We start from the raw sequence: 72,089 nt of genomic DNA, 5'->3' as shown, positions 1-72,089 counted from the left end.
AAAAAGTTCATTTTGGCTCTCACACCTAAACTAAACGTTGTAGACTCCAAATTTTTGCTGTATTCAGTGTATTCTAGCATCCTGAAGATGATTCCAGCATTAATTTCATCGTGCTTATGCTCATTTTTAAGATTTTGACATTTTCACCTAAAGTGCACAATCAGGCTGAAAACGCATTTAAAGCAATAAAAAGTTCATTTTGGCTCTCACACCTAAACTAAACGTTGTAGACTCAAAATTTTTGCTGTATTTAGTGTATTCTAGCATCCTGAAGATGATTCCAGCATTAATTTCATTGTGCTTATGCTCATTTTGAAGATTTTGACATTTTCACCTTAAGTGTACAATCAGGGGCTGAAAACGCGTTTAAAGCAATAAAAAGTTCATTTTGGCTCTCACACCTAAACTAAACGTTGTAGACTCAAAATTTTTGCTGTATTCAGTGTATTCTAGCATCCTGAAGATGATTCCACCATTAATTTCATCGTGCTTATGCTCATTTTGAAGATTTTGACATTTTCACCTAAAGTGCACAATCAGGCTGAAAACGCATTTAAAGCAATAAAAAGTTCATTTTGGCTCACACACCTAAAATAAACGTTGTAGACTAAAAATTTTTGCTGTATTTAGTGTATTCTAGCATCCTGAAGATGATTCCAGCATTAATTTCATTGTGCTTATGCTCATTTTGAAGATTTTGACATTTTCCCCTTAAGTGTACAATCAGGGGCTGAAAACGCGTTTAAAGCAATAAAAAGTTCATTTTGGCTCTCACACCTAAACTAAACGTTGTAGACTCAAAATTTTTGCTGTATTCAGTGTATTCTAGCATCCTGAAGATGATTCCAGCATTAATTTCATCGTGCTTATGCTCATTTTTAAGATTTTGACATTTTCACCTAAAGTGCACAATCAGGCTGAAAACGCATTTAAAGCAATAAAAAGTTCATTTTGGCTCACACACCTAAAATAAACGTTGTAGACTCAAAATTTTTGCTGTATTTAGTGCATTCTAGCATCCTGAAGATGATTCCAGCATTAATTTCATTGTGCTTATGCTCATTTTGAAGATTTTGACATTTTCACCTTAAGTGAACAATCAGGGGCTGAAAACGCGTTTAAAGCAATAAAAAGTTCATTTTGGCTCTCACACCTAAACTAAACGTTGTAGACTCAAAATTTTTGCTGTATTTAGTGTATTCTAGCATCCTGAAGATGATTCCAGCATTAATTTCATTGTGCTTATGCTCATTTTTAAGATTTTTACATTTTCACCTAAAGTGCACAATCAGGCTGAAAACGCATTTAAAGCAATAAAAAGTTCATTTTGGCTCTCACACCTATACTAAATGTTGTAGACTCAAAATTTTTGCTGTATTTAGTGTATTCTAGCATCCTGAGGATGATTCCAGCATTAATTTCATTGTGCTTATGCTCATTTTGAAGATTTTGACATTTTCACCTTAAGTGTACAATCAGGGGCTGAAAACGCGTTTAAAGCAATAAAAAGTTCATTTTGGCTCTCACACCTAAACTAAACGTTGTAGACTCAAAATTTTTGCTGTATTTAGTGTATTCTAGCATCCTGAAGATGATTCCAGCATTAATTTCATTGTGCTTATGCTCATTTTTAAGATTTTGACATTTTCACCTAAAGTGCACAATCAGGCTGAAAACGCATTTAAAGCAATAAAAAGTTCATTTTGGCTCTCACACCTAAACTAAACGTTGTAGACTCAAAATTTTTGCTGTATTTAGTGTATTTTAGCATCCTGAAGATGATTCCAGCATTAATTTCATTGTGCTTATGCTCATTTTGAAGATTTTGACATTTTCACCTTAAGTGTACAATCAGGGGCTGAAAACGCGTTTAAAGCAATAAAAAGTTCATTTTGGCTCTCACACCTAAACTAAACGTTGTAGACTCAAAATTTTTGCTGTATTTAGTGTATTCTAGCATCCTGAAGATGATTCCAGCATTAATTTCATTGTGCTTATGCTCATTTTTAAGATTTTGACATTTTCATCTTAAGTGTACAATCAGGGGCTGAAAACGCGTTTAAAGCAATAAAAAGTTCATTTTGGCTCTCACACCTAAACTAAACGTTGTAGACTCAAAATTTTTGCTGTATTCAGTGTATTCTAGCATCCTGAAGATGATTCCAGCATTAATTTCATCGTGCTTATGCTCATTTTGAAGATTTTGACATTTTCACCTAAAGTGCACAATCAGGCTGAAAACGCATTTAAAGCAATAAAAAGTTCATTTTGGCTCTCACACCTAAACTAAACGTTGTAGACTCAAAATTTTTGCTGTATTTAGTGTATTTTAGCATCCTGAAGATGATTCCAGCATTAATTTCATTGTGCTTATGCTCATTTTGAAGATTTTGACATTTTCATCTTAAGTTTACAATCAGGGGCTGAAAACGAGTTTAAAGCAATAAAAAGTTCATTTTGGCTCTCACACCTAAACTAAACGTTGTAGACTCAAAATTTTTGCTGTATTTAGTGTATTCTAGCATCCTGAAGATGATTCCAGCATTAATTTAATTGTGCTTATGCTCATTTTTAAGATTTTGACATTTTCACCTAAAGTGCACAATCAGGCTGAAAACGCATTTCAAGCAATAAAAAGTTCATTTTGGCTCTCACACCTAAACTAAACGTTGTAGACTCAAAATTTTTGCTGTATTTAGTGTATTCTAGCATCCTGAAGATGATTCCAGCATTAATTTCATTGTGCTTATGCTCATTTTGAAGATTTTGACATTTTCACCTTAAGTGTACAATCAGGGGCTGAAAACGCGTTTAAAGCAATAAAAAGTTCATTTTGGCTCTCACACCTAAACTAAACGTTGTAGACTCAAAATTTTTGCTGTATTTAGTGTATTCTAGCATCCTGAAGATGATTCCAGCATTAATTTCATTGTGCTTATGCTCATTTTGAAGATTTTGACATTTTCACCTTAAGTGTACAATCAGGGGCTGAAAACGCATTTAAAGCAATAAAAAGTTCATTTTGGCTCTCACACCTAAACTAAACGTTGTAGACTCAAAATTTTTGCTGTATTTAGTGTATTCTAGCATCCTGAAGATGATTCCAGCATTAATTTCATTGTGCTTATGCTCATTTTGAAGATTTTGACATTTTCACCTTAAGTGCACAGTCAGGCTGAAAACGCATTTAAAGCAATAAAAAGTTCATTTTGGCTCTCACACCTATACTAAATGTTGTAGACTCAAAATTTTTGCTGTATTTAGTGTATTCTAGCATCCTGAGGATGATTCCAGCATTAATTTCATCGTGCTTATGCTCATTTTGAAGATTTTGACATTTTCACCTTAAGTGTACAATCAGGGGCTGAAAACGCGTTTAAAGCAATAAAAAGTTCATTTTGGCTCTCACACCTAAACTAAACGTTGTAGACTCAAAATTTTTGCTGTATTTAGTGTATTCTAGCATCCTGAAGATGATTCCAGCATTAATTTCATTGTGCTTATGCTCATTTTCAAGATTTTGTCATTTTCACCTAAAGTGCACAATCAGGCTGAAAACGCATTTAAAGCAATAAAAAGTTCATTTTGGCTCTCACACCTAAACTAAACGTTGTAGACTCAAAATTTTTGCTGTATTCAGTGTATTCTAGCATCCTGAAGATGATTCCAGCATTAATTTCATCGTGCTTATGCTCATTTTGAAGATTTTGACATTTTCACCTAAAGTGCACAATCAGGCTGAAAACGCATTTAAAGCAATAAAAAGTTTATTTTGGCTCTCACACCTAAACTAAACGTTGTAGACTCAAAATTTTTGCTGTATTCAGTGTATTCTAGCATCCTGAAGATGATTCCAGCATTAATTTCATCGTGCTTATGCTCATTTTGAAGATTTTGACATTTTCACCTAAAGTGCACAATCAGGCTGAAAACGCATTTAAAGCAATAAAAAGTTCATTTTGGCTCACACACCTAAAATAAACGTTGTAGACTCAAAAATTTTGCTGTATTTAGTGTATTCTAGCATCCTGAAGATGATTCCAGCATTAATTTCATTGTGCTTATGCTCATTTTGAAGATTTTGACATTTTCACCTTAAGTGTACAATCAGGGGCTGAAAACGCGTTTAAAGCAATAAAAAGTTCATTTTGGCTCTCACACCTAAACTAAACGTTGTAGACTCAAAATTTTTGCTGTATTTAGTGTATTCTAGCATCCTGAAGATGATTCCAGCATTAATTTCATTGTGCTTATGCTCATTTTGAAGATTTTGACATTTTCACCTTAAGTGTACAATCAGGGGCTGAAAACGCGTTTAAAGCAATAAAAAGTTCATTTTGGCTCTCACACCTAAACTAAACGTTGTAGACTCAAAATTTTTGCTGTATTTAGTGTATTCTAGCATCCTGAAGATGATTCCAGCATTAATTTCATTGTGCTTATGCTCATTTTTAAGATTTTGACATTTTCACCTAAAGTGCACAATCAGGCTGAAAACGCATTTAAAGCAATAAAAAGTTCATTTTGGCTCTCACACCTAAACTAAACGTTGTAGACTCAAAATTTTTGCTGTATTTAGTGTATTCTAGCATCCTGAAGATGATTCCAGCATTAATTTCATTGTGCTTATGCTCATTTTTAAGATTTTGACATTTTCACCTAAAGTGCACAATCAGGCTGAAAACGCATTTAAAGCAATAAAAAGTTCATTTTGGCTCTCACACCTAAACTAAACGTTGTAGACTCAAAATTTTTGCTGTATTTAGTGTATTTTAGCATCCTGAAGATGATTCCAGCATTAATTTCATTGTGCTTATGCTCATTTTGAAGATTTTGACATTTTCACCTTAAGTGTACAATCAGGGGCTGAAAACGCGTTTAAAGCAATAAAAAGTTCATTTTGGCTCTCACACCTAAACTAAACGTTGTAGACTCAAAATTTTTGCTGTATTTAGTGTATTCTAGCATCCTGAAGATGATTCCAGCATTAATTTCATTGTGCTTATGCTCATTTTGAAGATTTTGACATTTTCACCTTAAGTGTACAATCAGGGGCTGAAAACGCATTTAAAGCAATAAAAAGTTCATTTTGGCTCTCACACCTAAACTAAACGTTGTAGACTCAAAATTTTTGCTGTATTTAGTGTATTCTAGCATCCTGAAGATGATTCCAGCATTAATTTCATTGTGCTTATGCTCATTTTGAAGATTTTGACATTTTCACCTTAAGTGCACAGTCAGGCTGAAAACGCATTTAAAGCAATAAAAAGTTCATTTTGGCTCTCACATCTATACTAAATGTTGTAGACTCAAAATTTTTGCTGTATTTAGTGTATTCTAGCATCCTGAGGATGATTCCAGCATTAATTTCATCGTGCTTATGCTCATTTTGAAGATTTTGACATTTTCACCTTAAGTGTACAATCAGGGGCTGAAAACGCGTTTAAAGCAATAAAAAGTTCATTTTGGCTCTCACACCTAAACTAAACGTTGTAGACTCAAAATTTTTGCTGTATTTAGTGTATTCTAGCATCCTGAAGATGATTCCAGCATTAATTTCATTGTGCTTATGCTCATTTTCAAGATTTTGTCATTTTCACCTAAAGTGCACAATCAGGCTGAAAACGCATTTAAAGCAATAAAAAGTTCATTTTGGCTCTCACACCTAAACTAAACGTTGTAGACTCAAAATTTTTGCTGTATTCAGTGTATTCTAGCATCCTGAAGATGATTCCAGCATTAATTTCATCGTGCTTATGCTCATTTTGAAGATTTTGACATTTTCACCTAAAGTGCACAATCAGGCTGAAAACGCATTTAAAGCAATAAAAAGTTCATTTTGGCTCTCACACCTAAACTAAACGTTGTAGACTCAAAATTTTTGCTGTATTCAGTGTATTCTAGCATCCTGAAGATGATTCCAGCATTAATTTCATCGTGCTTATGCTCATTTTGAAGATTTTGACATTTTCACCTAAAGTGCACAATCAGGCTGAAAACGCATTTAAAGCAATAAAAAGTTCATTTTGGCTCACACACCTAAAATAAACGTTGTAGACTCAAAAATTTTGCTGTATTTAGTGTATTCTAGCATCCTGAAGATGATTCCAGCATTAATTTCATTGTGCTTATGCTCATTTTGAAGATTTTGACATTTTCACCTTAAGTGTACAATCAGGGGCTGAAAACGCGTTTAAAGCAATAAAAAGTTCATTTTGGCTCTCACACCTAAACTAAACGTTGTAGACTCAAAATTTTTGCTGTATTTAGTGTATTCTAGCATCCTGAAGATGATTCCAGCATTAATTTCATTGTGCTTATGCTCATTTTGAAGATTTTGACATTTTCACCTTAAGTGTACAATCAGGGGCTGAAAACGCGTTTAAAGCAATAAAAAGTTCATTTTGGCTCTCACACCTAAACTAAACGTTGTAGACTCAAAATTTTTGCTGTATTTAGTGTATTCTAGCATCCTGAAGATGATTCCAGCATTAATTTCATTGTGCTTATGCTCATTTTTAAGTTTTTGACATTTTCACCTAAAGTGCACAATCAGGCTGAAAACGCATTTAAAGCAATAAAAAGTTCATTTTGGCTCTCACACCTAAACTAAACGTTGTAGACTCAAAATTTTTGCTGTATTTAGTGTATTCTAGCATCCTGAAGATGATTCCAGCATTAATTTCATTGTGCTTATGCTCATTTTGAAGATTTTGACATTTTCATCTTAAGTGTACAATCAGGGGCTGAAAACGCGTTTAAAGCAATAAAAAGTTCATTTTGGCTCTCACACCTAAACTAAACGTTGTAGACTCAAAATTTTTGCTGTATTTAGTGTATTCTAGCATCCTGAAGATGATTCCAGCATTAATTTCATTGTGCTTATGCTCATTTTGAAGATTTTGACATTTTCACCTTAAGTGTACAATCAGGGGCTGAAAACGCGTTTAAAGCAATAAAAAGTTCATTTTGGCTCTCACACCTAAACTAAACGTTGTAGACTCAAAATTTTTGCTGTATTCAGTGTATTCTAGCATCCTGAAGATGATTCCAGCATTAATTTCATCGTGCTTATGCTCATTTTGAAGATTTTGACATTTTCACCTAAAGTGCACAATCAGGCTGAAAACGCATTTAAAGCAATAAAAAGTTCATTTTGGCTCACACACCTAAAATAAACGTTGTAGACTCAAAATTTTTGCTGTATTTAGTGTATTCTAGCATCCTGAAGATGATTCCAGCATTAATTTCATTGTGCTTATGCTCATTTTGAAGATTTTGACATTTTCACCTTAAGTGTACAATCAGGGGCTGAAAACGCGTTTAAAGCAATAAAAAGTTCATTTTGGCTCTCAAACCTAAACTAAACGTTGTAGACTCAAAATTTTTGCTGTATTTAGTGTATTCTAGCATCCTGAAGATGATTCCAGCATTAATTTAATTGTGCTTATGCTCATTTTTAAGATTTTGACATTTTCACCTAAAGTGCACAATCAGGCTGAAAACGCATTTAAAGCAATAAAAAGTTCATTTTGGCTCTCACACCTAAACTAAACGTTGTAGACTCAAAATTTTTGCTGTATTTAGTGTATTCTAGCATCCTGAAGATGATTCCAGCATTAATTACATTGTGCTTATGCTCATTTTGAAGATTTTGACATTTTCACCTTAAGTGTACAATCAGGGGCTGAAAACGCGTTTAAAGCAATAAAAAGTTCATTTTGGCTCTCACACCTAAACTAAACGTTGTAGACTAAAAATTTTTGCTGTATTTAGTGTATTCTAGCATCCTGAAGATGATTCCAGCATTAATTTCATTGTGCTTATGCTCATTTTGAAGATTTTGACATTTTCACCTTAAGTGTACAATCAGGGGCTGAAAACGCGTTTAAAGCAATAAAAAGTTCATTTTGGCTCTCACACCTAAACTAAACGTTGTAGACTCAAAATTTTTGCTGTATTCAGTGTATTCTAGCATCCTGAAGATGATTCCAGCATTAATTTCATCGTGCTTATGCTCATTTTTAAGATTTTGACATTTTCACCTAAAGTGCACAATCAGGCTGAAAACGCATTTAAAGCAATAAAAAGTTCATTTTGGCTCACACACCTAAAATAAACGTTGTAGACTCAAAATTTTTGCTGTATTTAGTGCATTCTAGCATCCTGAAGATGATTCCAGCATTAATTTCATTGTGCTTATGCTCATTTTTAAGATTTTGACATTTTCACCTAAAGTGCACAATCAGGCTGAAAACGCATTTAAAGCAATAAAAAGTTCATTTTGGCTCTCACAACTAAACTAAACGTTGTAGACTCAAAATTTTTGCTGTATTTAGTGTATTCTAGCATCCTGAAGATGATTCCAGCATTAATTTCATTGTGCTTATGCTCATTTTGAAGATTTTGACATTTTCACCTTAAGTGTACAATCAGGGGCTGAAAACGCGTTTAAAGCAATAAAAAGTTCATTTTGGCTCTCACACCTAAACTAAACGTTGTAGACTCAAAATTTTTGCTGTATTCAGTGTATTCTAGCATCCTGAAGATGATTCCAGCATTAATTTCATCGTGCTTATGCTCATTTTGAAGATTTTGACATTTTCACCTAAAGTGCACAATCAGGCTGAAAACGCATTTAAAGCAATAAAAAGTTCATTTTGGCTCACACACCTAAAATAAACGTTGTAGACTCAAAATTTTTGCTGTATTTAGTGTATTCTAGCATCCTGAAGATGATTCCAGCATTAATTTCATTGTGCTTATGCTCATTTTGAAGATTTTGACATTTTCACCTTAAGTGTACAATCAGGGGCTGAAAACGCGTTTAAAGCAATAAAAAGTTCATTTTGGCTCTCAAACCTAAACTAAACGTTGTAGACTCAAAATTTTTGCTGTATTTAGTGTATTCTAGCATCCTGAAGATGATTCCAGCATTAATTTCATTGTGCTTATGCTCATTTTCAAGATTTTGTCATTTTCACCTAAAGTGCACAATCAGGCTGAAAACGCATTTAAAGCAATAAAAAGTTCATTTTGGCTCTCACACCTAAACTAAACGTTGTAGACTCAAAATTTTTGCTGTATTCAGTGTATTCTAGCATCCTGAAGATGATTCCAGCATTAATTTCATCGTGCTTATGCTCATTTTGAAGATTTTGACATTTTCACCTAAAGTGCACAATCAGGCTGAAAACGCATTTAAAGCAATAAAAAGTTTATTTTGGCTCTCACACCTAAACTAAACGTTGTAGACTCAAAATTTTTGCTGTATTCAGTGTATTCTAGCATCCTGAAGATGATTCCAGCATTAATTTCATCGTGCTTATGCTCATTTTGAAGATTTTGACATTTTCACCTAAAGTGCACAATCAGGCTGAAAACGCATTTAAAGCAATAAAAAGTTCATTTTGGCTCACACACCTAAAATAAACGTTGTAGACTCAAAAATTTTGCTGTATTTAGTGTATTCTAGCATCCTGAAGATGATTCCAGCATTAATTTCATTGTGCTTATGCTCATTTTGAAGATTTTGACATTTTCACCTTAAGTGTACAATCAGGGGCTGAAAACGCGTTTAAAGCAATAAAAAGTTCATTTTGGCTCTCACACCTAAACTAAACGTTGTAGACTCAAAATTTTTGCTGTATTTAGTGTATTCTAGCATCCTGAAGATGATTCCAGCATTAATTTCATTGTGCTTATGCTCATTTTTAAGATTTTGACATTTTCACCTAAAGTGCACAATCAGGCTGAAAACGCATTTAAAGCAATAAAAAGTTCATTTTGGCTCTCACACCTAAACTAAACGTTGTAGACTCAAAATTTTTGCTGTATTTAGTGTATTCTAGCATCCTGAAGATGATTCCAGCATTAATTTCATTGTGCTTATGCTCATTTTTAAGATTTTGACATTTTCACCTAAAGTGCACAATCAGGCTGAAAACGCATTTAAAGCAATAAAAAGTTCATTTTGGCTCTCACACCTAAACTAAACGTTGTAGACTCAAAATTTTTGCTGTATTTAGTGTATTTTAGCATCCTGAAGATGATTCCAGCATTAATTTCATTGTGCTTATGCTCATTTTGAAGATTTTGACATTTTCACCTTAAGTGTACAATCAGGGGCTGAAAACGCGTTTAAAGCAATAAAAAGTTCATTTTGGCTCTCACACCTAAACTAAACGTTGTAGACTCAAAATTTTTGCTGTATTTAGTGTATTCTAGCATCCTGAAGATGATTCCAGCATTAATTTCATTGTGCTTATGCTCATTTTGAAGATTTTGACATTTTCACCTTAAGTGTACAATCAGGGGCTGAAAACGCATTTAAAGCAATAAAAAGTTCATTTTGGCTCTCACACCTAAACTAAACGTTGTAGACTCAAAATTTTTGCTGTATTTAGTGTATTCTAGCATCCTGAAGATGATTCCAGCATTAATTTCATTTTGCTTATGCTCATTTTGAAGATTTTGACATTTTCACCTTAAGTGCACAGTCAGGCTGAAAACGCATTTAAAGCAATAAAAAGTTCATTTTGGCTCTCACACCTATACTAAATGTTGTAGACTCAAAATTTTTGCTGTATTTAGTGTATTCTAGCATCCTGAGGATGATTCCAGCATTAATTTCATCGTGCTTATGCTCATTTTGAAGATTTTGACATTTTCACCTTAAGTGTACAATCAGGGGCTGAAAACGCGTTTAAAGCAATAAAAAGTTCATTTTGGCTCTCACACCTAAACTAAACGTTGTAGACTCAAAATTTTTGCTGTATTTAGTGTATTCTAGCATCCTGAAGATGATTCCAGCATTAATTTCATTGTGCTTATGCTCATTTTCAAGATTTTGTCATTTTCACCTAAAGTGCACAATCAGGCTGAAAACGCATTTAAAGCAATAAAAAGTTCATTTTGGCTCTCACACCTAAACTAAACGTTGTAGACTCAAAATTTTTGCTGTATTCAGTGTATTCTAGCATCCTGAAGATGATTCCAGCATTAATTTCATCGTGCTTATGCTCATTTTGAAGATTTTGACATTTTCACCTAAAGTGCACAATCAGGCTGAAAACGCATTTAAAGCAATAAAAAGTTCATTTTGGCTCTCACACCTAAACTAAACGTTGTAGACTCAAAATTTTTGCTGTATTCAGTGTATTCTAGCATCCTGAAGATGATTCCAGCATTAATTTCATCGTGCTTATGCTCATTTTGAAGATTTTGACATTTTCACCTAAAGTGCACAATCAGGCTGAAAACGCATTTAAAGCAATAAAAAGTTCATTTTGGCTCACACACCTAAAATAAACGTTGTAGACTCAAAAATTTTGCTGTATTTAGTGTATTCTAGCATCCTGAAGATGATTCCAGCATTAATTTCATTGTGCTTATGCTCATTTTGAAGATTTTGACATTTTCACCTTAAGTGTACAATCAGGGGCTGAAAACGCGTTTAAAGCAATAAAAAGTTCATTTTGGCTCTCACACCTAAACTAAACGTTGTAGACTCAAAATTTTTGCTGTATTTAGTGTATTCTAGCATCCTGAAGATGATTCCAGCATTAATTTCATTGTGCTTATGCTCATTTTGAAGATTTTGACATTTTCACCTTAAGTGTACAATCAGGGGCTGAAAACGCGTTTAAAGCAATAAAAAGTTCATTTTGGCTCTCACACCTAAACTAAACGTTGTAGACTCAAAATTTTTGCTGTATTTAGTGTATTCTAGCATCCTGAAGATGATTCCAGCATTAATTTCATTGTGCTTATGCTCATTTTTAAGTTTTTGACATTTTCACCTAAAGTGCACAATCAGGCTGAAAACGCATTTAAAGCAATAAAAAGTTCATTTTGGCTCTCACACCTAAACTAAACGTTGTAGACTCAAAATTTTTGCTGTATTTAGTGTATTCTAGCATCCTGAAGATGATTCCAGCATTAATTTCATTGTGCTTATGCTCATTTTGAAGATTTTGACATTTTCATCTTAAGTGTACAATCAGGGGCTGAAAACGCGTTTAAAGCAATAAAAAGTTCATTTTGGCTCTCACACCTAAACTAAACGTTGTAGACTCAAAATTTTTGCTGTATTTAGTGTATTCTAGCATCCTGAAGATGATTCCAGCATTAATTTCATTGTGCTTATGCTCATTTTGAAGATTTTGACATTTTCACCTTAAGTGTACAATCAGGGGCTGAAAACGCGTTTAAAGCAATAAAAAGTTCATTTTGGCTCTCACACCTAAACTAAACGTTGTAGACTCAAAATTTTTGCTGTATTCAGTGTATTCTAGCATCCTGAAGATGATTCCAGCATTAATTTCATCGTGCTTATGCTCATTTTGAAGATTTTGACATTTTCACCTAAAGTGCACAATCAGGCTGAAAACGCATTTAAAGCAATAAAAAGTTCATTTTGGCTCACACACCTAAAATAAACGTTGTAGACTCAAAATTTTTGCTGTATTTAGTGTATTCTAGCATCCTGAAGATGATTCCAGCATTAATTTCATTGTGCTTATGCTCATTTTGAAGATTTTGACATTTTCACCTTAAGTGTACAATCAGGGGCTGAAAACGCGTTTAAAGCAATAAAAAGTTCATTTTGGCTCTCAAACCTAAACTAAACGTTGTAGACTCAAAATTTTTGCTGTATTTAGTGTATTCTAGCATCCTGAAGATGATTCCAGCATTAATTTAATTGTGCTTATGCTCATTTTTAAGATTTTGACATTTTCACCTAAAGTGCACAATCAGGCTGAAAACGCATTTAAAGCAATAAAAAGTTCATTTTGGCTCTCACACCTAAACTAAACGTTGTAGACTCAAAATTTTTGCTGTATTTAGTGTATTCTAGCATCCTGAAGATGATTCCAGCATTAATTACATTGTGCTTATGCTCATTTTGAAGATTTTGACATTTTCACCTTAAGTGTACAATCAGGGGCTGAAAACGCGTTTAAAGCAATAAAAAGTTCATTTTGGCTCTCACACCTAAACTAAACGTTGTAGACTAAAAATTTTTGCTGTATTTAGTGTATTCTAGCATCCTGAAGATGATTCCAGCATTAATTTCATTGTGCTTATGCTCATTTTGAAGATTTTGACATTTTCACCTTAAGTGTACAATCAGGGGCTGAAAACGCGTTTAAAGCAATAAAAAGTTCATTTTGGCTCTCACACCTAAACTAAACGTTGTAGACTCAAAATTTTTGCTGTATTCAGTGTATTCTAGCATCCTGAAGATGATTCCAGCATTAATTTCATCGTGCTTATGCTCATTTTTAAGATTTTGACATTTTCACCTAAAGTGCACAATCAGGCTGAAAACGCATTTAAAGCAATAAAAAGTTCATTTTGGCTCACACACCTAAAATAAACGTTGTAGACTCAAAATTTTTGCTGTATTTAGTGCATTCTAGCATCCTGAAGATGATTCCAGCATTAATTTCATTGTGCTTATGCTCATTTTTAAGATTTTGACATTTTCACCTAAAGTGCACAATCAGGCTGAAAACGCATTTAAAGCAATAAAAAGTTCATTTTGGCTCTCACAACTAAACTAAACGTTGTAGACTCAAAATTTTTGCTGTATTTAGTGTATTCTAGCATCCTGAAGATGATTCCAGCATTAATTTCATTGTGCTTATGCTCATTTTGAAGATTTTGACATTTTCACCTTAAGTGTACAATCAGGGGCTGAAAACGCGTTTAAAGCAATAAAAAGTTCATTTTGGCTCTCACACCTAAACTAAACGTTGTAGACTCAAAATTTTTGCTGTATTCAGTGTATTCTAGCATCCTGAAGATGATTCCAGCATTAATTTCATCGTGCTTATGCTCATTTTGAAGATTTTGACATTTTCACCTAAAGTGCACAATCAGGCTGAAAACGCATTTAAAGCAATAAAAAGTTCATTTTGGCTCACACACCTAAAATAAACGTTGTAGACTCAAAATTTTTGCTGTATTTAGTGTATTCTAGCATCCTGAAGATGATTCCAGCATTAATTTCATTGTGCTTATGCTCATTTTGAAGATTTTGACATTTTCACCTTAAGTGTACAATCAGGGGCTGAAAACGCGTTTAAAGCAATAAAAAGTTCATTTTGGCTCTCAAACCTAAACTAAACGTTGTAGACTCAAAATTTTTGCTGTATTTAGTGTATTCTAGCATCCTGAAGATGATTCCAGCATTAATTTAATTGTGCTTATGCTCATTTTTAAGATTTTGACATTTTCACCTAAAGTGCACAATCAGGCTGAAAACGCATTTAAAGCAATAAAAAGTTCATTTTGGCTCTCACACCTAAACTAAACGTTGTAGACTCAAAATTTTTGCTGTATTTAGTGTATTCTAGCATCCTGAAGATGATTCCAGCATTAATTACATTGTGCTTATGCTCATTTTGAAGATTTTGACATTTTCACCTTAAGTGTACAATCAGGGGCTGAAAACGCGTTTAAAGCAATAAAAAGTTCATTTTGGCTCTCACACCTAAACTAAACGTTGTAGACTAAAATTTTTTGCTGTATTTAGTGTATTCTAGCATCCTGAAGATGATTCCAGCATTAATTTCATTGTGCTTATGCTCATTTTGAAGATTTTGACATTTTCCCCTTAAGTGTACAATCAGGGGCTGAAAACGCGTTTAAAGCAATAAAAAGTTCATTTTGGCTCTCACACCTAAACTAAACGTTGTAGACTCAAAATTTTTGCTGTATTCAGTGTATTCTAGCATCCTGAAGATGATTCCAGCATTAATTTCATCGTGCTTATGCTCATTTTTAAGATTTTGACATTTTCACCTAAAGTGCACAATCAGGCTGAAAACGCATTTAAAGCAATAAAAAGTTCATTTTGGCTCACCTACCTAAAATAAACGTTGTAGACTCAAAATTTTTGCTGTATTTAGTGTATTCTAGCATCCTGAAGATGATTCCAGCATTAATTTCATTGTGCTTATGCTCATTTTGAAGATTTTGACATTTTCACCTTAAGTGTACAATCAGGGGCTGAAAACGCGTTTAAAGCAATAAAAAGTTCATTTTGGCTCTCACACCTAAACTAAACGTTGTAGACTCCAAATTTTTGCTGTATTTAGTGTATTGTAGCATCCTGAAAATGATTCCAGCATTAATTTAATTGTGCTTATGCTCATTTTTAAGATTTTGACATTTTTACCTAAAGTGCACAATCAGGCTGAAAACGCATTTAAAGCAATAAAAAGTTCATTTTGGCTCTCACACCTAAACTAAACGTTGTAGACTCAAAATTTTTGCTGTATTTAGTGTATTCTAGCATCCTGAAGATGATTCCAGCATTAATTTCATTGTGCTTATGCTCATTTTGAAGATTTTGACATTTTCACCTTAAGTGTACAATCAGGGGCTGAAAACGCGTTTAAAGCAATAAAAAGTTCATTTTGGCTCTCACACCTAAACTAAACGTTGTAGACTCAAAATTTTTGCTGTATTTAGTGTATTCTAGCATCCTGAAGATGATTCCAGCATTAATTTCACTGTGCTTATGCTCATTTTTAAGATTTTGACATTTTCATCTTAAGTGTACAATCAGGGGCTGAAAACGCGTTTAAAGCAATAAAAAGTTCATTTTGGCTCTCACACCTAAACTAAACGTTGTAGACTCAAAATTTTTGCTGTATTCAGTGTATTCTAGCATCCTGAAGATGATTCCAGCATTAATTTCATCGTGCTTATGCTCATTTTGAAGATTTTGACATTTTCACCTAAAGTGCACAATCAGGCTGAAAACGCATTTAAAGCAATAAAAAGTTCATTTTGGCTCACACACCTAAAATAAACGTTGTAGACTTAAAATTTTTGCTGTATTAAGTGTATTCTAGCATCCTGAAGATGATTCCAGCATTAATTTCATTGTGCTTATGCTCATTTTGAAGATTTTGACATTTTCACCTTAAGTGTACAATCAGGGGCTGAAAACGCGTTTAAAGCAATAAAAAGTTCATTTTGGCTCTCACACCTAAACTAAACGTTGTAGACTCAAAATTTTTGCTGTATTTAGTGTATTCTAGCATCCTGAAGATGATTCCAGCATTAATTTCATTGTGCTTATGCTCATTTTTAAGATTTTGACATTTTCACCTAAAGTGCACAATCAGGCTGAAAACGCATTTAAAGCAATAAAAAGTTCATTTTGGCTCTCACACCTAAACTAAACGTTGTAGACTCAAAATTTTTGCTGTATTTAGTGTATTTTAGCATCCTGAAGATGATTCCAGCATTAATTTCATTGTGCTTATGCTCATTTTGAAGATTTTGACATTTTCACCTTAAGTGTACAATCAGGGGCTGAAAACGCGTTTAAAGCAATAAAAAGTTCATTTTGGCTCTCACACCTAAACTAAACGTTGTAGACTCAAAATTTTTGCTGTATTTAGTGTATTCTAGCATCCTGAAGATGATTCCAGCATTAATTTCATTGTGCTTATGCTCATTTTTAAGATTTTGACATTTTCATCTTAAGTGTACAATCAGGGGCTGAAAACGCGTTTAAAGCAATAAAAAGTTCATTTTGGCTCTCACACCTAAACTAAACGTTGTAGACTCAAAATTTTTGCTGTATTCAGTGTATTCTAGCATCCTGAAGATGATTCCAGCATTAATTTCATCGTGCTTATGCTCATTTTGAAGATTTTGACATTTTCACCTAAAGTGCACAATCAGGCTGAAAACGCATTTAAAGCAATAAAAAGTTCATTTTGGCTCTCACACCTAAACTAAACGTTGTAGACTCAAAATTTTTGCTGTATTTAGTGTATTTTAGCATCCTGAAGATGATTCCAGCATTAATTTCATTGTGCTTATGCTCATTTTGAAGATTTTGACATTTTCATCTTAAGTTTACAATCAGGGGCTGAAAACGAGTTTAAAGCAATAAAAAGTTCATTTTGGCTCTCACACCTAAACTAAACGTTGTAGACTCAAAATTTTTGCTGTATTTAGTGTATTCTAGCATCCTGAAGATGATTCCAGCATTAATTTAATTGTGCTTATGCTCATTTTTAAGATTTTGACATTTTCACCTAAAGTGCACAATCAGGCTGAAAACGCATTTCAAGCAATAAAAAGTTCATTTTGGCTCTCACACCTAAACTAAACGTTGTAGACTCAAAATTTTTGCTGTATTTAGTGTATTCTAGCATCCTGAAGATGATTCCAGCATTAATTTCATTGTGCTTATGCTCATTTTGAAGATTTTGACATTTTCACCTTAAGTGTACAATCAGGGGCTGAAAACGCGTTTAAAGCAATAAAAAGTTCATTTTGGCTCTCACACCTAAACTAAACGTTGTAGACTCAAAATTTTTGCTGTATTTAGTGTATTCTAGCATCCTGAAGATGATTCCAGCATTAATTTCATTGTGCTTATGCTCATTTTGAAGATTTTGACATTTTCACCTTAAGTGTACAATCAGGGGCTGAAAACGCATTTAAAGCAATAAAAAGTTCATTTTGGCTCTCACACCTAAACTAAACGTTGTAGACTCAAAATTTTTGCTGTATTTAGTGTATTCTAGCATCCTGAAGATGATTCCAGCATTAATTTCATTGTGCTTATGCTCATTTTGAAGATTTTGACATTTTCACCTAAAGTGCACAATCAGGCTGAAAACGCATTTAAAGCAATAAAAAGTTCATTTTGGCTCTCACACCTAAACTAAACGTTGTAGACTCAAAATTTTTGCTGTATTCAGTGTATTCTAGCATCCTGAAGATGATTCCAGCATTAATTTCATCGTGCTTATGCTCATTTTGAAGATTTTGACATTTTCACCTAAAGTGCACAATCAGGCTGAAAACGCATTTAAAGCAATAAAAAGTTCATTTTGGCTCACACACCTAAAATAAACGTTGTAGACTCAAAAATTTTGCTGTATTTAGTGTATTCTAGCATCCTGAAGATGATTCCAGCATTAATTTCATTGTGCTTATGCTCATTTTGAAGATTTTGACATTTTCACCTTAAGTGTACAATCAGGGGCTGAAAACGCGTTTAAAGCAATAAAAAGTTCATTTTGGCTCTCACACCTAAACTAAACGTTGTAGACTCAAAATTTTTGCTGTATTTAGTGTATTCTAGCATCCTGAAGATGATTCCAGCATTAATTTCATTGTGCTTATGCTCATTTTGAAGATTTTGACATTTTCACCTTAAGTGTACAATCAGGGGCTGAAAACGCGTTTAAAGCAATAAAAAGTTCATTTTGGCTCTCACACCTAAACTAAACGTTGTAGACTCAAAATTTTTGCTGTATTTAGTGTATTCTAGCATCCTGAAGATGATTCCAGCATTAATTTCATTGTGCTTATGCTCATTTTTAAGATTTTGACATTTTCACCTAAAGTGCACAATCAGGCTGAAAACGCATTTAAAGCAATAAAAAGTTCATTTTGGCTCTCACACCTAAACTAAACGTTGTAGACTCAAAATTTTTGCTGTATTTAGTGTATTCTAGCATCCTGAAGATGATTCCAGCATTAATTTCATTGTGCTTATGCTCATTTTGAAGATTTTGACATTTTTACCTTAAGTGTACAATCAGGGGCTGAAAACGCGTTTAAAGCAATAAAAAGTTCATTTTGGCTCTCACACCTAAACTAAACGTTGTAGACTCAAAATTTTTGCTGTATTCAGTGTATTCTAGCATCCTGAAGATGATTCCAGCATTAATTTCATCGTGCTTATGCTCATTTTGAAGATTTTGACATTTTCACCTAAAGTGCACAATCAGGCTGAAAACGCATTTAAAGCAATAAAAAGTTCATTTTGGCTCACACACCTAAAATAAACGTTGTAGACTCAAAATTTTTGCTGTATTTAGTGTATTCTAGCATCCTGAAGATGATTCCAGCATTAATTTCATTGTGATTATGCTCATTTTGAAGATTTTGACATTTTCACCTTAAGTGTACAATCAGGGGCTGAAAACGCGTTTAAAGCAATAAAAAGTTCATTTTGGCTCTCACACCTAAACTAAACGTTGTAGACTCAAAATTTTTGCTGTATTTAGTGTATTCTAGCATCCTGAAGATGATTCCAGCATTAATTTCATTGTGCTTATGCTCATTTTTAAGATTTTGACATTTTCACCTAAAGTGCACAATCAGGCTGAAAACGCATTTAAAGCAATAAAAAGTTCATTTTGGCTCTCACACCTAAACTAAACGTTGTAGACTCAAAATTTTTGCTGTATTTAGTGTATTCTAGCATCCTGAAGATGATTCCAGCATTAATTTCATTGTGCTTATGCTCATTTTGAAGATTTTGACATTTTCACCTTAAGTGTACAATCAGGGGCTGAAAACGCGTTTAAAGCAATAAAAAGTTCATTTTGGCTCTCACACCTAAACTAAACGTTGTAGACTCAAAATTTTTGCTGTATTCAGTGTATTCTAGCATCCTGAAGATGATTCCAGCATTAATTTCATCGTGCTTATGCTCATTTTGAAGATTTTGACATTTTCACCTAAAGTGCACAATCAGGCTGAAAACGCATTTAAAGCAATAAAAAGTTCATTTTGGCTCACACACCTAAAATAAACGTTGTAGACTCAAAATTTTTGCTGTATTTAGTGTATTCTAGCATCCTGAAGATGATTCCAGCATTAATTTCATTGTGCTTATGCTCATTTTGAAGATTTTGACATTTTCACCTTAAGTGTACAATCAGGGGCTGAAAACGCGTTTAAAGCAATAAAAAGTTCATTTTGGCTCTCACACCTAAACTAAACGTTGTAGACTCCAAATTTTTGCTGTATTTAGTGTATTCTAGCATCCTGAAGATGATTCCAGCATTAATTTAATTGTGCTTATGCTCATTTTTAAGATTTTGACATTTTCACCTAAAGTGCACAATCAGGCTGAAAACGCATTTAAAGCAATAAAAAGTTCATTTTGGCTCTCACACCTAAACTAAACGTTGTAGACTCAAAATTTTTGCTGTATTTAGTGTATTCTAGCATCCTGAAGATGATTCCAGCATTAATTTCATTGTGCTTATGCTCATTTTGAAGATTTTGACATTTTCACCTTAAGTGTACAATCAGGGGCTGAAAACGCGTTTAAAGCAATAAAAAGTTCATTTTGGCTCTCACACCTAAACTAAACGTTGTAGACTCAAAATTTTTGCTGTATTTAGTGTATTCTAGCATCCTGAAGATGATTCCAGCATTAATTTCATTGTGCTTATGCTCATTTTTAAGATTTTGACATTTTCATCTTAAGTGTACAATCAGGGGCTGAAAACGCGTTTAAAGCAATAAAAAGTTCATTTTGGCTCTCACACCTAAACTAAACGTTGTAGACTCAAAATTTTTGCTGTATTCAGTGTATTCTAGCATCCTGAAGATGATTCCAGCATTAATTTCATCGTGCTTATGCTCATTTTGAAGATTTTGACATTTTCACCTAAAGTGCACAATCAGGCTGAAAACGCATTTCAAGCAATAAAAAGTTCATTTTGGCTCACACACCTAAAATAAACGTTGTAGACTTAAAATTTTTGCTGTATTTAGTGTATTCTAGCATCCTGAAGATGATTCCAGCATTAATTTCATTGTGCTTATGCTCATTTTGAAGATTTTGACATTTTCACCTTAAGTGTACAATCAGGGGCTGAAAACGCGTTTAAAGCAATAAAAGTTCATTTTGGCTCTCACACCTAAACTAAACGTTGTAGACTCAAAATTTTTGCTGTATTTAGTGTATTCTAGCATCCTGAAGATGATTCCAGCATTAATTTCATTGTGCTTATGCTCATTTTTAAGATTTTGACATTTTCACCTAAAGTGCACAATCAGGCTGAAAACGCATTTAAAGCAATAAAAAGTTCATTTTGGCTCTCACACCTATACTAAATGTTGTAGACTCAAAATTTTTGCTGTATTTAGTGTATTCTAGCATCCTGAGGATGATTCCAGCATTAATTTCATTGTGCTTATGCTCATTTTGAAGATTTTGACATTTTCACCTTAAGTGTACAATCAGGGGCTGAAAACGCGTTTAAAGCAATAAAAAGTTCATTTTGGCTCTCACACCTAAACTAAACGTTGTAGACTCAAAATTTTTGCTGTATTTAGTGTATTCTAGCATCCTGAAGATGATTCCAGCATTAATTTCATTGTGCTTATGCTCATTTTGAAGATTTTGACATTTTCACCTTAAGTGTACAATCAGGGGCTGAAAACGCATTTAAAGCAATAAAAAGTTCATTTTGGCTCTCACACCTAAACTAAACGTTGTAGACTCAAAATTTTTGCTGTATTTAGTGTATTCTAGCATCCTGAAGATGATTCCAGCATTAATTTCATTGTGCTTATGCTCATTTTGAAGATTTTGACATTTTCACCTTAAGTGCACAGTCAGGCTGAAAACGCATTTAAAGCAATAAAAAGTTCATTTTGGCTCTCACACCTATACTAAATGTTGTAGACTCAAAATTGTTGCTGTATTTAGTGTATTCTAGCATCCTGAGGATGATTCCAGCATTAATTTCATCGTGCTTATGCTCATTTTGAAGATTTTGACATTTTCACCTTAAGTGTACAATCAGGGGCTGAAAACGCGTTTAAAGCAATAAAAAGTTCATTTTGGCTCTCACACCTAAACTAAACGTTGTAGACTCAAAATTTTTGCTGTATTTAGTGTATTCTAGCATCCTGAAGATGATTCCAGCATTAATTTCATTGTGCTTATGCTCATTTTCAAGATTTTGTCATTTTCACCTAAAGTGCACAATCAGGCTGAAAACGCATTTAAAGCAATAAAAAGTTCATTTTGGCTCTCACACCTAAACTAAACGTTGTAGACTCAAAATTTTTGCTGTATTCAGTGTATTCTAGCATCCTGAAGATGATTCCAGCATTAATTTCATCGTGCTTATGCTCATTTTGAAGATTTTGACATTTTCACCTAAAGTGCACAATCAGGCTGAAAACGCATTTAAAGCAATAAAAAGTTCATTTTGGCTATCACACCTAAACTAAACGTTGTAGACTCAAAATTTTTGCTGTATTCAGTGTATTCTAGCATCCTGAAGATGATTCCAGCATTAATTTCATCGTGCTTATGCTCATTTTGAAGATTTTGACATTTTCACCTAAAGTGCACAATCAGGCTGAAAACGCATTTAAAGCAATAAAAAGTTCATTTTGGCTCACACACCTAAAATAAACGTTGTAGACTCAAAAATTTTGCTGTATTTAGTGTATTCTAGCATCCTGAAGATGATTCCAGCATTAATTTCATTGTGCTTATGCTCATTTTGAAGATTTTGACATTTTCACCTTAAGTGTACAATCAGGGGCTGAAAACGCGTTTAAAGCAATAAAAAGTTCATTTTGGCTCTCACACCTAAACTAAACGTTGTAGACTCAAAATTTTTGCTGTATTTAGTGTATTCTAGCATCCTGAAGATGATTCCAGCATTAATTTCATTGTGCTTATGCTCATTTTGAAGATTTTGACATTTTCACCTTAAGTGTACAATCAGGGGCTGAAAACGCGTTTAAAGCAATAAAAAGTTCATTTTGGCTCTCACACCTAAACTAAACGTTGTAGACTCAAAATTTTTGCTGTATTTAGTGTATTCTAGCATCCTGAAGATGATTCCAGCATTAATTTCATTGTGCTTATGCTCATTTTTAAGATTTTGACATTTTCACCTAAAGTGCACAATCAGGCTGAAAACGCATTTAAAGCAATAAAAAGTTCATTTTGGCTCTCACACCTAAACTAAACGTTGTAGACTCAAAATTTTTGCTGTATTTAGTGTATTCTAGCATCCTGAAGATGATTCCAGCATTAATTTCATTGTGCTTATGCTCATTTTGAAGATTTTGACATTTTCATCTTAAGTGTACAATCAGGGGCTGAAAACGCGTTTAAAGCAATAAAAAGTTCATTTTGGCTCTCACACCTAAACTAAACGTTGTAGACTCAAAATTTTTGCTGTATTTAGTGTATTCTAGCATCCTGAAGATGATTCCAGCATTAATTTCATTGTGCTTATGCTCATTTTGAAGATTTTGACATTTTCACCTTAAGTGTACAATCAGGGGCTGAAAACGCGTTTAAAGCAATAAAAAGTTCATTTTGGCTCTCACACCTAAACTAAACGTTGTAGACTCAAAATTTTTGCTGTATTCAGTGTATTCTAGCATCCTGAAGATGATTCCAGCATTAATTTCATCGTGCTTATGCTCATTTTGAAGATTTTGACATTTTCACCTAAAGTGCACAATCAGGCTGAAAACGCATTTAAAGCAATAAAAAGTTCATTTTGGCTCACACACCTAAAATAAACGTTGTAGACTCAAAATTTTTGCTGTATTTAGTGTATTCTAGCATCCTGAAGATGATTCCAGCATTAATTTCATTGTGCTTATGCTCATTTTGAAGATTTTGACATTTTCACCTTAAGTGTACAATCAGGGGCTGAAAACGCGTTTAAAGCAATAAAAAGTTCATTTTGGCTCTCAAACCTAAACTAAACGTTGTAGACTCAAAATTTTTGCTGTATTTAGTGTATTCTAGCATCCTGAAGATGATTCCAGCATTAATTTAATTGTGCTTATGCTCATTTTTAAGATTTTGACATTTTCACCTAAAGTGCACAATCAGGCTGAAAACGCATTTAAAGCAATAAAAAGTTCATTTTGGCTCTCACACCTAAACTAAACGTTGTAGACTCAAAATTTTTGCTGTATTTAGTGTATTCTAGCATCCTGAAGATGATTCCAGCATTAATTACATTGTGCTTATGCTCATTTTGAAGATTTTGACATTTTCACCTTAAGTGTACAATCAGGGGCTGAAAACGCGTTTAAAGCAATAAAAAGTTCATTTTGGCTCTCACACCTAAACTAAACGTTGTAGACTAAAAATTTTTGCTGTATTTAGTGTATTCTAGCATCCTGAAGATGATTCCAGCATTAATTTCATTGTGCTTATGCTCATTTTGAAGATTTTGACATTTTCACCTTAAGTGTACAATCAGGGGCTGAAAACGCGTTTAAAGCAATAAAAAGTTCATTTTGGCTCTCACACCTAAACTAAACGTTGTAGACTCAAAATTTTTGCTGTATTCAGTGTATTCTAGCATCCTGAAGATGATTCCAGCATTAATTTCATCGTGCTTATGCTCATTTTTAAGATTTTGACATTTTCACCTAAAGTGCACAATCAGGCTGAAAACGCATTTAAAGCAATAAAAAGTTCATTTTGGCTCACACACCTAAAATAAACGTTGTAGACTCAAAATTTTTGCTGTATTTAGTGCATTCTAGCATCCTGAAGATGATTCCAGCATTAATTTCATTGTGCTTATGCTCATTTTGAAGATTTTGACATTTTCACCTTAAGTGTACAATGAGGGGATGAAAACGCGTTTAAAGCAATAAAAAGTTCATTTTGGCTCTCACACCTAAACTAAACGTTGTAGACTCAAAATTTTTGCTGTATTTAGTGTATTCTAGCATCCTGAAGATGATTCCAGCATTAATTTCATTGTGCTTATGCTCATTTTTAAGATTTTGACATTTTCACCTAAAGTGCACAATCAGGCTGAAAACGCATTTAAAGCAATAAAAAGTTCATTTTGGCTCTCACAACTAAACTAAACGTTGTAGACTCAAAATTTTTGCTGTATTTAGTGTATTCTAGCATCCTGAAGATGATTCCAGCATTAATTTCATTGTGCTTATGCTCATTTTGAAGATTTTGACATTTTCACCTTAAGTGTACAATCAGGGGCTGAAAACGCGTTTAAAGCAATAAAAAGTTCATTTTGGCTCTCACACCTAAACTAAACGTTGTAGACTCAAAATTTTTGCTGTATTCAGTGTATTCTAGCATCCTGAAGATGATTCCAGCATTAATTTCATCGTGCTTATGCTCATTTTGAAGATTTTGACATTTTCACCTAAAGTGCACAATCAGGCTGAAAACGCATTTAAAGCAATAAAAAGTTCATTTTGGCTCACACACCTAAAATAAACGTTGTAGACTCAAAATTTTTGCTGTATTTAGTGTATTCTAGCATCCTGAAGATGATTCCAGCATTAATTTCATTGTGCTTATGCTCATTTTGAAGATTTTGACATTTTCACCTTAAGTGTACAATCAGGGGCTGAAAACGCGTTTAAAGCAATAAAAAGTTCATTTTGGCTCTCAAACCTAAACTAAACGTTGTAGACTCAAAATTTTTGCTGTATTTAGTGTATTCTAGCATCCTGAAGATGATTCCAGCATTAATTTAATTGTGCTTATGCTCATTTTTAAGATTTTGACATTTTCACCTAAAGTGCACAATCAGGCTGAAAACGCATTTAAAGCAATAAAAAGTTCATTTTGGCTCTCACACCTAAACTAAACGTTGTAGACTCAAAATTTTTGCTGTATTTAGTGTATTCTAGCATCCTGAAGATGATTCCAGCATTAATTACATTGTGCTTATGCTCATTTTGAAGATTTTGACATTTTCACCTTAAGTGTACAATCAGGGGCTGAAAACGCGTTTAAAGCAATAAAAAGTTCATTTTGGCTCTCACACCTAAACTAAACGTTGTAGACTAAAAATTTTTGCTGTATTTAGTGTATTCTAGCATCCTGAAGATGATTCCAGCATTAATTTCATTGTGCTTATGCTCATTTTGAAGATTTTGACATTTTCCCCTTAAGTGTACAATCAGGGGCTGAAAACGCGTTTAAAGCAATAAAAAGTTCATTTTGGCTCTCACACCTAAACTAAACGTTGTAGACTCAAAATTTTTGCTGTATTCAGTGTATTCTAGCATCCTGAAGATGATTCCAGCATTAATTTCATCGTGCTTATGCTCATTTTTAAGATTTTGACATTTTCACCTAAAGTGCACAATCAGGCTGAAAACGCATTTAAAGCAATAAAAAGTTCATTTTGGCTCACACACCTAAAATAAACGTTGTAGACTCAAAATTTTTGCTGTATTTAGTGTATTCTAGCATCCTGAAGATGATTCCAGCATTAATTTAATTGTGCTTATGCTCATTTTTAAGATTTTGATATTTTCACCTAAAGTGCACAATCAGGCTGAAAACGCATTTAAAGCAATAAAAAGTTCATTTTGGCTCTCACACCTAAACTAAACGTTGTAGACTCAAAATTTTTGCTGTATTTAGTGTATTCTAGCATCCTGAAGATGATTCCAGCATTAATTTCATTGTGCTTATGCTCATTTTGAAGATTTTGACATTTTCACCTTAAGTGTACAATCAGGGGCTGAAAACGCGTTTAAAGCAATAAAAAGTTCATTTTGGCTCTCACACCTAAACTAAACGTTGTAGACTCAAAATTTTTGCTGTATTTAGTGTATTCTAGCATCCTGAAGATGATTCCAGCATTAATTTCATTGTGCTTATGCTCATTTTTAAGATTTTGACATTTTCACCTAAAGTGCACAATCAGGCTGAAAACGCATTTAAAGCAATAAAAAGTTCATTTTGGCTCTCACACCTAAACTAAACGTTGTAGACTCAAAATTTTTGCTGTATTTAGTGTATTTTAGCATCCTGAAGATGATTCCAGCATTAATTTCATTGTGCTTATGCTCATTTTGAAGATTTTTACATTTTCACCTTAAGTGTACAATCAGGGGCTGAAAACGCGTTTAAAGCAATAAAAAGTTCATTTTGGCTCTCACACCTAAACTAAACGTTGTAGACTCAAAATTTTTGCTGTATTTAGTGTATTCTAGTATCCTGAAGATGATTCCAGCATTAATTTAATTGTGCTTATGCTCATTTTTAAGATTTTGACATTTTCACCTAAAGTGCACAATCAGGCTGAAATTGCATTTAAAGCAATAAAAAGTTCATTTTGGCTCTCACACCTAAACTAAACGTTGTAGACTCAAAATTTTTGCTGTATTTAGTGTATTCTAGCATCCTGAAGATGATTCCAGCATTAATTTAATTGTGCTTATGCTCATTTTTAAGATTTTGACATTTTCACCTAAAGTGCACAATCAGGCTGAAAACGCATTTAAAGCAATAAAAAGTTCATTTTGGCTCTCACACCTAAACTAAACGTTGTAGACTCAAAATTTTTGCTGTATTTAGTGTATTCTAGCATCCTGAAGATGATTCCAGCATTAATTTCATTGTGCTTATGCTCATTTTGAAGATTTTGACATTTTCACCTTAAGTGTACAATCAGGGGCTGAAAACGCGTTTAAAGCAATAAAAAGTTCATTTTGGCTCTCACACCTAAACTAAACGTTGTAGACTCAAAATTTTTGCTGTATTCAGTGTATTCTAGCATCCTGAAGATGATTCCAGCATTAATTTCATCGTGCTTATGCTCATTTTGAAGATTTTGACATTTTCACCTAAAGTGCACAATCAGGCTGAAAACGCATTTAAAGCAATAAAAAGTTCATTTTGGCTCACACACCTAAAATAAACGTTGTAGACTCAAAATTTTTGCTGTATTTAGTGTATTCTAGCATCCTGAAGATGATTCCAGCATTAATTTCATTGTGCTTATGCTCATTTTGAAGATTTTGACATTTTCACCTTAAGTGTACAATCAGGGGCTGAAAACACGTGTAAAGCAATAAAAAGTTCATTTTGGCTCTCACACCTAAACTAAACGTTGTAGACTCAAAATTTTTGCTGTATTCAGTGTATTCTAGCATCCTGAAGATGATTCCAGCATTAATTTCATCGTGCTTATGCTCATTTTTAAGATTTTGACATTTTCACCTAAAGTGCACAATCAGGCTGAAAACGCATTTAAAGCAATAAAAAGTTCATTTTGGCTCTCACACCTAAACTAAACGTTGTAGACTCAAAATTTTTGCTGTATTTAGTGTATTCTAGCATCCTGAAGATGATTCCAGCATTAATTTCATTGTGCTTATGCTCATTTTGAAGATTTTGACATTTTCACCTTAAGTGTACAATCAGGGGCTGAAAACGCGTTTAAAGCAATAAAAAGTTCATTTTGGCTCTCACACCTAAACTAAACGTTGTAGACTCAAAATTTTTGCTGTATTTAGTGTATTCTAGCATCCTGAAGATGATTCCAGCATTAATTTCATTGTGCTTATGCTCATTTTTAAGATTTTGACATTTTCACCTAAAGTGCACAATCAGGCTGAAAACGCATTTAAAGCAATAAAAAGTTCATTTTGGCTCTCACACCTAAACTAAACGTTGTAGACTCAAAATTTTTGCTGTATTTAGTGTATTTTAGCATCCTGAAGATGATTCCAGCATTAATTTCATTGTGCTTATGCTCATTTTGAAGATTTTTACATTTTCACCTTAAGTGTACAATCAGGGGCTGAAAACGCGTTTAAAGCAATAAAAAGTTCATTTTGGCTCTCACACCTAAACTAAACGTTGTAGACTCAAAATTTTTGCTGTATTTAGTGTATTCTAGTATCCTGAAGATGATTCCAGCATTAATTTAATTGTGCTTATGCTCATTTTTAAGATTTTGACATTTTCACCTAAAGTGCACAATCAGGCTGAAAACGCATTTAAAGCAATAAAAAGTTCATTTTGGCTCTCACACCTAAACAAAACGTTGTAGACTCAAAATTTTTGCTGTATTTAGTGTATTCTAGCATCCTGAAGATGATTCCAGCATTAATTTAATTGTGCTTATGCTCATTTTTAAGATTTTGACATTTTCACCTAAAGTGCACAATCAGGCTGAAAACGCATTTAAAGCAATAAAAAGTTCATTTTGGCTCTCACACCTAAACTAAACGTTGTAGACTCAAAATTTTTGCTGTATTTAGTGTATTCTAGCATCCTGAAGATGATTCCAGCATTAATTTCATTGTGCTTATGCTCATTTTGAAGATTTTGACATTTTCACCTTAAGTGTACAATCAGGGGCTGAAAACGCGTTTAAAGCAATAAAAAGTTCATTTTGGCTCTCACACCTAAACTAAACGTTGTAGACTCAAAATTTTTGCTGTATTCAGTGTATTCTAGCATCCTGAAGATGATTCCAGCATTAATTTCATCGTGCTTATGCTCATTTTGAAGATTTTGACATTTTCACCTAAAGTGCACAATCAGGCTGAAAACGCATTTAAAGCAATAAAAAGTTCATTTTGGCTCACACACCTAAAATAAACGTTGTAGACTCAAAATTTTTGCTGTATTTAGTGTATTCTAGCATCCTGAAGATGATTCCAGCATTAATTTCATTGTGCTTATGCTCATTTTGAAGATTTTGACATTTTCACCTTAAGTGTACAATCAGGGGCTGAAAACACGTGTAAAGCAATAAAAAGTTCATTTTGGCTCTCACACCTAAACTAAACGTTGTAGACTCAAAATTTTTGCTGTATTCAGTGTATTCTAGCATCCTGAAGATGATTCCAGCATTAATTTCATCGTGCTTATGCTCATTTTTAAGATTTTGACATTTTCACCTAAAGTGCACAATCAGGCTGAAAACGCATTTAAAGCAATAAAAAGTTCATTTTGGCTCTCACACCTAAACTAAACGTTGTAGACTCAAAATTTTTGCTGTATTTAGTGTATTCTAGCATCCTGAAGATGATTCCAGCATTAATTTCATTGTGCTTATGCTCATTTTGAAGATTTTGACATTTTCACCTTAAGTGTACAATCAGGGGCTGAAAACGCGTTTAAAGCAATAAAAAGTTCATTTTGGCTCTCACACCTAAACTAAACGTTGTAGACTCAAAATTTTTGCTGTATTCAGTGTATTCTAGCATCCTGAAGATGATTCCAGCATTAATTTCATTGTGCTTATGCTCATTTTTAAGATTTTTACATTTTCACCTAAAGTGCACAATCAGGCTGAAAACGCATTTAAAGCAATAAAAAGTTCATTTTGGCTCTCACACCTATACTAAATGTTGTAGACTCAAAATTTTTGCTGTATTTAGTGTATTCTAGCATCCTGAGGATGATTCCAGCATTAATTTCATTGTGCTTATGCTCATTTTGAAGATTTTGACATTTTCACCTTAAGTGTACAATCAGGGGCTGAAAACGCGTTTAAAGCAATAAAAAGTTCATTTTGGCTCTCACACCTAAACTAAACGTTGTAGACTCAAAATTTTTGCTGTATTTAGTGTATTCTAGCATCCTGAAGATGATTCCAGCATTAATTTCATTGTGCTTATGCTCATTTTTAAGATTTTGACATTTTCACCTAAAGTGCACAATCAGGCTGAAAACGCATTTAAAGCAATAAAAAGTTCATTTTGGCTCTCACACCTAAACTAAACGTTGTAGACTCAAAATTTTTGCTGTATTTAGTGTATTTTAGCATCCTGAAGATGATTCCAGCATTAATTTCATTGTGCTTATGCTCATTTTGAAGATTTTGACATTTTCACCTTAAGTGTACAATCAGGGGCTGAAAACGCGTTTAAAGCAATAAAAAGTTCATTTTGGCTCTCACACCTAAACTAAACGTTGTAGACTCAAAATTTTTGCTGTATTTAGTGTATTCTAGCATCCTGAAGATGATTCCAGCATTAATTTCATTGTGCTTATGCTCATTTTTAAGATTTTGACATTTTCATCTTAAGTGTACAATCAGGGGCTGAAAACGCGTTTAAAGCAATAAAAAGTTCATTTTGGCTCTCACACCTAAACTAAACGTTGTAGACTCAAAATTTTTGCTGTATTCAGTGTATTCTAGCATCCTGAAGATGATTCCAGCATTAATTTCATCGTGCTTATGCTCATTTTGAAGATTTTGACATTTTCACCTAAAGTGCACAATCAGGCTGAAAACGCATTTAAAGCAATAAAAAGTTCATTTTGGCTCTCACACCTAAACTAAACGTTGTAGACTCAAAATTTTTGCTGTATTTAGTGTATTTTAGCATCCTGAAGATGATTCCAGCATTAATTTCATTGTGCTTATGCTCATTTTGAAGATTTTGACATTTTCATCTTAAGTTTACAATCAGGGGCTGAAAACGAGTTTAAAGCAATAAAAAGTTCATTTTGGCTCTCACACCTAAACTAAACGTTGTAGACTCAAAATTTTTGCTGTATTTAGTGTATTCTAGCATCCTGAAGATGATTCCAGCATTAATTTAATTGTGCTTATGCTCATTTTTAAGATTTTGACATTTTCACCTAAAGTGCACAATCAGGCTGAAAACGCATTTCAAGCAATAAAAAGTTCATTTTGGCTCTCACACCTAAACTAAACGTTGTAGACTCAAAATTTTTGCTGTATTTAGTGTATTCTAGCATCCTGAAGATGATTCCAGCATTAATTTCATTGTGCTTATGCTCATTTTGAAGATTTTGACATTTTCACCTTAAGTGTACAATCAGGGGCTGAAAACGCGTTTAAAGCAATAAAAAGTTCATTTTGGCTCTCACACCTAAACTAAACGTTGTAGACTCAAAATTTTTGCTGTATTTAGTGTATTCTAGCATCCTGAAGATGATTCCAGCATTAATTTCATTGTGCTTATGCTCATTTTGAAGATTTTGACATTTTCACCTTAAGTGTACAATCAGGGGCTGAAAACGCATTTAAAGCAATAAAAAGTTCATTTTGGCTCTCACACCTAAACTAAACGTTGTAGACTCAAAATTTTTGCTGTATTTAGTGTATTCTAGCATCCTGAAGATGATTCCAGCATTAATTTCATTGTGCTTATGCTCATTTTGAAGATTTTGACATTTTCACCTTAAGTGCACAGTCAGGCTGAAAACGCATTTAAAGCAATAAAAAGTTCATTTTGGCTCTCACACCTATACTAAATGTTGTAGACTCAAAATTTTTGCTGTATTTAGTGTATTCTAGCATCCTGAGGATGATTCCAGCATTAATTTCATCGTGCTTATGCTCATTTTGAAGATTTTGACATTTTCACCTTAAGTGTACAATCAGGGGCTGAAAACGCGTTTAAAGCAATAAAAAGTTCATTTTGGCTCTCACACCTAAACTAAACGTTGTAGACTCAAAATTTTTGCTGTATTTAGTGTATTCTAGCATCCTGAAGATGATTCCAGCATTAATTTCATTGTGCTTATGCTCATTTTCAAGATTTTGTCATTTTCACCTAAAGTGCACAATCAGGCTGAAAACGCATTTAAAGCAATAAAAAGTTCATTTTGGCTCTCACACCTAAACTAAACGTTGTAGACTCAAAATTTTTGCTGTATTCAGTGTATTCTAGCATCCTGAAGATGATTCCAGCATTAATTTCATCGTGCTTATGCTCATTTTGAAGATTTTGACATTTTCACCTAAAGTGCACAATCAGGCTGAAAACGCATTTAAAGCAATAAAAAGTTTATTTTGGCTCTCACACCTAAACTAAACGTTGTAGACTCAAAATTTTTGCTGTATTCAGTGTATTCTAGCATCCTGAAGATGATTCCAGCATTAATTTCATCGTGCTTATGCTCATTTTGAAGATTTTGACATTTTCACCTAAAGTGCACAATCAGGCTGAAAACGCATTTAAAGCAATAAAAAGTTCATTTTGGCTCACACACCTAAAATAAACGTTGTAGACTCAAAAATTTTGCTGTATTTAGTGTATTCTAGCATCCTGAAGATGATTCCAGCATTAATTTCATTGTGCTTATGCTCATTTTGAAGATTTTGACATTTTCACCTTAAGTGTACAATCAGGGGCTGAAAACGCGTTTAAAGCAATAAAAAGTTCATTTTGGCTCTCACACCTAAACTAAACGTTGTAGACTCAAAATTTTTGCTGTATTTAGTGTATTCTAGCATCCTGAAGATGATTCCAGCATTAATTTCATTGTGCTTATGCTCATTTTGAAGATTTTGACATTTTCACCTTAAGTGTACAATCAGGGGCTGAAAACGCGTTTAAAGCAATAAAAAGTTCATTTTGGCTCTCACACCTAAACTAAACGTTGTAGACTCAAAATTTTTGCTGTATTCAGTGTATTCTAGCATCCTGAAGATGATTCCAGCATTAATTTCATTGTGCTTATGCTCATTTTGAAGATTTTGACATTTTCACCTAAAGTGCACAATCAGGCTGAAAACGCATTTAAAGCAATAAAAAGTTCATTTTGGCTCACACACCTAAAATAAACGTTGTAGACTCAAAATTTTTGCTGTATTTAGTGTATTCTAGCATCCTGAAGATGATTCCAGCATTAATTTCATTGTGCTTATGCTCATTTTGAAGATTTTGACATTTTCACCTTAAGTGTACAATCAGGGGCTGAAAACGCGTTTAAAGCAATAAAAAGTTCATTTTGGCTCTCACACCTAAACTAAACGTTGTAGACTCCAAATTTTTGCTGTATTTAGTGTATTCTAGCATCCTGAAGATGATTCCAGCATTAATTTAATTGTGCTTATGCTCATTTTTAAGATTTTGACATTTTCACCTAAAGTGCACAATCAGGCTGAAAACGCATTTAAAGCAATAAAAAGTTCATTTTGGCTCTCACACCTAAACTAAACGTTGTAGACTCAAAATTTTTTTTGTATTTAGTGTATTCTAGCATCCTGAAGATGATTCCAGCATTAATTTCATTGTGCTTATGCTCATTTTGAAGATTTTGACATTTTCACCTTAAGTGTACAATCAGGGGCTGAAAACGCGTTTAAAGCAATAAAAAGTTCATTTTGGCTCTCACACCTAAACTAAACGTTGTAGACTCAAAATTTTTGCTGTATTTAGTGTATTCTAGCATCCTGAAGATGATTCCAGCATTAATTTCATTGTGCTTATGCTCATTTTTAAGATTTTGACATTTTCATCTTAAGTGTACAATCAGGGGCTGAAAACGCGTTTAAAGCAATAAAAAGTTCATTTTGGCTCTCACACCTAAACTAAACGTTGTAGACTCAAAATTTTTGCTGTATTCAGTGTATTCTAGCATCCTGAAGATGATTCCAGCATTAATTTCATCGTGCTTATGCTCATTTTGAAGATTTTGACATTTTCACCTAAAGTGCACAATCAGGCTGAAAACGCATTTCAAGCAATAAAAAGTTCATTTTGGCTCACACACCTAAAATAAACGTTGTAGACTTAAAATTTTTGCTGTATTTAGTGTATTCTAGCATCCTGAAGATGATTCCAGCATTAATTTCATTGTGCTTATGCTCATTTTGAAGATTTTGACATTTTCACCTTAAGTGTACAATCAGGGGCTGAAAACGCGTTTAAAGCAATAAAAAGTTCATTTTGGCTCTCACACCTAAACTAAACGTTGTAGACTCAAAATTTTTGCTGTATTTAGTGTATTCTAGCATCCTGAAGATGATTCCAGCATTAATTTCATTGTGCTTATGCTCATTTTTAAGATTTTGACATTTTCACCTAAAGTGCACAATCAGGCTGAAAACGCATTTAAAGCAATAAAAAGTTCATTTTGGCTCTCACACCTATACTAAATGTTGTAGACTCAAAATTTTTGCTGTATTTAGTGTATTCTAGCATCCTGAGGATGATTCCAGCATTAATTTCATTGTGCTTATGCTCATTTTGAAGATTTTGACATTTTCACCTTAAGTGTACAATCAGGGGCTGAAAACGCGTTTAAAGCAATAAAAAGTTCATTTTGGCTCTCACACCTAAACTAAACGTTGTAGACTCAAAATTTTTGCTGTATTTAGTGTATTCTAGCATCCTGAAGATGATTCCAGCATTAATTTCATTGTGCTTATGCTCATTTTTAAGATTTTGACATTTTCACCTAAAGTGCACAATCAGGCTGAAAACGCATTTAAAGCAATAAAAAGTTCATTTTGGCTCTCACACCTAAACTAAACGTTGTAGACTCAAAATTTTTGCTGTATCTAGTGTATTTTAGCATCCTGAAGATGATTCCAGCATTAATTTCATTGTGCTTATGCTCATTTTGAAGATTTTGACATTTTCACCTTAAGTGTACAATCAGGGGCTGAAAACGCGTTTAAAGCAATAAAAAGTTCATTTTGGCTCTCACACCTAAACTAAACGTTGTAGACTCAAAATTTTTGCTGTATTTAGTGTATTCTAGCATCCTGAATTTGATTCCAGCATTAATTTCATTGTGCTTATGCTCATTTTGAAGATTTTGACATTTTCACCTTAAGTGTACAATCAGGGGCTGAAAACGCATTTAAAGCAATAAAAAGTTCATTTTGGCTCTCACACCTAAACTAAACGTTGTAGACTCAAAATTTTTGCTGTATTTAGTGTATTCTAGCATCCTGAAGATGATTCCAGCATTAATTTCATTGTGCTTATGCTCATTTTGAAGATTTTGACATTTTCACCTTAAGTGCACAGTCAGGCTGAAAACGCATTTAAAGCAATAAAAAGTTCATTTTGGCTCTCACACCTATACTAAATGTTGTAGACTCAAAATTTTTGCTGTATTTAGTGTATTCTAGCATCCTGAGGATGATTCCAGCATTAATTTCATCGTGCTTATGCTCATTTTGAAGATTTTGACATTTTCACCTTAAGTGTACAATCAGGGGCTGAAAACGCGTTTAAAGCAATAAAAAGTTCATTTTGGCTCTCACACCTAAACTAAACGTTGTAGACTCAAAATTTTTGCTGTATTTAGTGTATTCTAGCATCCTGAAGATGATTCCAGCATTAATTTCATTGTGCTTATGCTCATTTTCAAGATTTTGTCATTTTCACCTAAAGTGCACAATCAGGCTGAAAACGCATTTAAAGCAATAAAAAGTTCATTTTGGCTCTCACACCTAAACTAAACGTTGTAGACTCAAAATTTTTGCTGTATTCAGTGTATTCTAGCATCCTGAAGATGATTCCAGCATTAATTTCATTGTGCTTATGCTCATTTTTAAGATTTTGACATTTTCACCTAAAGTGCACAATCAGGCTGAAAACGCATTTAAAGCAATAAAAAGTTCATTTTGGCTCTCACACCTAAACTAAACGTTGTAGACTCAAAATTTTTGCTGTATTTAGTGTATTCTAGCATCCTGAAGATGATTCCAGCATTAATTTCATTGTGCTTATGCTCATTTTGAAGATTTTGACATTTTCATCTTAAGTGTACAATCAGGGGCTGAAAACGCGTTTAAAGCAATAAAAAGTTCATTTTGGCTCTCACACCTAAACTAAACGTTGTAGACTCAAAATTTTTGCTGTATTTAGTGTATTCTAGCATCCTGAAGATGATTCCAGCATTAATTTCATTGTGCTTATGCTCATTTTGAAGATTTTGACATTTTCACCTTAAGTGTACAATCAGGGGCTGAAAACGCGTTTAAAGCAATAAAAAGTTCATTTTGGCTCTCACACCTAAACTAAACGTTGTAGACTCAAAATTTTTGCTGTATTCAGTGTATTCTAGCATCTTGAAGATGATTCCAGCATTAATTTCATCGTGCTTATGCTCATTTTGAAGATTTTGACATTTTCACCTAAAGTGCACAATCAGGCTGAAAACGCATTTAAAGCAATAAAAAGTTCATTTTGGCTCACACACCTAAAATAAACGTTGTAGACTCAAAATTTTTGCTGTATTTAGTGTATTCTAGCATCCTGAAGATGATTCCAGCATTAATTTCATTGTGCTTATGCTCATTTTGAAGATTTTGACATTTTCACCTTAAGTGTACAATCAGGGGCTGAAAACGCGTTTAAAGCAATAAAAAGTTCATTTTGGCTCTCAAACCTAAACTAAACGTTGTAGACTCAAAATTTTTGCTGTATTTAGTGTATTCTAGCATCCTGAAGATGATTCCAGCATTAATTTAATTGTGCTTATGCTCATTTTTAAGATTTTGACATTTTCACCTAAAGTGCACAATCAGGCTGAAAACGCATTTAAAGCAATAAAAAGTTCATTTTGGCTCTCACACCTAAACTAAACGTTGTAGACTCAAAATTTTTGCTGTATTTAGTGTATTCTAGCATCCTGAAGATGATTCCAGCATTAATTACATTGTGCTTATGCTCATTTTGAAGATTTTGACATTTTCACCTTAAGTGTACAATCAGGGGCTGAAAACGCGTTTAAAGCAATAAAAAGTTCATTTTGGCTCTCACACCTAAACTAAACGTTGTAGACTAAAAATTTTTGCTGTATTTAGTGTATTCTAGCATCCTGAAGATGATTCCAGCATTAATTTCATTGTGCTTATGCTCATTTTGAAGATTTTGACATTTTCACCTTAAGTGTACAATCAGGGGCTGAAAACGCGTTTAAAGCAATAAAAAGTTCATTTTGGCTCTCACACCTAAACTAAACGTTGTAGACTCAAAATTTTTGCTGTATTCAGTGTATTCTAGCATCCTGAAGATGATTCCAGCATTAATTTCATCGTGCTTATGCTCATTTTTAAGATTTTGACATTTTCACCTAAAGTGCACAATCAGGCTGAAAACGCATTTAAAGCAATAAAAAGTTCATTTTGGCTCACACACCTAAAATAAACGTTGTAGACTCAAAATTTTTGCTGTATTTAGTGCATTCTAGCATCCTGAAGATGATTCCAGCATTAATTTCATTGTGCTTATGCTCATTTTGAAGATTTTGACATTTTCACCTTAAGTGTACAATCAGGGGATGAAAACGCGTTTAAAGCAATAAAAAGTTCATTTTGGCTCTCACACCTAAACTAAACGTTGTAGACTCAAAATTTTTGCTGTATTTAGTGTATTCTAGCATCCTGAAGATGATTCCAGCATTAATTTCATTGTGCTTATGCTCATTTTTAAGATTTTGACATTTTCACCTAAAGTGCACAATCAGGCTGAAAACGCATTTAAAGCAATAAAAAGTTCATTTTGGCTCTCACAACTAAACTAAACGTTGTAGACTCAAAATTTTTGCTGTATTTAGTGTATTCTAGCATCCTGAAGATGATTCCAGCATTAATTTCATTGTGCTTATGCTCATTTTGAAGATTTTGACATTTTCACCTTAAGTGTACAATCAGGGGCTGAAAACGCGTTTAAAGCAATAAAAAGTTCATTTTGGCTCTCACACCTAAACTAAACGTTGTAGACTCAAAATTTTTGCTGTATTCAGTGTATTCTAGCATCCTGAAGATGATTCCAGCATTAATTTCATCGTGCTTATGCTCATTTTGAAGATTTTGACATTTTCACCTAAAGTGCACAATCAGGCTGAAAACGCATTTAAAGCAATAAAAAGTTCATTTTGGCTCACACACCTAAAATAAACGTTGTAGACTCAAAATTTTTTCTGTATTTAGTGTATTCTAGCATCCTGAAGATGATTCCAGCATTAATTTCATTGTGCTTATGCTCATTTTGAAGATTTTGACATTTTCACCTTAAGTGTACAATCAGGGGCTGAAAACGCGTTTAAAGCAATAAAAAGTTCATTTTGGCTCTCAAACCTAAACTAAACGTTGTAGACTCAAAATTTTTGCTGTATTTAGTGTATTCTAGCATCCTGAAGATGATTCCAGCATTAATTTAATTGTGCTTATGCTCATTTTTAAGATTTTGACATTTTCACCTAAAGTGCACAATCAGGCTGAAAACGCATTTAAAGCAATAAAAAGTTCATTTTGGCTCTCACACCTAAACTAAACGTTGTAGACTCAAAATTTTTGCTGTATTTAGTGTATTCTAGCATCCTGAAGATGATTCCAGCATTAATTACATTGTGCTTATGCTCATTTTGAAGATTTTGACATTTTCACCTTAAGTGTACAATCAGGGGCTGAAAACGCGTTTAAAGCAATAAAAAGTTCATTTTGGCTCTCACACCTAAACTAAACGTTGTAGACTAAAAATTTTTGCTGTATTTAGTGTATTCTAGCATCCTGAAGATGATTCCAGCATTAATTTCATTGTGCTTATGCTCATTTTGAAGATTTTGACATTTTCCCCTTAAGTGTACAATCAGGGGCTGAAAACGCGTTTAAAGCAATAAAAAGTTCATTTTGGCTCTCACACCTAAACTAAACGTTGTAGACTCAAAATTTTTGCTGTATTCAGTGTATTCTAGCATCCTGAAGATGATTCCAGCATTAATTTCATCGTGCTTATGCTCATTTTTAAGATTTTGACATTTTCACCTAAAGTGCACAATCAGGCTGAAAACGCATTTAAAGCAATAAAAAGTTCATTTTGGCTCACACACCTAAAATAAACGTTGTAGACTCAAAATTTTTGCTGTATTTAGTGTATTCTAGCATCCTGAAGATGATTCCAGCATTAATTTAATTGTGCTTATGCTCATTTTTAAGATTTTGATATTTTCACCTAAAGTGCACAATCAGGCTGAAAACGCATTTAAAGCAATAAAAAGTTCATTTTGGCTCTCACACCTAAACTAAACGTTGTAGACTCAAAATTTTTGCTGTATTTAGTGTATTCTAGCATCCTGAAGATGATTCCAGCATTAATTTCATTGTGCTTATGCTCATTTTGAAGATTTTGACATTTTCACCTTAAGTGTACAATCAGGGGCTGAAAACGCGTTTAAAGCAATAAAAAGTTCATTTTGGCTCTCACACCTAAACTAAACGTTGTAGACTCAAAATTTTTGCTGTATTTAGTGTATTCTAGCATCCTGAAGATGATTCCAGCATTAATTTCATTGTGCTTATGCTCATTTTTAAGATTTTGACATTTTCACCTAAAGTGCACAATCAGGCTGAAAACGCATTTAAAGCAATAAAAAGTTCATTTTGGCTCTCACACCTAAACTAAACGTTGTAGACTCAAATTTTTTGCTGTATTTAGTGTATTTTAGCATCCTGAAGATGATTCCAGCATTAATTTCATTGTGCTTATGCTCATTTTGAAGATTTTGACATTTTCACCTTAAGTGTACAATCAGGGGCTGAAAACGCGTTTAAAGCAATAAAAAGTTCATTTTGGCTCTCACACCTAAACTAAACGTTGTAGACTCAAAATTTTTGCTGTATTTAGTGTATTCTAGTATCCTGAAGATGATTCCAGCATTAATTTAATTGTGCTTATGCTCATTTTTAAGATTTTGACATTTTCACCTAAAGTGCACAATCAGGCTGAAAACGCATTTAAAGCAATAAAAAGTTCATTTTGGCTCTCACACCTAAACTAAACGTTGTAGACTCAAAATTTTTGCTGTATTTAGTGTATTCTAGCATCCTGAAGATGATTCCAGCATTAATTTAATTGTGCTTATGCTCATTTTTAAGATTTTGACATTTTCACCTAAAGTGCACAATCAGGCTGAAAACGCATTTAAAGCAATAAAAAGTTCATTTTGGCTCTCACACCTAAACTAAACGTTGTAGACTCAAAATTTTTGCTGTATTTAGTGTATTCTAGCATCCTGAAGATGATTCCAGCATTAATTTCATTGTGCTTATGCTCATTTTGAAGATTTTGACATTTTCACCTTAAGTGTACAATCAGGGGCTGAAAACGCGTTTAAAGCAATAAAAAGTTCATTTTGGCTCTCACACCTAAACTAAACGTTGTAGACTCAAAATTTTTGCTGTATTCAGTGTATTCTAGCATCCTGAAGATGATTCCAGCATTAATTTCATCGTGCTTATGCTCATTTTGAAGATTTTGACATTTTCACCTAAAGTGCACAATCAGGCTGAAAACGCATTTAAAGCAATAAAAAGTTCATTTTGGCTCACACACCTAAAATAAACGTTGTAGACTCAAAATTTTTGCTGTATTTAGTGTATTCTAGCATCCTGAAGATGATTCCAGCATTAATTTCATTGTGCTTATGCTCATTTTGAAGATTTTGACATTTTCACCTTAAGTGTACAATCAGGGGCTGAAAACACGTGTAAAGCAATAAAAAGTTCATTTTGGCTCTCACACCTAAACTAAACGTTGTAGACTCAAAATTTTTGCTGTATTCAGTGTATTCTAGCATCCTGAAGATGATTCCAGCATTAATTTCATCGTGCTTATGCTCATTTTTAAGATTTTGACATTTTCACCTAAAGTGCACAATCAGGCTGAAAACGCATTTAAAGCAATAAAAAGTTCATTTTGGCTCTCACACCTAAACTAAACGTTGTAGACTCAAAATTTTTGCTGTATTTAGTGTATTCTAGCATCCTGAAGATGATTCCAGCATTAATTTCATTGTGCTTATGCTCATTTTGAAGATTTTGACATTTTCACCTTAAGTGTACAATCAGGGGCTGAAAACGCGTTTAAAGCAATAAAAAGTTCATTTTGGCTCTCACACCTAAACTAAACGTTGTAGACTCAAATTTTTTGCTGTATTCAGTGTATTCTAGCATCCTGAAGATGATTCCACCATTAATTTCATCGTGCTTATGCTCATTTTGAAGATTTTGACATTTTCACCTAAAGTGCACAATCAGGCTGAAAACGCATTTAAAGCAATAAAAAGTTCATTTTGGCTCACACACCTAAAATAAACGTTGTAGACTAAAAATTTTTGCTGTATTTAGTGTATTCTAGCATCCTGAAGATGATTCCAGCATTAATTTCATTGTGCTTATGCTCATTTTGAAGATTTTGACATTTTCCCCTTAAGTGTACAATCAGGGGCTGAAAACGCGTTTAAAGCAATAAAAAGTTCATTTTGGCTCTCACACCTAAACTAAACGTTGTAGACTCAAAATTGTTGCTGTATTCAGTGTATTCTAGCATCCTGAAGATGATTCCAGCATTAATTTCATCGTGCTTATGCTCATTTTTAAGATTTTGACATTTTCACCTAAAGTGCACAATCAGGCTGAAAACGCATTTAAAGCAATAAAAAGTTCATTTTGGCTCACACACCTAAAATAAACGTTGTAGACTCAAAATTTTTGCTGTATTTAGTGCATTCTAGCATCCTGAAGATGATTCCAGCATTAATTTCATTGTGCTTATGCTCATTTTGAAGATTTTGACATTTTCACCTTAAGTGTACAATCAGGGGATGAAAACGCGTTTAAAGCAATAAAAAGTTCATTTTGGCTCTCACACCTAAACTAAACGTTGTAGACTCAAAATTTTTGCTGTATTTAGTGTATTCTAGCATCCTGAAGATGATTCCAGCATTAATTTCATTGTGCTTATGCTCATTTTTAAGATTTTGACATTTTCACCTAAAGTGCACAATCAGGCTGAAAACGCATTTAAAGCAATAAAAAGTTCATTTTGGCTCTCACAACTAAACTAAACGTTGTAGACTCAAAATTTTTGCTGTATTTAGTGTATTCTAGCATCCTGAAGATGATTCCAGCATTAATTTCATTGTGCTTATGCTCATTTTGAAGATTTTGACATTTTCACCTTAAGTGTACAATCAGGCGCTGAAAACGCGTTTAAAGCAATAAAAAGTTCATTTTGGCTCTCACACCTAAACTAAACGTTGTAGACTCAAAATTTTTGCTGTATTCAGTGTATTCTAGCATCCTGAAGATGATTCCAGCATTAATTTCATCGTGCTTATGCTCATTTTGAAGATTTTGACATTTTCACCTAAAGTGCACAATCAGGCTGAAAACGCATTTAAAGCAATAAAAAGTTCATTTTGGCTCACACACCTAAAATAAACGTTGTAGACTTAAAATTTTTGCTGTATTTAGTGTATTCTAGCATCCTGAAGATGATTCCAGCATTAATTTCATTGTGCTTATGCTCATTTTGAAGATTTTGACATTTTCACCTTAAGTGTACAATCAGGGGCTGAAAACGCGTTTAAAGCAATAAAAAGTTCATTTTGGCTCTCACACCTAAACTAAACGTTGTAGACTCAAAATTTTTGCTGTATTTAGTGTATTCTAGCATCCTGAAGATGATTCCAGCATTAATTTCATTGTGCTTATGCTCATTTTTAAGATTTTGACATTTTCACCTAAAGTGCACAATCAGGCTGAAAACGCATTTAAAGCAATAAAAAGTTCATTTTGGCTCTCACACCTATACTAAATGTTGTAGACTCAAAATTTTTGCTGTATTTAGTGTATTCTAGCATCCTGAGGATGATTCCAGCATTAATTTCATTGTGCTTATGCTCATTTTGAAGATTTTGACATTTTCACCTTAAGTGTACAATCAGGGGCTGAAAACGCGTTTAAAGCAATAAAAAGTTCATTTTGGCTCTCACACCTAAACTAAACGTTGTAGACTCAAAATTTTTGCTGTATTTAGTGTATTCTAGCATCCTGAAGATGATTCCAGCATTAATTTCATTGTGCTTATGCTCATTTTTAAGATTTTGACATTTTCACCTAAAGTGCACAATCAGGCTGAAAACGCATTTAAAGCAATAAAAAGTTCATTTTGGCTCTCACACCTAAACTAAACGTTGTAGACTCAAAATTTTTGCTGTATTTAGTGTATTTTAGCATCCTGAAGATGATTCCAGCATTAATTTCATTGTGCTTATGCTCATTTTGAAGATTTTGACATTTTCACCTTAAGTGTACAATCAGGGGCTGAAAACGCGTTTAAAGCAATAAAAAGTTCATTTTGGCTCTCACACCTAAACTAAACGTTGTAGACTCAAAATTTTTGCTGTATTTAGTGTATTCTAGCATCCTGAAGATGATTCCAGCATTAATTTCATTGTGCTTATGCTCATTTTTAAGATTTTGACATTTTCATCTTAAGTGTACAATCAGGGGCTGAAAACGCGTTTAAAGCAATAAAAAGTTCATTTTGGCTCTCACACCTAAACTAAACGTTGTAGACTCAAAATTTTTGCTGTATTCAGTGTATTCTAGCATCCTGAAGATGATTCCAGCATTAATTTCATCGTGCTTATGCTCATTTTGAAGATTTTGACATTTTCACCTAAAGTGCACAATCAGGCTGAAAACGCATTTAAAGCAATAAAAAGTTCATTTTGGCTCTCACACCTAAACTAAACGTTGTAGACTCAAAATTTTTGCTGTATTTAGTGTATTTTAGCATCCTGAAGATGATTCCAGCATTAATTTCATTGTGCTTATGCTCATTTTGAAGATTTTGACATTTTCATCTTAAGTTTACAATCAGGGGCTGAAAACGAGTTTAAAGCAATAAAAAGTTCATTTTGGCTCTCACACCTAAACTAAACGTTGTAGACTCAAAATTTTTGCTGTATTTAGTGTATTCTAGCATCCTGAAGATGATTCCAGCATTAATTTAATTGTGCTTATGCTCATTTTTAAGATTTTGACATTTTCACCTAAAGTGCACAATCAGGCTGAAAACGCATTTCAAGCAATAAAAAGTTCATTTTGGCTCTCACACCTAAACTAAACGTTGTAGACTCAAAATTTTTGCTGTATTTAGTGTATTCTAGCATCCTGAAGATGATTCCAGCATTAATTTCATTGTGCTTATGCTCATTTTGAAGATTTTGACATTTTCACCTTAAGTGTACAATCAGGGGCTGAAAACGCGTTTAAAGCAATAAAAAGTTCATTTTGGCTCTCACACCTAAACTAAACGTTGTAGACTCAAAATTTTTGCTGTATTTAGTGTATTCTAGCATCCTGAAGATGATTCCAGCATTAATTTCATTGTGCTTATGCTCATTTTGAAGATTTTGACATTTTCACCTTAAGTGTACAATCAGGGGCTGAAAACGCATTTAAAGCAATAAAAAGTTCATTTTGGCTCTCACACCTAAACTAAACGTTGTAGACTCAAAATTTTTGCTGTATTTAGTGTATTCTAGCATCCTGAAGATGATTCCAGCATTAATTTCATTGTGCTTATGCTCATTTTGAAGATTTTGACATTTTCACCTTAAGTGCACAGTCAGGCTGAAAACGCATTTAAAGCAATAAAAAGTTCATTTTGGCTCTCACACCTATACTAAATGTTGTAGACTCAAAATTTTTGCTGTATTTAGTGTATTCTAGCATCCTGAGGATGATTCCAGCATTAATTTCATCGTGCTTATGCTCATTTTGAAGATTTTGACATTTTCACCTTAAGTGTACAATCAGGGGCTGAAAACGCGTTTAAAGCAATAAAAAGTTCATTTTGGCTCTCACACCTAAACTAAACGTTGTAGACTCAAAATTTTTGCTGTATTTAGTGTATTCTAGCATCCTGAAGATGATTCCAGCATTAATTTCATTGTGCTTATGCTCATTTTCAAGATTTTGTCATTTTCACCTAAAGTGCACAATCAGGCTGAAAACGCATTTAAAGCAATAAAAAGTTCATTTTGGCTCTCACACCTAAACTAAACGTTGTAGACTCAAAATTTTTGCTGTATTCAGTGTATTCTAGCATCCTGAAGATGATTCCAGCATTAATTTCATCGTGCTTATGCTCATTTTGAAGATTTTGACATTTTCACCTAAAGTGCACAATCAGGCTGAAAACGCATTTAAAGCAATAAAAAGTTCATTTTGGCTCTCACACCTAAACTAAACGTTGTAGACTCAAAATTTTTGCTGTATTCAGTGTATTCTAGCATCCTGAAGATGATTCCAGCATTAATTTCATCGTGCTTATGCTCATTTTGAAGATTTTGACATTTTCACCTAAAGTGCACAATCAGGCTGAAAACGCATTTAAAGCAATAAAAAGTTCATTTTGGCTCACACACCTAAAATAAACGTTGTAGACTCAAAAATTTTGCTGTATTTAGTGTATTCTAGCATCCTGAAGATGATTCCAGCATTAATTTCATTGTGCTTATGCTCATTTTGAAGATTTTGACATTTTCACCTTAAGTGTACAATCAGGGGCTGAAAACGCGTTTAAAGCAATAAAAAGTTCATTTTGGCTCTCACACCTAAACTAAACGTTGTAGACTCAAAATTTTTGCTGTATTTAGTGTATTCTAGCATCCTGAAGATGATTCCAGCATTAATTTCATTGTGCTTATGCTCATTTTGAAGATTTTGACATTTTCACCTTAAGTGTACAATCAGGGGCTGAAAACGCGTTTAAAGCAATAAAAAGTTCATTTTGGCTCTCACACCTAAACTAAACGTTGTAGACTCAAAATTTTTGCTGTATTTAGTGTGTTCTAGCATCCTGAAGATGATTCCAGCATTAATTTCATTGTGCTTATGCTCATTTTTAAGATTTTGACATTTTCACCTAAAGTGCACAATCAGGCTGAAAACGCATTTAAAGCAATAAAAAGTTCATTTTGGCTCTCACACCTAAACTAAACGTTGTAGACTCAAAATTTTTGCTGTATTTAGTGTATTCTAGCATCCTGAAGATGATTCCAGCATTAATTTCATTGTGCTTATGCTCATTTTGAAGATTTTGACATTTTCATCTTAAGTGTACAATCAGGGGCTGAAAACGCGTTTAAAGCAATAAAAAGTTCATTTTGGCTCTCACACCTAAACTAAACGTTGTAGACTCAAAATTTTTGCTGTATTTAGTGTATTCTAGCATCCTGAAGATGATTCCAGCATTAATTTCATTGTGCTTATGCTCATTTTGAAGATTTTGACATTTTCACCTTAAGTGTACAATCAGGGGCTGAAAACGCGTTTAAAGCAATAAAAAGTTCATTTTGGCTCTCACACCTAAACTAAACGTTGTAGACTCAAAATTTTTGCTGTATTCAGTGTATTCTAGCATCCTGAAGATGATTCCAGCATTAATTTCATCGTGCTTATGCTCATTTTGAAGATTTTGACATTTTCACCTAAAGTGCACAATCAGGCTGAAAACGCATTTAAAGCAATAAAAAGTTCATTTTGGCTCACACACCTAAAATAAACGTTGTAGACTCAAAATTTTTGCTGTATTTAGTGTATTCTAGCATCCTGAAGATGATTCCAGCATTAATTTCATTGTGCTTATGCTCATTTTGAAGATTTTGACATTTTCACCTTAAGTGTACAATCAGGGGCTGAAAACGCGTTTAAAGCAATAAAAAGTTCATTTTGGCTCTCACACCTAAACTAAACGTTGTAGACTCAAAATTTTTGCTGTATTTAGTGTATTCTAGCATCCTGAAGATGATTCCAGCATTAATTTCATTGTGCTTATGCTCATTTTGAAGATTTTGACATTTTCACCTTAAGTGTACAATCAGGGGCTGAAAACGCGTTTAAAGCAATAAAAAGTTCATTTTGGCTCTCACACCTAAACTAAACGTTGTAGACTCAAAATTTTTGCTGTATTCAGTGTATTCTAGCATCCTGAAGATGATTCCAGCATTAATTTCATCGTGCTTATGCTCATTTTGAAGATTTTGACATTTTCACCTAAAGTGCACAATCAGGCTGAAAACGCATTTAAAGCAATAAAAAGTTCATTTTGGCTCACACACCTAAAATAAACGTTGTAGACTCAAAATTTTTGCTGTATTTAGTGTATTCTAGCATCCTGAAGATGATTCCAGCATTAATTTCATTGTGCTTATGCTCATTTTGAAGATTTTGACATTTTCACCTTAAGTGTACAATCAGGGGCTGAAAACGCGTTTAAAGCAATAAAAAGTTCATTTTGGCTCTCAAACCTAAACTAAACGTTGTAGACTCAAAATTTTTGCTGTATTTAGTGTATTCTAGCATCCTGAAGATGATTCCAGCATTAATTTAATTGTGCTTATGCTCATTTTTAAGATTTTGACATTTTCACCTAAAGTGCACAATCAGGCTGAAAACGCATTTAAAGCAATAAAAAGTTCATTTTGGCTCTCACACCTAAACTAAACGTTGTAGACTCAAAATTTTTGCTGTATTTAGTGTATTCTAGCATCCTGAAGATGATTCCAGCATTAATTACATTGTGCTTATGCTCATTTTGAAGATTTTGACATTTTCACCTTAAGTGTACAATCAGGGGCTGAAAACGCGTTTAAAGCAATAAAAAGTTCATTTTGGCTCTCACACCTAAACTAAACGTTGTAGACTAAAAATTTTTGCTGTATTTAGTGTATTCTAGCATCCTGAAGATGATTCCAGCATTAATTTCATTGTGCTTATGCTCATTTTGAAGATTTTGACATTTTCACCTTAAGTGTACAATCAGGGGCTGAAAACGCGTTTAAAGCAATAAAAAGTTCATTTTGGCTCTCACACCTAAACTAAACGTTGTAGACTCAAAATTTTTGCTGTATTCAGTGTATTCTAGCATCCTGAAGATGATTCCAGCATTAATTTCATCGTGCTTATGCTCATTTTTAAGATTTTGACATTTTCACCTAAAGTGCACAATCAGGCTGAAAACGCATTTAAAGCAATAAAAAGTTCATTTTGGCTCACACACCTAAAATAAACGTTGTAGACTCAAAATTTTTGCTGTATTTAGTGCATTCTAGCATCCTGAAGATGATTCCAGCATTAATTTCATTGTGCTTATGCTCATTTTGAAGATTTTGACATTTTCACCTTAAGTGTACAATCAGGGGATGAAAACGCGTTTAAAGCAATAAAAAGTTCATTTTGGCTCTCACACCTAAACTAAACGTTGTAGACTCAAAATTTTTGCTGTATTTAGTGTATTCTAGCATCCTGAAGATGATTCCAGCATTAATTTCATTGTGCTTATGCTCATTTTTAAGATTTTGACATTTTCACCTAAAGTGCACAATCAGGCTGAAAACGCATTTAAAGCAATAAAAAGTTCATTTTGGCTCTCACAACTAAACTAAACGTTGTAGACTCAAAATTTTTGCTGTATTTAGTGTATTCTAGCATCCTGAAGATGATTCCAGCATTAATTTCATTGTGCTTATGCTCATTTTGAAGATTTTGACATTTTCACCTTAAGTGTACAATCAGGCGCTGAAAACGCGTTTAAAGCAATAAAAAGTTCATTTTGGCTCTCACACCTAAACTAAACGTTGTAGACTCAAAATTTTTGCTGTATTCAGTGTATTCTAGCATCCTGAAGATGATTCCAGCATTAATTTCATCGTGCTTATGCTCATTTTGAAGATTTTGACATTTTCACCTAAAGTGCACAATCAGGCTGAAAACGCATTTAAAGCAAAAAAAAGTTCATTTTGGCTCACACACCTAAAATAAACGTTGTAGACTCAAAATTTTTTCTGTATTTAGTGTATTCTAGCATCCTGAAGATGATTCCAGCATTAATTTCATTGTGCTTATGCTCATTTTGAAGATTTTGACATTTTCACCTTAAGTGTACAATCAGGGGCTGAAAACGCGTTTAAAGCAATAAAAAGTTCATTTTGGCTCTCAAACCTAAACTAAACGTTGTAGACTCAAAATTTTTGCTGTATTTAGTGTATTCTAGCATCCTGAAGATGATTCCAGCATTAATTTAATTGTGCTTATGCTCATTTTTAAGATTTTGACATTTTCACCTAAAGTGCACAATCAGGCTGAAAACGCATTTAAAGCAATAAAAAGTTCATTTTGGCTCTCACACCTAAACTAAACGTTGTAGACTCAAAATTTTTGCTGTATTTAGTGTATTCTAGCATCCTGAAGATGATTCCAGCATTAATTTCATTGTGCTTATGCTCATTTTGAAGATTTTGACATTTTCACCTTAAGTGTACAATCAGGGGCTGAAAACGCGTTTAAAGCAATAAAAAGTTCATTTTGGCTCTCACACCTAAACTAAACGTTGTAGACTCAAAATTTTTGCTGTATTTAGTGTATTCTAGCATCCTGAAGATGATTCCAGCATTAATTTCATTGTGCTTATGCTCATTTTTAAGATTTTGACATTTTCACCTAAAGTGCACAATCAGGCTGAAAACGCATTTAAAGCAATAAAAAGTTCATTTTGGCTCTCACACCTAAACTAAACGTTGTAGACTCAAATTTTTTGCTGTATTTAGTGTATTTTAGCATCCTGAAGATGATTCCAGCATTAATTTCATTGTGCTTATGCTCATTTTGAAGATTTTGACATTTTCACCTTAAGTGTACAATCAGGGGCTGAAAACGCGTTTAAAGCAATAAAAAGTTCATTTTGGCTCTCACACCTAAACTAAACGTTGTAGACTCAAAATTTTTGCTGTATTTAGTGTATTCTAGTATCCTGAAGATGATTCCAGCATTAATTTAATTGTGCTTATGCTCATTTTTAAGATTTTGACATTTTCACCTAAAGTGCACAATCAGGCTGAAAACGCATTTAAAGCAATAAAAAGTTCATTTTGGCTCTCACACCTAAACTAAACGTTGTAGACTCAAAATTTTTGCTGTATTTAGTGTATTCTAGCATCCTGAAGATGATTCCAGCATTAATTTAATTGTGCTTATGCTCATTTTTAAGATTTTGACATTTTCACCTAAAGTGCACAATCAGGCTGAAAACGCATTTAAAGCAATAAAAAGTTCATTTTGGCTCTCACACCTAAACTAAACGTTGTAGACTCAAAATTTTTGCTGTATTTAGTGTATTCTAGCATCCTGAAGATGATTCCAGCATTAATTTCATTGTGCTTATGCTCATTTTGAAGATTTTGACATTTTCACCTTAAGTGTACAATCAGGGGCTGAAAACGCGTTTAAAGCAATAAAAAGTTCATTTTGGCTCTCACACCTAAACTAAACGTTGTAGACTCAAAATTTTTGCTGTATTCAGTGTATTCTAGCATCCTGAAGATGATTCCAGCATTAATTTCATCGTGCTTATGCTCATTTTGAAGATTTTGACATTTTCACCTAAAGTGCACAATCAGGCTGAAAACGCATTTAAAGCAATAAAAAGTTCATTTTGGCTCACACACCTAAAATAAACGTTGTAGACTCAAAATTTTTTCTGTATTTAGTGTATTCTAGCATCCTGAAGATGATTCCAGCATTAATTTCATTGTGCTTATGCTCATTTTGAAGATTTTGACATTTTCACCTTAAGTGTACAATCAGGGGCTGAAAACACGTAAAAAGCAATAAAAAGTTCATTTTGGCTCTCACACCTAAACTAAACGTTGTAGACTCAAAAATTTTGCTGTATTCAGTGTATTCTAGCATCCTGAAGATGATTCCAGCATTAATTTCATCGTGCTTATGCTCATTTTTAAGATTTTGACATTTTCACCTAAAGTGCACAATCAGGCTGAAAACGCATTTAAAGCAATAAAAAGTTCATTTTGGCTCTCACACCTAAACTAAACGTTGTAGACTCAAAATTTTTGCTGTATTTAGTGTATTCTAGCATCCTGAAGATGATTCCAGCATTAATTTCATTGTGCTTATGCTCATTTTGAAGATTTTGACATTTTCACCTTAAGTGTACAATCAGGGGCTGAAAACGCGTTTAAAGCAATAAAAAGTTCATTTTGGCTCTCACACCTAAACTAAACGTTGTAGACTCAAAATTTTTGCTGTATTCAGTGTATTCTAGCATCCTGAAGATGATTCCAGCATTAATTTCATCGTGCTTATGCTCATTTTGAAGATTTTGACATTTTCACCTAAAGTGCACAATCAGGCTGAAAACGCATTTAAAGCAATAAAAAGTTCATTTTGGCTCACACACCTAAAATAAACGTTGTAGACTCAAAATTTTTGCTGTATTTAGTGTATTCTAGCATCCTGAAGATGATTCCAGCATTAATTTCATTGTGCTTATGCTCATTTTGAAGATTTTGACATTTTCACCTTAAGTGTACAATCAGGGGCTGAAAACGCGTTTAAAGCAATAAAAAGTTCATTTTGGCTCTCAAACCTAAACTAAACGTTGTAGACTCAAAATTTTTGCTGTATTTAGTGTATTCTAGCATCCTGAAGATGATTCCAGCATTAATTTAATTGTGCTTATGCTCATTTTTAAGATTTTGACATTTTCACCTAAAGTGCACAATCAGGCTGAAAACGCATTTAAAGCAATAAAAAGTTCATTTTGGCTCTCACACCTAAACTAAACGTTGTAGACTCAAAATTTTTGCTGTATTTAGTGTATTCTAGCATCCTGAAGATGATTCCAGCATTAATTACATTGTGCTTATGCTCATTTTGAAGATTTTGACATTTTCACCTTAAGTGTACAATCAGGGGCTGAAAACGCGTTTAAAGCAATAAAAAGTTCATTTTGGCTCTCACACCTAAACTAAACGTTGTAGACTAAAAATTTTTGCTGTATTTAGTGTATTCTAGCATCCTGAAGATGATTCCAGCATTAATTTCATTGTGCTTATGCTCATTTTGAAGATTTTGACATTTTCACCTTAAGTGTACAATCAGGGGCTGAAAACGCGTTTAAAGCAATAAAAAGTTCATTTTGGCTCTCACACCTAAACTAAACGTTGTAGACTCAAAATTTTTGCTGTATTCAGTGTATTCTAGCATCCTGAAGATGATTCCAGCATTAATTTCATCGTGCTTATGCTCATTTTTAAGATTTTGACATTTTCACCTAAAGTGCACAATCAGGCTGAAAACGCATTTAAAGCAATAAAAAGTTCATTTTGGCTCACACACCTAAAATAAACGTTGTAGACTCAAAATTTTTGCTGTATTTAGTGCATTCTAGCATCCTGAAGATGATTCCAGCATTAATTTCATTGTGCTTATGCTCATTTTGAAGATTTTGACATTTTCACCTTAAGTGTACAATCAGGGGATGAAAACGCGTTTAAAGCAATAAAAAGTTCATTTTGGCTCTCACACCTAAACTAAACGTTGTAGACTCAAAATTTTTGCTGTATTTAGTGTATTCTAGCATCCTGAAGATGATTCCAGCATTAATTTCACTGTGCTTATGCTCATTTTTAAGATTTTGACATTTTCACCTAAAGTGCACAATCAGGCTGAAAACGCATTTAAAGCAATAAAAAGTTCATTTTGGCTCTCACAACTAAACTAAACGTTGTAGACTCAAAATTTTTGCTGTATTTAGTGTATTCTAGCATCCTGAAGATGATTCCAGCATTAATTTCATTGTGCTTATGCTCATTTTGAAGATTTTGACATTTTCACCTTAAGTGTACAATCAGGCGCTGAAAACGCGTTTAAAGCAATAAAAAGTTCATTTTGGCTCTCACACCTAAACTAAACGTTGTAGACTCAAAATTTTTGCTGTATTCAGTGTATTCTAGCATCCTGAAGATGATTCCAGCATTAATTTCATCGTGCTTATGCTCATTTTGAAGATTTTGACATTTTCACCTAAAGTGCACAATCAGGCTGAAAACGCATTTAAAGCAATAAAAAGTTCATTTTGGCTCACACACCTAAAATAAACGTTGTAGACTCAAAATTTTTTCTGTATTTAGTGTATTCTAGCATCCTGAAGATGATTCCAGCATTAATTTCATTGTGCTTATGCTCATTTTGAAGATTTTGACATTTTCACCTTAAGTGTACAATCAGGGGCTGAAAACGCGTTTAAAGCAATAAAAAGTTCATTTTGGCTCTCAAACCTAAACTAAACGTTGTAGACTCAAAATTTTTGCTGTATTTAGTGTATTCTAGCATCCTGAAGATGATTCCAGCATTAATTTAATTGTGCTTATGCTCATTTTTAAGATTTTGACATTTTCACCTAAAGTGCACAATCAGGCTGAAAACGCATTTAAAGCAATAAAAAGTTCATTTTGGCTCTCACACCTAAACTAAACGTTGTAGACTCAAAATTTTTGCTGTATTTAGTGTATTCTAGCATCCTGAAGATGATTCCAGCATTAATTACATTGTGCTTATGCTCATTTTGAAGATTTTGACATTTTCACCTTAAGTGTACAATCAGGGGCTGAAAACGCGTTTAAAGCAATAAAAAGTTCATTTTGGCTCTCACACCTAAACTAAACGTTGTAGACTAAAAATTTTTGCTGTATTTAGTGTATTCTAGCATCCTGAAGATGATTCCAGCATTAATTTCATTGTGCTTATGCTCATTTTGAAGATTTTGACATTTTCACCTTAAGTGTACAATCAGGGGCTGAAAACGCGTTTAAAGCAATAAAAAGTTCATTTTGGCTCTCACACCTAAACTAAACGTTGTAGACTCAAAATTTTTGCTGTATTCAGTGTATTCTAGCATCCTGAAGATGATTCCAGCATTAATTTCATCGTGCTTATGCTCATTTTTAAGATTTTGACATTTTCACCTAAAGTGCACAATCAGGCTGAAAACGCATTTAAAGCAATAAAAAGTTCATTTTGGCTCACACACCTAAAATAAACGTTGTAGACTCAAAATTTTTGCTGTATTTAGTGCATTCTAGCATCCTGAAGATGATTCCAGCATTAATTTCATTGTGCTTATGCTCATTTTGAAGATTTTGACATTTTCACCTTAAGTGTACAATCAGGGGATGAAAACGCGTTTAAAGCAATAAAAAGTTCATTTTGGCTCTCACACCTAAACTAAACGTTGTAGACTCAAAATTTTTGCTGTATTTAGTGTATTCTAGCATCCTGAAGATGATTCCAGCATTAATTTCACTGTGCTTATGCTCATTTTTAAGATTTTGAAATTTTCACCTAAAGTGCACAATCAGGCTGAAAACGCATTTAAAGCAATAAAAAGTTCATTTTGGCTCTCACAACTAAACTAAACGTTGTAGACTCAAAATTTTTGCTGTATTTAGTGTATTCTAGCATCCTGAAGATGATTCCAGCATTAATTTCATTGTGCTTATGCTCATTTTGAAGATTTTGACATTTTCACCTTAAGTGTACAATCAGGCGCTGAAAACGCGTTTAAAGCAATAAAAAGTTCATTTTGGCTCTCACACCTAAACTAAACGTTGTAGACTCAAAATTTTTGCTGTATTCAGTGTATTCTAGCATCCTGAAGATGATTCCAGCATTAATTTCATCGTGCTTATGCTCATTTTGAAGATTTTGACATTTTCACCTAAAGTGCACAATCAGGCTGAAAACGCATTTAAAGCAATAAAAAGTTCATTTTGGCTCACACACCTAAAATAAACGTTGTAGACTCAAAATTTTTTCTGTATTTAGTGTATTCTAGCATCCTGAAGATGATTCCAGCATTAATTTCATTGTGCTTATGCTCATTTTGAAGATTTTGACATTTTCACCTTAAGTGTACAATCAGGGGCTGAAAACGCGTTTAAAGCAATAAAAAGTTCATTTTGGCTCTCACACCTAAACTAAACGTTGTAGACTCAAAATTTTTGCTGTATTTAGTGTATTCTAGCATCCTGAAGATGATTCCAGCATTAATTTCATTGTGCTTATGCTCATTTTTAAGATTTTGACATTTTCACCTAAAGTGCACAATCAGGCTGAAAACGCATTTAAAGCAATAAAAAGTTCATTTTGGCTCTCACACCTAAACTAAACGTTGTAGACTCAAAATTTTTGCTGTATTTAGTGTATTTTAGCATCCTGAAGATGATTCCAGCATTAATTTCATTGTGCTTATGCTCATTTTGAAGATTTTGACATTTTCACCTTAAGTGTACAATCAGGGGCTGAAAACGCGTTTAAAGCAATAAAAAGTTCATTTTGGCTCTCACACCTAAACTAAACGTTGTAGACTCAAAATTTTTGCTGTATTTAGTGTATTCTAGTATCCTGAAGATGATTCCAGCATTAATTTAATTGTGCTTATGCTCATTTTTAAGATTTTGACATTTTCACCTAAAGTGCACAATCAGGCTGAAAACGCATTTAAAGCAATAAAAAGTTCATTTTGGCTCTCACACCTAAACTAAACGTTGTAGACTCAAAATTTTTGCTGTATTTAGTGTATTCTAGCATCCTGAAGATGATTCCAGCATTAATTTAATTGTGCTTATGCTCATTTTTAAGATTTTGACATTTTCACCTAAAGTGCACAATCAGGCTGAAAACGCATTTAAAGCAATAAAAAGTTCATTTTGGCTCTCACACCTAAACTAAACGTTGTAGACTCAAAATTTTTGCTGTATTTAGTGTATTCTAGCATCCTGAAGATGATTCCAGCATTAATTTCATTGTGCTTATGCTCATTTTGAAGATTTTGACATTTTCACCTTAAGTGTACAATCAGGGGCTGAAAACGCGTTTAAAGCAATAAAAAGTTCATTTTGGCTCTCACACCTAAACTAAACGTTGTAGACTCAAAATTTTTGCTGTATTCAGTGTATTCTAGCATCCTGAAGATGATTCCAGCATTAATTTCATCGTGCTTATGCTCATTTTGAAGATTTTGACATTTTCACCTAAAGTGCACAATCAGGCTGAAAACGCATTTAAAGCAATAAAAAGTTCATTTTGGCTCACACACCTAAAATAAACGTTGTAGACTCAAAATTTTTTCTGTATTTAGTGTATTCTAGCATCCTGAAGATGATTCCAGCATTAATTTCATTGTGCTTATGCTCATTTTGAAGATTTTGACATTTTCACCTTAAGTGTACAATCAGGGGCTGAAAACACGTAAAAAGCAATAAAAAGTTCATTTTGGCTCTCACACCTAAACTAAACGTTGTAGACTCAAAAATTTTGCTGTATTCAGTGTATTCTAGCATCCTGAAGATGATTCCAGCATTAATTTCATCGTGCTTATGCTCATTTTTAAGATTTTGACATTTTCACCTAAAGTGCACAATCAGGCTGAAAACGCATTTAAAGCAATAAAAAGTTCATTTTGGCTCTCACACCTAAACTAAACGTTGTAGACTCAAAATTTTTGCTGTATTTAGTGTATTCTAGCATCCTGAAGATGATTCCAGCATTAATTTCATTGTGCTTATGCTCATTTTGAAGATTTTGACATTTTCACCTTAAGTGTACAATCAGGGGCTGAAAACGCGTTTAAAGCAATAAAAAGTTCATTTTGGCTCTCACACCTAAACTAAACGTTGTAGACTCAAAATTTTTGCTGTATTCAGTGTATTCTAGCATCCTGAAGATGATTCCAGCATTAATTTCATCGTGCTTATGCTCATTTTGAAGATTTTGACATTTTCACCTAAAGTGCACAATCAGGCTGAAAACGCATTTAAAGCAATAAAAAGTTCATTTTGGCTCACACACCTAAAATAAACGTTGTAGACTCAAAATTTTTGCTGTATTTAGTGTATTCTAGCATCCTGAAGATGATTCCAGCATTAATTTCATTGTGCTTATGCTCATTTTGAAGATTTTGACATTTTCACCTTAAGTGTACAATCAGGGGCTGAAAACGCGTTTAAAGCAATAAAAAGTTCATTTTGGCTCTCAAACCTAAACTAAACGTTGTAGACTCAAAATTTTTGCTGTATTTAGTGTATTCTAGCATCCTGAAGATGATTCCAGCATTAATTTAATTGTGCTTATGCTCATTTTTAAGATTTTGACATTTTCACCTAAAGTGCACAATCAGGCTGAAAACGCATTTAAAGCAATAAAAAGTTCATTTTGGCTCTCACACCTAAACTAAACGTTGTAGACTCAAAATTTTTGCTGTATTTAGTGTATTCTAGCATCCTGAAGATGATTCCAGCATTAATTACATTGTGCTTATGCTCATTTTGAAGATTTTGACATTTTCACCTTAAGTGTACAATCAGGGGCTGAAAACGCGTTTAAAGCAATAAAAAGTTCATTTTGGCTCTCACACCTAAACTAAACGTTGTAGACTAAAAATTTTTGCTGTATTTAGTGTATTCTAGCATCCTGAAGATGATTCCAGCATTAATTTCATTGTGCTTATGCTCATTTTGAAGATTTTGACATTTTCACCTTAAGTGTACAATCAGGGGCTGAAAACGCGTTTAAAGCAATAAAAAGTTCATTTTGGCTCTCACACCTAAACTAAACGTTGTAGACTCAAAATTTTTGCTGTATTCAGTGTATTCTAGCATCCTGAAGATGATTCCAGCATTAATTTCATCGTGCTTATGCTCATTTTGAAGATTTTGACATTTTCACCTAAAGTGCACAATCAGGCTGAAAACGCATTTAAAGCAATAAAAAGTTCATTTTGGCTCACACACCTAAAATAAACGTTGTAGACTCAAAATTTTTGCTGTATTTAGTGTATTCTAGCATCCTGAAGATGATTCCAGCATTAATTTCATTGTGCTTATGCTCATTTTGAAGATTTTGACATTTTCACCTTAAGTGTACAATCAGGGGCTGAAAACGCGTTTAAAGCAATAAAAAGTTCATTTTGGCTCTCAAACCTAAACTAAACGTTGTAGACTCAAAATTTTTGCTGTATTTAGTGTATTCTAGCATCCTGAAGATGATTCCAGCATTAATTTAATTGTGCTTATGCTCATTTTTAAGATTTTGACATTTTCACCTAAAGTGCACAATCAGGCTGAAAACGCATTTAAAGCAATAAAAAGTTCATTTTGGCTCTCACACCTAAACTAAACGTTGTAGACTCAAAATTTTTGCTGTATTTAGTGTATTCTAGCATCCTGAAGATGATTCCAGCATTAATTACATTGTGCTTATGCTCATTTTGAAGATTTTGACATTTTTACCTTAAGTGTACAATCAGGGGCTGAAAACGCGTTTAAAGCAATAAAAAGTTCATTTTGGCTCTCACACCTAAACTAAACGTTGTAGACTCAAAATTTTTGCTGTATTTAGTGTATTCTAGCATCCTGAAGATGATTCCAGCATTAATTTCATTGTGCTTATGCTCATTTTGAAGATTTTGACATTTTCACCTTAAGTGTACAATCAGGGGCTGAAAACGCGTTTAAAGCAATAAAAAGTTCATTTTGGCTCTCTTACCTAAACTAAACGTTGTAGACTCAAAATTTTTGCTGTATTCAGTGTATTCTAGCATCCTGAAGATGATTCCAGCATTAATTTCATCGTGCTTATGCTCATTTTTAAGATTTTGACATTTTCACCTAAAGTGCACAATCAGGCTGAAAACGCATTTAAAGCAATAAAAAGTTCATTTTGGCTCACACACCTAAAACAAACGTTGTAGACTCAAAATTTTTGCTGTATTTAGTGCATTCTAGCATCCTGAAGATGATTCCAGCATTAATTTCATTGTGCTTATGCTCATTTTGAAGATTTTGACATTTTCACCTTAAGTGTACAATCAGGGGCTGAAAACGCGTTTAAAGCAATAAAAAGTTCATTTTGGCTCTCACACCTAAACTAAACGTTGTAGACTCAAAATTTTTGCTGTATTCAGTGTATTCTAGCATCCTGAAGATGATTCCAGCATTAATTTCATCGTGCTTATGCTCATTTTGAAGATTTTGACATTTTCACCTAAAGTGCACAATCAGGCTGAAAACGCATTTAAAGCAATAAAAAGTTCATTTTGGCTCACACACCTAAAATAAACGTTGTAGACTCAAAATTTTTGCTGTATTTAGTGTATTCTAGCATCCTGAAGATGATTCCAGCATTAATTTCATTGTGCTTATGCTCATTTTGAAGATTTTGACATTTTCACCTTAAGTGTACAATCAGGGGCTGAAAACGCGTTTAAAGCAATAAAAAGTTCATTTTGGCTCTCACACCTAAACTAAACGTTGTAGACTCAAAATTTTTGCTATATTCAGTGTATTCTAGCATCCTGAAGATGATTCCAGCATTAATTTCATCGTGCTTATGCTCATTTTGAAGATTTTGACATTTTCACCTAAAGTGCACAATCAGGCTGAAAACGCATTTAAAGCAATAAAAAGTTCATTTTGGCTCTCACACCTAAACTAAACGTTGTAGACTCAAAATTTTTGCTGTATTTAGTGTATTCTAGCATCCTGAAGATGATTCCAGCATTAATTTCATTGTGCTTATGCTCATTTTGAAGATTTTGACATTTTCACCTTAAGTGTACAATCAGGGGCTGAAAACGCGTTTAAAGCAATAAAAAGTTCATTTTGGCTCTCACACCTAAACTAAACGTTGTAGACTCAAAATTTTTGCTGTATTCAGTGTATTCTAGCATCCTGAAGATGATTCCAGCATTAATTTCATCGTGCTTATGCTCATTTTGAAGATTTTGAAATTTTCACCTAAAGTGCACAATCAGGCTGAAAACGCATTTAAAGCAATAAAAAGTTCATTTTGGCTCACACACCTAAAATAAACGTTGTAGACTCAAAATTTTTGCTGCATTTAGTGTATTCTAGCATCCTGAAGATGATTCCAGCATTAATTTCATTGTGCTTATGCTCATTTTTAAGATTTTGACATTTTCACCTAAAGTGCACAATCAGGCTGAAAACGCATTTAAAGCAATAAAAAGTTCATTTTGGCTCTCACACCTAAACTAAACGTTGTAGACTCAAAATTTTTGCTGTATTTAGTGTATTCTAGCATCCTGAAGATGATTCCAGCATTAATTTCATTGTGCTTATGCTCATTTTGAAGATTTTGACATTTTCACCTTAAGTGTACAATCAGGGGCTGAAAACACGTTTAAAGCAATAAAAAGTTCATTTTGGCTCTCACACCTGAACTAAACGTTGTAGACTCAAAATTTTTGCTGTATTCAGTGTATTCTAGCATCCTGAAGATGATTCCAGCATTAATTTCATCGTGCTTATGCTCATTTTGAAGATTTTGACATTTTCACCTAAAGTGCACAATCAGGCTGAAAACGCATTTAAAGCAATAAAAAGTTCATTTTGGCTCTCACACCTAAACTAAACGTTGTAGACTCAAAATTTTTGCTGTATTTAGTGTATTCTAGCATCCTGAAGATGATTCCAGCATTAATTTCATTGTGCTTATGCTCATTTTGAAGATTTTGACATTTTCACCTTAAGTGTACAATCAGGGGCTGAAAACGCGTTTAAAGCAATAAAAAGTTCATTTTGGCTCTCACACCTAAACTAAACGTTGTAGACTCAAAATTTTTGCTGTATTTAGTGTATTCTAGCATCCTGAAGATGATTCCAGCATTAATTTCATTGTGCTTATGCTCATTTTTAAGATTTTGACATTTTCACCTAAAGTGCACAATCAGGCTGAAAACGCATTTAAAGCAATAAAAAGTTCATTTTGGCTCTCACACCTAAACTAAACGTTGTAGACTCAAAATTTTTGCTGTATTTAGTGTATTCTAGCATCCTGAAGATGATTCCAGCATTAATTTCATTGTGCTTATGCTCATTTTGAAGATTTTGACATTTTCACCTTAAGTGTACAATCAGGGGCTGAAAACGCGTTTAAAGCAATAAAAAGTTCATTTTGGCTCTCACACCTAAACTAAACGTTGTAGACTCAAAATTTTTGCTGTATTCAGTGTATTCTAGCATCCTGAAGATGATTCCAGCATTAATTTCATCGTGCTTATGCTCATTTTGAAGATTTTGACATTTTCACCTAAAGTGCACAATCAGGCTGAAAACGCATTTAAAGCAATAAAAAGTTCATTTTGGCTCACACACCTAAAATAAACGTTGTAGACTCAAAATTGTTGCTGTATTTAGTGTATTCTAGCATCCTGAAGATGATTCCAGCATTAATTTCATTGTGCTTATGCTCATTTTGAAGATTTTGACATTTTCACCTTAAGTGTACAATCAGGGGCTGAAAACGCGTTTAAAGCAATAAAAAGTTCATTTTGGCTCTCACACCTAAACTAAACGTTGTAGACTCAAAATTTTTGCTGTATTTAGTGTATTCTAGCATCCTGAAGATGATTCTAGCATTAATTTCATTGTGCTTATGCTCATTTTTAAGATTTTGACATTTTCACCTAAAGTGCACAATCAGGCTGAAAACGCATTTAAAGCAATAAAAAGTTCATTTTGGCTCTCACACCTAAACTAAACGTTGTAGACTCAAAAGTTTTGCTGTATTTAGTGTATTCTAGCATCCTGAAGATGATTCCAGCATTAATTTCATTGTGCTTCTGCTCATTTTGAAGATTTTGACATTTTCACCTTAAGTGTACAATCAGGGGCTGAAAACGCGTTTAAAGCAATAAAAAGTTCATTTTGGCTCTCACACCTAAACTAAACGTTGTAGACTCAAAATTTTTGCTGTATTCAGTGTATTCTAGCATCCTGAAGATGATTCCAGCATTAATTTCATCGTGCTTATGCTCATTTTGAAGATTTTGACATTTTCACCTAAAGTGCACAATCAGGCTGAAAACGCATTTAAAGCAATAAAAAGTTCATTTTGGCTCACACACCTAAAATAAACGTTGTAGACTCAAAATTTTTGCTGTATTTAGTGTATTCTAGCATCCTGAAGATGATTCCAGCATTAATTTCATTGTGCTTATGCTCATTTTGAAGATTTTGACATTTTCACCTTAAGTGTACAATCAGGGGCTGAAAACGCATTTAAAGCAATAAAAAGTTCATTTTGGCTCACACACCTAAAATAAACGTTGTAGACTCAAAATTTTTGCTGTATTTAGTGTATTCTAGCATCCTAAAGATGATTCCAGCATTAATTTCATTGTGCTTATGCTCATTTTGAAGATTTTGACATTTTCACCTTAAGTGTACAATCAGGGGCTGAAAACGCGTTTAAAGCAATAAAAAGTTCATTTTGGCTCTCACACCTAAACTAAACGTTGTAGACTCAAAATTTTTGCTGTATTTAGTGTATTCTAGCATCCTGAAGATGATTCCAGCATTAATTTAATTGTGCTTATGCTCATTTTGAAGATTTTGACATTTTCACCTAAAGTGCACAATCAGGCTGAAAACGCATTTAAAGCAATCAAAAGTTCATTTTGGCTCACACACCTAAAATAAACGTTGTAGACTCAAAATTTTTGCTGTATTTAGTGTATTCTAGCATCCTGAAGATGATTCCAGCATTAATTTCATTGTGCTTATGCTCATTTTTAAGATTTTGACATTTTCACCTAAAGTGCACAATCAGGCTGAAAACGCATTTAAAGCAATAAAAAGTTCATTTTGGCTCTCACACCTAAACTAAACGTTGTAGACTCCAAATTTTTGCTGTATTTAGTGTATTCTAGCATCCTGAAGATGATTCCAGCATTAATTTCATTGTGCTTATGCTCATTTTGAAGATTTTGACATTTTCACCTTAAGTGTACAATCAGGGGCTGAAAACGCGTTTAAAGCAACAAAAAGTTCATTTTGGCTCTCACACCTAAACTAAACGTTGTAGACTCAAAATTTTTGCTGTATTCAGTGTATTCTAGCATCCTGAAGATGATTCCAGCATTAATTTCATCGTGCTTATGCTCATTTTGAAGATTTTGAAATTTTCACCTAAAGTGCACAATCAGGCTGAAAACGCATTTAAAGCAATAAAAAGTTCATTTTGGCTCACACACCTAAAATAAACGTTGTAGACTCAAAATTTTTGCTGCATTTAGTGTATTCTAGCATCCTGAAGATGATTCCAGCATTAATTTCATTGTGCTTATGCTCATTTTTAAGATTTTGACATTTTCACCTAAAGTGCACAATCAGGCTGAAAACGCATTTAAAGCAATAAAAAGTTCATTTTGGCTCTCACACCTAAATTAAACGTTGTAGACTCAAAATTTTTGCTGTATTTAGTGTATTCTAGCATCCTGAAGATGATTCCAGCATTAATTTCATTGTGCTTATGCTCATTTTGAAGATTTTGACATTTTCACCTTAAGTGTACAATCAGGGGCTGAAAACGCGTTTAAAGCAATAAAAAGTTCATTTTGGCTCTCACACCTGAACTAAACGTTGTAGACTCAAAATTTTTGCTGTATTCAGTGTATTCTAGCATCCTGAAGATGATTCCAGCATTAATTTCATCGTGCTTATGCTCATTTTGAAGATTTTGACATTTTCACCTAAAGTGCACAATCAGGCTGAAAACGCATTTAAAGCAATAAAAAGTTCATTTTGGCTCTCACACCTAAACTAAACGTTGTAGACTCAAAATTTTTGCTGTATTTAGTGTATTCTAGCATCCTGAAGATGATTCCAGCATTAATTTCATTGTGCTTATGCTCATTTTGAAGATTTTGACATTTTCACCTTAAGTGTACAATCAGGGGCTGAAAACGCGTTTAAAGCAATAAAAAGTTCATTTTGGCTCTCACACCTAAACTAAACGTTGTAGACTCAAAATTTTTGCTGTATTCAGTGTATTCTAGCATCCTGAAGATGATTACAGAATTAATTTCATTGTGCTTATGCTCATTTTGAAGATTTTGACATTTTCACCTTAAGTGTACAATCAGGGGCTGAAAACGCGTTTAAAGCAATAAAAAGTTCATTTTGGCTCTCACACCTAAACTAAACGTTGTAGACTCAAAATTTTTGCTGTATTCAGTGTATTCTAGCATCCTGAAGATGATTCCAGCATTAATTTCATCGTGCTTATGCTCATTTTGAAGATTTTGACATTTTCACCTAAAGTGCACAATCAGGCTGAAAACGCATTTAAAGCAATAAAAAGTTCATTTTGGCTCACACACCTAAAATAAACGTTGTAGACTCAAAATTTTTTCTGTATTTAGTGTATTCTAGCATCCTGAAGATGATTCCAGCATTAATTTCATTGTGCTTATGCTCATTTTGAAGATTTTGACATTTTCACCTTAAGTGTACAATCAGGGGCTGAAAACACGTAAAAAGCAATAAAAAGTTCATTTTGGCTCTCACACCTAAACTAAACGTTGTAGACTCAAAAATTTTGCTGTATTCAGTGTATTCTAGCATCCTGAAGATGATTCCAGCATTAATTTCATCGTGCTTATGCTCATTTTTAAGATTTTGACATTTTCACCTAAAGTGCACAATCAGGCTGAAAACGCATTTAAAGCAATAAAAAGTTCATTTTGGCTCTCACACCTAAACTAAACGTTGTAGACTCAAAATTTTTGCTGTATTTAGTGTATTCTAGCATCCTGAAGATGATTCCAGCATTAATTTCATTGTGCTTATGCTCATTTTGAAGATTTTGACATTTTCACCTTAAGTGTACAATCAGGGGCTGAAAACGCGTTTAAAGCAATAAAAAGTTCATTTTGGCTCTCACACCTAAACTAAACGTTGTAGACTCAAAATTTTTGCTGTATTCAGTGTATTCTAGCATCCTGAAGATGATTCCAGCATTAATTTCATCGTGCTTATGCTCATTTTGAAGATTTTGACATTTTCACCTAAAGTGCACAATCAGGCTGAAAACGCATTTAAAGCAATAAAAAGTTCATTTTGGCTCACACACCTAAAATAAACGTTGTAGACTCAAAATTTTTGCTGTATTTAGTGTATTCTAGCATCCTGAAGATGATTCCAGCATTAATTTCATTGTGCTTATGCTCATTTTGAAGATTTTGACATTTTCACCTTAAGTGTACAATCAGGGGCTGAAAACGCGTTTAAAGCAATAAAAAGTTCATTTTGGCTCTCAAACCTAAACTAAACGTTGTAGACTCAAAATTTTTGCTGTATTTAGTGTATTCTAGCATCCTGAAGATGATTCCAGCATTAATTTAATTGTGCTTATGCTCATTTTTAAGATTTTGACATTTTCACCTAAAGTGCACAATCAGGCTGAAAACGCATTTAAAGCAATAAAAAGTTCATTTTGGCTCTCACACCTAAACTAAACGTTGTAGACTCAAAATTTTTGCTGTATTTAGTGTATTCTAGCATCCTGAAGATGATTCCAGCATTAATTACATTGTGCTTATGCTCATTTTGAAGATTTTGACATTTTCACCTTAAGTGTACAATCAGGGGCTGAAAACGCGTTTAAAGCAATAAAAAGTTCATTTTGGCTCTCACACCTAAACTAAACGTTGTAGACTAAAAATTTTTGCTGTATTTAGTGTATTCTAGCATCCTGAAGATGATTCCAGCATTAATTTCATTGTGCTTATGCTCATTTTGAAGATTTTGACATTTTCACCTTAAGTGTACAATCAGGGGCTGAAAACGCGTTTAAAGCAATAAAAAGTTCATTTTGGCTCTCACACCTAAACTAAACGTTGTAGACTCAAAATTTTTGCTGTATTCAGTGTATTCTAGCATCCTGAAGATGATTCCAGCATTAATTTCATCGTGCTTATGCTCATTTTGAAGATTTTGACATTTTCACCTAAAGTGCACAATCAGGCTGAAAACGCATTTAAAGCAATAAAAAGTTCATTTTGGCTCACACACCTAAAATAAACGTTGTAGACTCAAAATTTTTGCTGTATTTAGTGTATTCTAGCATCCTGAAGATGATTCCAGCATTAATTTCATTGTGCTTATGCTCATTTTGAAGATTTTGACATTTTCACCTTAAGTGTACAATCAGGGGCTGAAAACGCGTTTAAAGCAATAAAAAGTTCATTTTGGCTCTCAAACCTAAACTAAACGTTGTAGACTCAAAATTTTTGCTGTATTTAGTGTATTCTAGCATCCTGAAGATGATTCCAGCATTAATTTAATTGTGCTTATGCTCATTTTTAAGATTTTGACATTTTCACCTAAAGTGCACAATCAGGCTGAAAACGCATTTAAAGCAATAAAAAGTTCATTTTGGCTCTCACACCTAAACTAAACGTTGTAGACTCAAAATTTTTGCTGTATTTAGTGTATTCTAGCATCCTGAAGATGATTCCAGCATTAATTTCATTGTGCTTATGCTCATTTTGAAGATTTTGACATTTTCACCTTAAGTGTACAATCAGGGGCTGAAAACGCGTTTAAAGCAATAAAAAGTTCATTTTGGCTCTCTTACCTAAACTAAACGTTGTAGACTCAAAATTTTTGCTGTATTCAGTGTATTCTAGCATCCTGAAGATGATTCCAGCATTAATTTCATCGTGCTTATGCTCATTTTTAAGATTTTGACATTTTCACCTAAAGTGCACAATCAGGCTGAAAACGCATTTAAAGCAATAAAAAGTTCATTTTGGCTCACACACCTAAAACAAACGTTGTAGACTCAAAATTTTTGCTGTATTTAGTGCATTCTAGCATCCTGAAGATGATTCCAGCATTAATTTCATTGTGCTTATGCTCATTTTGAAGATTTTGACATTTTCACCTTAAGTGTACAATCAGGGGCTGAAAACGCGTTTAAAGCAATAAAAAGTTCATTTTGGCTCTCACACCTAAACTAAACGTTGTAGACTCAAAATTTTTGCTGTATTCAGTGTATTCTAGCATCCTGAAGATGATTCCAGCATTAATTTCATCGTGCTTATGCTCATTTTGAAGATTTTGACATTTTCACCTAAAGTGCACAATCAGGCTGAAAACGCATTTAAAGCAATAAAAAGTTCATTTTGGCTCACACACCTAAAATAAACGTTGTAGACTCAAAATTTTTGCTGTATTTAGTGTATTCTAGCATCCTGAAGATGATTCCAGCATTAATTTCATTGTGCTTATGCTCATTTTGAAGATTTTGACATTTTCACCTTAAGTGTACAATCAGGGGCTGAAAACGCGTTTAAAGCAATAAAAAGTTCATTTTGGCTCTCACACCTAAACTAAACGTTGTAGACTCAAAATTTTTGCTATATTCAGTGTATTCTAGCATCCTGAAGATGATTCCAGCATTAATTTCATCGTGCTTATGCTCATTTTGAAGATTTTGACATTTTCACCTAAAGTGCACAATCAGGCTGAAAACGCATTTAAAGCAATAAAAAGTTCATTTTGGCTCTCACACCTAAACTAAACGTTGTAGACTCAAAATTTTTGCTGTATTTAGTGTATTCTAGCATCCTGAAGATGATTCCAGCATTAATTTCATTGTGCTTATGCTCATTTTGAAGATTTTGACATTTTCACCTTAAGTGTACAATCAGGGGCTGAAAACGCGTTTAAAGCAATAAAAAGTTCATTTTGGCTCTCACACCTAAACTAAACGTTGTAGACTCAAAATTTTTGCTGTATTCAGTGTATTCTAGCATCCTGAAGATGATTCCAGCATTAATTTCATCGTGCTTATGCTCATTTTGAAGATTTTGAAATTTTCACCTAAAGTGCACAATCAGGCTGAAAACGCATTTAAAGCAATAAAAAGTTCATTTTGGCTCACACACCTAAAATAAACGTTGTAGACTCAAAATTTTTGCTGCATTTAGTGTATTCTAGCATCCTGAAGATGATTCCAGCATTAATTTCATTGTGCTTATGCTCATTTTTAAGATTTTGACATTTTCACCTAAAGTGCACAATCAGGCTGAAAACGCATTTAAAGCAATAAAAAGTTCATTTTGGCTCTCACACCTAAACTAAACGTTGTAGACTCAAAATTTTTGCTGTATTTAGTGTATTCTAGCATCCTGAAGATGATTCCAGCATTAATTTCATTGTGCTTATGCTCATTTTGAAGATTTTGACATTTTCACCTTAAGTGTACAATCAGGGGCTGAAAACACGTTTAAAGCAATAAAAAGTTCATTTTGGCTCTCACACCTGAACTAAACGTTGTAGACTCAAAATTTTTGCTGTATTCAGTGTATTCTAGCATCCTGAAGATGATTCCAGCATTAATTTCATCGTGCTTATGCTCATTTTGAAGATTTTGACATTTTCACCTAAAGTGCACAATCAGGCTGAAAACGCATTTAAAGCAATAAAAAGTTCATTTTGGCTCTCACACCTAAACTAAACGTTGTAGACTCAAAATTTTTGCTGTATTTAGTGTATTCTAGCATCCTGAAGATGATTCCAGCATTAATTTCATTGTGCTTATGCTCATTTTGAAGATTTTGACATTTTCACCTTAAGTGTACAATCAGGGGCTGAAAACGCGTTTAAAGCAATAAAAAGTTCATTTTGGCTCTCACACCTAAACTAAACGTTGTAGACTCAAAATTTTTGCTGTATTTAGTGTATTCTAGCATCCTGAAGATTATTCCAGCATTAATTTCATTGTGCTTATGCTCATTTTTAAGATTTTGACATTTTCACCTAAAGTGCACAATCAGGCTGAAAACGCATTTAAAGCAATAAAAAGTTCATTTTGGCTCTCACACCTAAACTAAACGTTGTAGACTCAAAATTTTTGCTGTATTTAGTGTATTCTAGCATCCTGAAGATGATTCCAGCATTAATTTCATTGTGCTTATGCTCATTTTGAAGATTTTGACATTTTCACCTTAAGTGTACAATCAGGGGCTGAAAACGCGTTTAAAGCAATAAAAAGTTCATTTTGGCTCTCACACCTAAACTAAACGTTGTAGACTCAAAATTTTTGCTGTATTCAGTGTATTCTAGCATCCTGAAGATGATTCCAGCATTAATTTCATCGTGCTTATGCTCATTTTGAAGATTTTGACATTTTCACCTAAAGTGCACAATCAGGCTGAAAACGCATTTAAAGCAATAAAAAGTTCATTTTGGCTCACACACCTAAAATAAACGTTGTAGACTCAAAATTGTTGCTGTATTTAGTGTATTCTAGCATCCTGAAGATGATTCCAGCATTAATTTCATTGTGCTTATGCTCATTTTGAAGATTTTGACATTTTCACCTTAAGTGTACAATCAGGGGCTGAAAACGCGTTTAAAGCAATAAAAAGTTCATTTTGGCTCTCACACCTAAACTAAACGTTGTAGACTCAAAATTTTTGCTGTATTTAGTGTATTCTAGCATCCTGAAGATGATTCTAGCATTAATTTCATTGTGCTTATGCTCATTTTTAAGATTTTGACATTTTCACCTAAAGTGCACAATCAGGCTGAAAACGCATTTAAAGCAATAAAAAGTTCATTTTGGCTCTCACACCTAAACTAAACGTTGTAGACTCAAAAGTTTTGCTGTATTTAGTGTATTCTAGCATCCTGAAGATGATTCCAGCATTAATTTCATTGTGCTTCTGCTCATTTTGAAGATTTTGACATTTTCACCTTAAGTGTACAATCAGGGGCTGAAAACGCGTTTAAAGCAATAAAAAGTTCATTTTGGCTCTCACACCTAAACTAAACGTTGTAGACTCAAAATTTTTGCTGTATTCAGTGTATTCTAGCATCCTGAAGATGATTCCAGCATTAATTTCATCGTGCTTATGCTCATTTTGAAGATTTTGACATTTTCACCTAAAGTGCACAATCAGGCTGAAAACGCATTTAAAGCAATAAAAAGTTCATTTTGGCTCACACACCTAAAATAAACGTTGTAGACTCAAAATTTTTGCTGTATTTAGTGTATTCTAGCATCCTGAAGATGATTCCAGCATTAATTTCATTGTGCTTATGCTCATTTTGAAGATTTTGACATTTTCACCTTAAGTGTACAATCAGGGGCTGAAAACGCATTTAAAGCAATAAAAAGTTCATTTTGGCTCACACACCTAAAATAAACGTTGTAGACTCAAAATTTTTGCTGTATTTAGTGTATTCTAGCATCCTAAAGATGATTCCAGCATTAATTTCATTGTGCTTATGCTCATTTTGAAGATTTTGACATTTTCACCTTAAGTGTACAATCAGGGGCTGAAAACGCGTTTAAAGCAATAAAAAGTTCATTTTGGCTCTCACACCTAAACTAAACGTTGTAGACTCAAAATTTTTGCTGTATTTAGTGTATTCTAGCATCCTGAAGATGATTCCAGCATTAATTTAATTGTGCTTATGCTCATTTTGAAGATTTTGACATTTTCACCTAAAGTGCACAATCAGGCTGAAAACGCATTTAAAGCAATCAAAAGTTCATTTTGGCTCACACACCTAAAATAAACGTTGTAGACTCAAAATTTTTGCTGTATTTAGTGTATTCTAGCATCCTGAAGATGATTCCAGCATTAATTTCATTGTGCTTATGCTCATTTTTAAGATTTTGACATTTTCACCTAAAGTGCACAATCAGGCTGAAAACGCATTTAAAGCAATAAAAAGTTCATTTTGGCTCTCACACCTAAACTAAACGTTGTAGACTCCAAATTTTTGCTGTATTTAGTGTATTCTAGCATCCTGAAGATGATTCCAGCATTAATTTCATTGTGCTTATGCTCATTTTGAAGATTTTGACATTTTCACCTTAAGTGTACAATCAGGGGCTGAAAACGCGTTTAAAGCAACAAAAAGTTCATTTTGGCTCTCACACCTAAACTAAACGTTGTAGACTCAAAATTTTTGCTGTATTCAGTGTATTCTAGCATCCTGAAGATGATTCCAGCATTAATTTCATCGTGCTTATGCTCATTTTGAAGATTTTGAAATTTTCACCTAAAGTGCACAATCAGGCTGAAAACGCATTTAAAGCAATAAAAAGTTCATTTTGGCTCACACACCTAAAATAAACGTTGTAGACTCAAAATTTTTGCTGCATTTAGTGTATTCTAGCATCCTGAAGATGATTCCAGCATTAATTTCATTGTGCTTATGCTCATTTTTAAGATTTTGACATTTTCACCTAAAGTGCACAATCAGGCTGAAAACGCATTTAAAGCAATAAAAAGTTCATTTTGGCTCTCACACCTAAATTAAACGTTGTAGACTCAAAATTTTTGCTGTATTTAGTGTATTCTAGCATCCTGAAGATGATTCCAGCATTAATTTCATTGTGCTTATGCTCATTTTGAAGATTTTGACATTTTCACCTTAAGTGTACAATCAGGGGCTGAAAACGCGTTTAAAGCAATAAAAAGTTCATTTTGGCTCTCACACCTGAACTAAACGTTGTAGACTCAAAATTTTTGCTGTATTCAGTGTATTCTAGCATCCTGAAGATGATTCCAGCATTAATTTCATCGTGCTTATGCTCATTTTGAAGATTTTGACATTTTCACCTAAAGTGCACAATCAGGCTGAAAACGCATTTAAAGCAATAAAAAGTTCATTTTGGCTCTCACACCTAAACTAAACGTTGTAGACTCAAAATTTTTGCTGTATTTAGTGTATTCTAGCATCCTGAAGATGATTCCAGCATTAATTTCATTGTGCTTATGCTCATTTTGAAGATTTTGACATTTTCACCTTAAGTGTACAATCAGGGGCTGAAAACGCGTTTAAAGCAATAAAAAGTTCATTTTGGCTCTCACACCTAAACTAAACGTTGTAGACTCAAAATTTTTGCTGTATTCAGTGTATTCTAGCATCCTGAAGATGATTCCAGCATTAATTTCATCGTGCTTATGCTCATTTTGAAGATTTTGACATTTTCACCTAAAGTGCACAATCAGGCTGAAAACGCATTTAAAGCAATAAAAAGTTCATTTTGGCTCACACACCTAAAATAAACGTTGTAGACTCAAAATTTTTGCAGTATTTAGTGTATTCTAGCATCCTGAAGATGATTCCAGCATTAATTTCATTGTGCTTATGCTCATTTTGAAGATTTTGACATTTTCACCTTAAGTGTACAATCAGGGGCTGAAAACGCGTTTAAAGCAATAAAAAGTTCATTTTGGCTCTCACACCTAAACTAAACGTTGTAGACTCAAAATTTTTGCTGTATTTAGTGTATTCT

The sequence above is a fragment of the Vanacampus margaritifer genome, chromosome 8 (assembly GCF_051991255.1).
Source record: "Vanacampus margaritifer isolate UIUO_Vmar chromosome 8, RoL_Vmar_1.0, whole genome shotgun sequence".
Taxonomy (NCBI): Eukaryota; Metazoa; Chordata; class Actinopteri; order Syngnathiformes; family Syngnathidae; genus Vanacampus; species Vanacampus margaritifer.
The sequence above is the reverse complement of the archived record's forward strand: the minus strand, read 5'-3'. Positions refer to the sequence as shown.